The following is a 72089-nucleotide window of genomic DNA, read 5'->3' as shown; positions in this document are numbered from 1 at the left end:
CATCTCTCTATCGCCACCCTCAGGTGAGGAGACATATCGCTCTTCGTTCTCACTCAGCAAAGAGGTCATGGACCTGCAGAATGCACAACAGAAATGAATAGTATAATGTAACAAAATAAAAAATATGATCCAAGAATTTGGGACACAAACTCAACCTTGTTATTGTTATTCAAAGGAAGCATTGTGAACTCTCAAACCACACTCAGACCAAACACAGTAAACGTTTTAGAGTGGTTGTGTAGTATCTAAGTAGTATTTCTCACTAAGTGGATCTGGAATGGATATTTGTACCTATAACAGGAAATACTGCAAAAAGAGCAGGGGATATAGCTAGGTATCTGTGAGAGGAGGGGATAGGGCTAGATACCTGTGAGAGGAGGGGATAGGGCTAGGTACCTGTGAGAGGAGGGGATAGGGCTAGGTACCTGTGAGAGGAGGGGATAGGGCTAGGTACCTGTGAGAGGAGGGGATAGGGCTAGGTACCTGTGAGAGGAGGGGATAGAGCTAGGTACCTGTGAGAGGAGGTGATAGGGCTAGGTACCTGTGAGAGGAGGGGATAGGGCTAGGTACCTGTGAGAGGAGGTGATAGGGCTAGGTACCTGTGAGAGGAGGGGATAGGGCTAGGTACCTGTGAGAGGAGGTGATAGGGCTAGGTACCTGTTAGAGGCATGGATAGGGCTAGGTACCTGTGAGAGGCGGGGATAGGGCTAGGTACCTGTGAGGGGCGTGGATAGGGCTAGGTACCTGTGAGAGGAGGGGATAGGGCTAGGTACCTGTGAGAGGAGGGGATAGGGCTAGTTACCTGTGAGAGGAGGGGAAAGGCGTGGGAGTGCGTGTGCTGTAGGCGGTTCTGGCGCTGGTGCACCTGCTGGCTCCTCCACTACAGCTGAATCTGACGCTGCGGCCAAGAGAGGTCACCTCTCCTGCCTCATTACTTCCTGATCCAGAAGAGCTTGGCGAATCAGAGAGCTCTATCTGCATGGTGAGGTCAAGGGCGGGAACAACCACAGTGGATGTAGACTCCATCACCCATGCTACAATATCCATGCACTTGGCACTAAACTCATGTCTGCTCATCTGCAATGTTAAAAGACCATCCAGAGTTAGTTTGTTAAAGGGGCTGCACTGATATAAAACGTAGAACCATTTACTCAAGCTAGTCAATTAAAGCAGTGGTTCAGGATTAAAGGTCCTGCAGGATTTCCACAAATGAATGTTTGGTCCATTTTACCAACATTAACTACTTTAGAGGTGACTATAACTCACCCCGGCACGCATATTCTCACTCAGCAGATTCCAAAGGCTGAAAAGTAAATAAATGCAAGTACACAATGAACTACATGACATTACCTCTATTATCTTAGACTACGTTATGGATGGACATTACCTCTATTATTTTAGATTATGTTATGGATGGACATTACCTCTATTATTTTAGATTACGTTATGGATGGACATTACCTCTATTATTTTAGATTACGTTATGGATGGACTTTACCTCTATTATCTTAGATTACGTTATGGATTGACATTACCTCTATTATCTTAGACTACGTTATGGATGGACCTCTATGGAACTAGGCCACACCCAGACATCCCTGATTGGTTATTTGGTCCGTTGAGTCCTTTGTATTGGCCCGAGACTATGGGAGACTCTCAATCTCCTCGCCTCCTTCTCAAAACCCATTGGATGAGAAGTTCAGAAGGGCGGGACCTCTGGCTTTCTCATCCAATGGGTTTTGAGAAGAGAGGACACAAGGAGTATGCAATTGAGATAGGGATCATATCTAGGGGATACATGGGGAAGCCAAAGAGCAACTTACTCGTCCTGCATGTCCTGCACAAAGGTGTGTAGGTCTGGGTAGCTTCTCTTTCCCCTGCTGAGGGTGAGGCTGGTCTGGGAAGTTTCATCCTTGTGGGTCACGGTAGTGAATGTCAACACTGCATCCTGATGGCGACAACAGAAAGCAGTGTTAGGCTGGAATTCAATTTTGCGTCATTAAAACACAAAATATCTCAATGAAATGTCATACATGTAATAGAAAAATACATCATACCTCCTGTGACTGAGATGGGATGGCAACAGCCTCGTCCAACTCACTCTCTCCTTCAACCTCCTGTGACTGAGATGGGATGGCAACAGCCTCGTCCAACTCACTCTCTCCTTCAACCTCCTGTGACTGAGATGGGATGGCAACAGCCTCGTCCAAATCCCTCTCTCCTTCAACCTCCTGCGACTGAGATGGGATGGCAACAGCCTCGTCCAACTCACTCCTACCTTCAACCTCCTGCGACTGAGATGGGATGGCAACAGCCTCGTCCAACTCACTATCTCCTTCATCCTCCTGCGACTCAGATGGGATGGCAACAGCCTCGTCCAACTCACTCCCTCCTTCAACCTCCTGCGACTGAGATGGGATGGCAACAGCCTTGTCCAACTTACTCTCTCCTTCAACCTCCTGTGACTGAGATGGGATGGCAACAGCTTCGTCCAACTCACTCTCTCCTTCAACCTCCTGTGACTGAGTTGGGGTATCTGTCTCTAGAACAGCCTCGTCCAACTTGGTTAGTCTCTCAGCCTCTCTGTGATCTTTATGGGATCTAGATAGAGAAAAGGGAATCTCTCTTAGGTCACTGCTATAATGTGAGTGTGAGGATGTGTTCCAATTATAGAATTAGTATCATAGAATTAGAATGAATCATTCTAGAATTAGAATAGAATCACTCAAATTATATGGCTCCAATACTCTTGAGATGACTCGGCCTATCCAGAGCCAAATATTTAGAGAATTCTGCCAACTTTTAAAAGGACTCCATGTTAGCGCCTTGGAGCCTTTCATTTATCCTTTCATTATAAGTACATTCTAATTATAGATGTTCAGTTACATAGCATTGTTTAAAATGTCAACATTGCCCATGGGGAGCCAGCTGTCATATGGATATCTACTGTGTCATGTAATGTATACATAAACTCAGCAAAAAAAGAAAACGTCCCTTTTTCAGGATCTTTCAAAGATAATTCGTAAAAATTCAAATACCTTCACAGATCTTCATTGTAAAGGGTTTAAACACTGTTTCCCATGCTAGTCCCCTGTAGCTCAGTTGGTAGAGCATGGCGCTTGCAACGCCAGGGTTGTGGGTTTGTTTCCCACGGGGGGCCAGTATGAAAATGTATGCACTCACTAACTGTAAGTCGCTCTGGATAAGAGTGTCTGCTAAATGACTAAAATGTAAAATGTTGTTCAATGCATTGAACCATAAACAATTAATGAACATGCACCTGTGGAACGGTCATTAAGACACTAACAGCTTACAGACGGTAGTTATGAAAACGTAGGACCCTAAAGAGGCCTTTCTACTGACTCTGAAAAACACCAAAAAAAAAATGCCCAGGGTCCCTGCTCATCTGCGTGAACGTGCCTTAGGCATGCTGCAAGGAGGCATGAGGACTGCAGATGTGGCCAGGGCAATAAATTGCAATGTCCGTACTGTGAGACGCATAAGACAGAGCTACAGGGAGACAGGACGGACAGCTGATCGTCCTCGCAGTGGCAGACCACGTGTAACAACACCTGCACAGGATCGGAACATCCGAACATCACACCTGCGGGACAGGTACAGGATGGAAACAACAACTGCCCGAGTTACACCAGGAACGCACAATCCCTCCATCAGTGCTCAGACTGTCCGTAATAGGCTGAGAGAGGCTGGACTGAGGGCTTGTAGGCCTGTTGTAAGGCAAGTCCTCACCAGACATCACCGGCAACAACGTCGCCTATGGGCACAAACACACCGTCGCTGGACCAGACAGGACTGGCTAAAAAAGTGCTCTTCACTGACGAGTCGCGGTTTTGTCTCACCAGGGGTGATGGTCGGATTCGTGTTTATCGTCGAAGGAATGAGCGATACACCCTGTACTCTGGAGCGGGATCGATTTGGAGGTGGATGGTCCGTCATGGTCTTGGGCGGTGTGTCACAGCATCATCGGACTGAGCTTGTTGTCATTGCAGGAAATCTCAACGCTGTGCGTTACAGGGAAGACATCCTCCTCCCTCATGTGGTACCCTTCCTGCAGGCTCATCCTGACATGACCCTCCAGCATGACAATGCCACCAGCCATACTGCTCGTTCTGTGCGTGATTTCCTGCAAGACAGGAATGTCAGTGTTCTGCCATGAAGAGCCTGGATCTGTTGGATCGGAGGGTGAGGGCTAGGATTTAGCCATTCCCCCCAGAAATGTCTGGGAACTTGCAGGTGCCTTGGTGGAAGAGTGGGGTAACATCTCACAGCAAGAACTGGCAAATCTGGTGCAGTCCATGAGGAGGAGATGCACTGCAGTACTTAATGCAGCTGGTGGCCACACCAGATACTGTTACTTTAGATTTTGACCCCCCCCTTTGTTCTGTTGGTCACACGTCTGTGGAACTTGTTCAGTTTATGTCTCAGTTGTTGAATATTGTTATGTTCATACAAATATTTACACGTTAAGTTTGCTGAAAATAAACGCAGTTGACAGTGAGAGGACGTTTCTTTTTTTGCTGAGTTTATATCTCAATGTCCCAACTCTCTAAATACATGGCTCTGGGCCTACCTCTCCATAGGCGGTGACCTTTGACCTACTACTGAATCTGTATCTGTAGGCCTATGTGATCCTGTAACCAGTCACAAATGTGTCATTAGTGTAAATCACTTACCTGACTTCCTTCATAACATCAGCTTCATTGATGGGGTCATCCAGGTCTATGAGGGTGAGGTCATTCCCATTGACCTCTGACCTCTGAAAGACAGCACAAAGTCATGTTTAGATGTCACCTACTGTGTCGCCTTTTGCCGTGTTCAAAACAACTGGGAAATCTCTGACTTCCGACTTCAGTGCGTTCAAGACAACTGGGAAATAGGAAAAAAAAACAAGCTCCGACTGGGAAAAATATTTTTGAACAGTCATCCAACTCGGAATTCCAAGTCGGAAGCAGCGCGGCTTGGCGGGTCATGTTTTGGAGGACGCCTGACTCAACCTTCACCTCTCCCGAGCCTGCTGGGGAGTTGCAGCGATGAGACAATATTGTAACAAGATCGTAACTACCAATTGGATATCACGAAAAATTGGGGAGAAAAAGGGGGAAAAATTACCACCACAAAATGTAAAAAGGAATTCCAAGTCGGAAACTCTGGCATCTTTCTAGAGCTCCGACTTTCCGACCTGAAGATCACGGACATGATTTGACCTAGTTATTTTTTTCGAGTTCCCAGTTGCCTTGAGAGCACCATTAACCCAACTCTCATTGTCACATCATAATGCATCATATTCAGAGAAATAGAATCACCAGAACATCATATCAGGTATTTAGTTCAGTTTACCAGTCAAATTGCCAAGGTCAGAGGCTCTATCCTTTCTAGTGATTCTATTTCTATGGTCACATAATAATGCATCATATCTATGCTTGTGTCCGAAATAGCACCTTAGTTCCAATATAGTGCACTTCTTTTGGCTGGAGCCCTATAGAGTCCCACAGTATGAGTCATAATACCCATAAAACCTAGTGGTCAAACAGGGAAATGGTTCCAATCGTTTTTCCACCATTCATTTTTCCCATTGGGGATTTTAGAAACACTTAAAATAAGGGCTGGCGTGACGTTTTTGTAACCATGTAAATCTCTCTCGGACAAGTTGACTTTTATCAGTATATTTGGCTCTATTTACTCTCAGATTCGAAAATGCTAATTAGCATCAAAGTAGACATCATGCAAAACTACAAATCCCTGCAAGCTCCTGCATGTCATCTCTAGCAAAATTCGCTTTAGGAGAAGGGGAAGGATGGCAGTGCATATTGGAAGAGTTCTAACATTCACTGCCAAACACCACCCTGTGCAAAGCCCTAAGTTTGATTTTCCCTGAGGTTCCCCCACAAAAGGCACCTGAAGGAGTTCAGGCTTATGGAGGTAATTACAGTTGCATTACTGGAACAGGTAAGGGTGTTAACTATGGTAGGCTACCACCAGGGGACTGTGCTGTGAATGTAACTATGAACAGCACTTGGCCAGTAGAGGGTAAAACCCAGACAAAAGGGGTGGCTGATGTGTGGTGGATCTGTGGACCAAATAGAAAACTAACCCCGATTCTAAAGGGGGACTGGCAGGGCACGTGTGCATTAGCCAGTTTGATTATACCTCTGACCATTATTCATGTTTCCTCAGACCAACTTTTGGGCATCGCCCAGCTAGCCCCAGACAGAGAGAGAATGAGGCGGGGGAAACGTAGTGCCCCATGGTCAGCAGGAGAGGAGATCCACTCTAACCTGTTGGGGGTGCCTGTGGGAGTACCATTACAGTTCCAGGCACTCAACAGGAATGATGGGTTGTGGCATTTGTTGCCAATCATAGGACCTGCCATAGATGCTGCTAAACAGCGATCTTGGATAAATTACATCTATTATAACCAACAGCGATTTGTTAACTATACACGCACTGCCCTGACTGGAATGTCGGAACAACTAGAGGCCACCTCTAGGGTGGCTAGGCAAAATAGACTAGCACTTGACATGTTGCTTGCTAACCAAGGGGGTGTGTGTAAGATGTTTGGGGAACAATGCTGTACGTTTATTCCTAACAATACTAGCCCGGACGGGAGCATCACAAAGGCCCTAGTTGGCCTGGAAGGTTGTCAGCAGAAATGAAGAGCATGGCTGGAGTGGGGAGTGGTGGGCTGTTCTCCTGGTTAAGTGACTGGTTCGGTAAGTATTCTTCTATGGTGGTTACTGGGTTTCTGACCCTAGTAATTGTGTTTTTATTGTTGATGTGTTGTGCTGCTTGTATCATTCCCTGTCTCAGGAAGTCAGTGGTAGGAGTGGTGCGGGTGTCAGGAGTGATGCCGTTGTTGCCAGCCCAGGAAGTTGCGGGTGACTCTGCCACTGACTCTGAGACCAAGTTGGATGATCCATGGTTTGCCTAGTAAAATATATACACGCATTTAATTTCAGTTTTTGCTCATTTATTACCTTGTGTTTTTACTAACCACTGTGATTGTTTATTCCTCCTGAGGTGAAGGTAAAGGATTCCTGGGTGGCTGGTAGCCAACTCAGTACATGTTAGGTGTAGGGGAGAAATAGAGGGTTAGAATTATTATTTTTTGTTTATTAATTTTTTGATGTGATTTAATTTCCATATCCTGTTATACTCAGGGTTGTTTATATTCTGTTCAAACTGTTATTTGGAGTGACACCATAAATGGTGTCAACAGAGGGAATCTTACATTTTCCCTTTCACATTTTTGGAATCACACCCTAGAGGGTGTCAAAAGGGAGTCAAAATGTCCTTCTTTGTTTGTGTTTTATGTGTTAATAGTTTTATGTTTTGTGTTCTATTAATCCTGTGTTATATGGTTTGAAGTTCTTTGATGACTGGTAACAATTTGCAAGTTGGGTGTAGATGAACTGAGGGTTTACATTTTTTAGTATCATTATGGCCTATTAATAAAAGTGTGATTTTTTGTTTGTATTGTATTATAATGAATGACAATCTGTGTTTTCTTATTTTTTGAATCACACCTTATTAGGTGTGAAAAGGGGGATTATTGGGGATTTATTATTCTCCTAAATTGATGGGATGACTAACTTAGAAAGAATGCATTCTTGACTGGGCTAATGTAGGTTGTGACACCTGGCAGGCTGTGATTGATGTGAAGAGCTGTTTTAGGGGGTAAAATGAGATAAGGATTGTGTCTCCAAATGCTAGACTATACTGGTTCTTTGTGATCTGTGAACCTTCCTTGGACGTAGGAATGATGTCTAAGGGAGCTGGCTCTTCTCACTATGACAGGTTGTTATGATAAACTTGTGCCTGGCTGAAGTGTGCAACAAATGGCGCCGAGGAGATGGGACCAACACCTGAACCAACGGATTGGCTGAGTAAAGTTTAAACCACACTCAGTCCTTTACTCTAATTGGCCAGCAGAGAAGTGGGAAACTTTCTCTGTCAGAGTATTTGAGTATTGGATCTGAAACAATGTTTTAGTTCTCTTAAGTGCCCTGCGAGGTATTTCAAAGAGCCCGTATATACGAAACATCATATTTACCATTGAAGGTTTTTGCATTAATTAAAATAACTAGTATATCTTAGAAGTCGTGTTGACCTCTTTTGTTCCTAATACCAGATTTGAATTGACGTGACTTTGACACGTTGCAAACACCATGCTCTACGAACTGAGCCGGCCATTCCCTCCACTACCCTAGGCGACGCTGGTCCAATTGTGCGCCGCCCCATGGGTCTCCCGGTCGCGGCCGGCTACGACAGAGCCTGGATTCAAACCAGGATCTCTAGTGGCACAGCTAGCACTGCGATGCAGTGCCTTAGACCACTGCGCCACTCACAGACTGAGTATTGCTGAGTATTGCTGACCAGAGCCTTCTCTAACAAAGTCAAAACTTTATTTAATGTCCCACCCTCAGATACAGATGGTGCCTGGTCTGGTTCACGGCCACATTGAGAAAAAGATGACACATTAGGTCTTTTCACAGGACCCACTCCCTCCTGAGGGCAGTCAAAAACAGCAGCAACCTGCTGTGAAAGCTGTGTTCTACATGCTTTATGTTCCCTTAACAGTTCATCCAACCGATCCTGTACCTCACTGGCTGTCCAGTCACGAATGGGTTTGCTCTTGAACACTTGGGCCAGCTCTTTATCAGGACAGTTGCGTACAAACATGACTGCCAACTCTGAGCACTGATTGGGTAAGGTCCTGCTCTCACTCACAAGGTACTGTTCGGCTGCCTCTGCAGCTTTGTTAAGCCTAATCCAGAAATCTATTGGACCCTCATTAGCATATGGTTTGATTGAATAGAAATCAGCTAATGGCATACCTGAGCAGACAGTATCCCCAAAGTGTTGCTTGAAAACACTGAACACCGCCTTAACATCTGTGACAACAAGGTTGTTACGCTTCCAGACTTTGGTCACATCCCGTGCCCTCCCCATGAGCCTAGACATCACCTCCCCAACATTCCCAGACCCAGTGTAACCCCTCTTCTCTAGGTAGACTTCCATTAACTCCTCCCACTCCAGGACAGAGTACTTATCTGAGCCATCACCCCTAAAAAGAGGTGGAGCACTAACATCTGACTTCACAACCAGATTCAGCTTGGACGCATCAATAAAGGTTGACCCACACTGCTCAGGCAGGGGAAACTGCTGGGGTTGGTGAGGGGGACGGGCAGGAGAAAGACTTGAAACCCCAGGCTGCAGTAAACTCGTTCTGATAGATTCTCCTATCTCTGAACCAATCTGCTTAATAAGGTCACTAAGCTGACTCGGAGGCGTCCCATTATCACCGAGTACTGTGGATGATGGTACATCAAAAGACAGAGGTGGGATACCCTGGTCAGGTGGAACAAACAGCCTACCCCTCCCAGTGCTTGCAAACTCAGGACTAGCAAACGCTCTACTCCCAGGAGCTGACTGTACAATTGGTGTAAATGGAAGGACACCCCTCCCTCTACCCACACTAAAATCCACAGCATAACACGTCTTATGGATTTGAGAATCTTCCATGGATCAACAGAGCACTAAAATACAATGTAATTTAGTGCATTCAAATACCCAAAACAATTAATGCAATAAACAAATTCATCCAAAACATACAAATAAGCACGAATACCTGTATCTAATGAATATGCTACATTCACTTTCACTGTTTACAGTATATTTTCACTTACAGTAAGCCATCAACAAATTCACATGCGCAGGTCGTGCACCTCATCCACATGCACAGCTCCGGCGGTCGGCTTGAGCTGACCAGTCGGCAGGTCACGTAATTAGGACACTGCCACAACTGGAATTCTGATGGTTGGATAATTTTTATTCGACCTGCACACAAAGAGACAACACACAATATGTTAGCTCTTGGTGCAGCCACAGCTCTCGGGCACCTTGCTAGTTGAAGGTCAGGCAAAAGAGAACAGGTGCTGCATGCACACATTCAGTGCCTAACAACACACTATACAATACAAGTAAAATGATATACAACATAATTCTGACAAAATAAATGACATACCTGTACACGAAGAGACAACACACAATAGTTTAGCCCTTGGTGCAGCCACAGCTCTCGGGCACCTGCGTGAGCACATAGAAACTCACTCAAACACTGACCCAAATACTCCCGAGTTACAATAGGTACCCTAATTAGCGAGCTCGGTGAAAGTTGTTAACATACATCTTTATATTGTCCACATTGTAACAAAACCTGTAGTTGCGTAACAGCACTTTGTGTAACTTTACCACAGTTTTATATCGACAAATTACGGCGCCAAGGACAACATACCTTGCTAGTTGAAGGTCAGGCAAAAGAGAACAATAAGAGGGTACATAAATACAGATAACCCGCGATGGACCAAACCAAAATATACACAACTTTTACAATTAGGTGTATTTGCAATATAGATACATAAAAATGTTTATACACCAAAAAATAACATTAGCTATGCAGCTGTAATTAAATAAAGAAACCACATTGAATTATTATTATTATTAATTTATTAACATCCCCTCTTGACCTGGCCTACTTGAACTGTCCTTGTGTGCAATTTGGTGCATAATCTAGGGGAACAACATCACACTACTACACATATAATTCAAGTCATACCTTTATTGTCATTCATGCTCTTATTTTTAACCGAGTAGTTTTGCAAAAGTGTAACCTGCGTCAATTCTAGGAAATATTGGAATAACGTGCTTAAGAGGAGCCCTGACACGCACAACAGGATAACACAACTACCACATTTTCAATTGACAATCATTGATTTAAATGGATGTGGTCAATAGATTTGTATAGGCATATATACTAATTTAATTTAACTTGTAAGCCAAGGTTGGATTAGTAGGTCTATGCAACATGCACCTGGATAACCGCGTCATGAATCGGAACGGGCTCCAACGTCCTCATATACACATTATGACAAAATAAAGATCTTAATATTTCACGAAATAAAGATATAGAAGAAAACAGGTTCTAGAAACTCAATTTCTCCATGGCAATAGAATGTAAACATGTAAATTGCGCCAAACATATCCAAATATCGCCTACAACTCAATTCTCAGCGCAGCATATTGGACGACTCCACAGGCATTGATCATTCGCGACTTTAAGTCATTCCTGTTATCTCTAGAGCATCCCGTATATTTATAGCGCTGCATTTCGTCCCCCTCTGACCATGGATAGGGTTGGGAGCATTCCTGAGTTCACTTATGGTCCCACTAAGGTAATCTTAGGAGATATTCCTTTTGGCATACTGTAAATGCCTGTGCATAATGTACCTAATAAAGCATAATTGTTTTAATTATCTTCAAAGGAATTCTGTAGAAGCAGCCTTTATTTTCAGACTCTGCAGGCCTGCTGGGAGGAAGCATATTACAATAAACAGGTAAGATTCATCCCACAAAAAAAGTAACCACAGAAAAAAATAGATAGATTTAATCCCAAAACAAGAGTTTTATTTCAAGACAGTTTAGAGAAGATGGTCATAAGAGTTTTTAATATCACTTGCAAATTGTGAGACATGAGCAGTTGTGAAATGTTGCGAGAGGCCCTTCTGAAAGCACATTATATGGTCTTTAGTGGCACGGTCTCACACCTTACCTCATCTTGCAGAAGAAGTTCATGGTCCACTATCTGCTGCTCCAGAGTCGAGGCCAGGTCTCGCCCCATGTCACCATGGAGCACATGAGCGACTGGCTGGTGTCTCAGGGCAAAAAATCCCTTAGGGAGAGGTGAGTACCACGTCAGCTCTCACCTTCACTGCCATTCTCTGTCACCAGCAGCACTCCAGGAGGTGTGGGTAAAATAAACAACAGATAAATAGGAAGCCAGGAAAGTTGAAATGCTTTGTGTTTTATTTGAAGGGTGTGGAAGGAAACCCTGGAGGAGGGGAACGAACTCGCTCGGCTGGTAAGAGAATGAGAGTTAGAGACTTAGACTATCAGTCAGTGAGCTCCTTTCTAGCCTTTCAACAACTAGTCAGTACAGCAGAATATATCTGTTGTGAAATTACACTAATGGGACTTCCTGTTTCCTACAGCAGACCTGGGAAGTAAACACCTGCCTAAAAATGATTGACATGGAGCACAAGGCTGTCTGCAAGCTCCGCCGCTCTATGCACACCACCTCTCCAGCTGGTGCTGACATGTGAGTTCCATGTACTGCCCTGCATACAGCTTGCTCCATTCATCTACACATCTGGAGCTATGCAGAAAATAACTAGGGCAGTGTTCTCTGTGTGAACATTGCACATCGTTTAGCTTTCTCTGCTGCTTTTTGTTGATTTCAGCGACCCCAAGGTCCACATCATCGTGGAGAGAGCTGTGAGGAGCATTCTGGACAAGCTGTCCAATAAGCCCTGTAGCAACCTGCTCAGCCCATCCCAGGTGGTGGTGGAGCTGGTGCCCAGGATCCTCCTGGCCCTGTGGCTTCAGCCAGAGGAAGGCCATTCAGATCACCCCATCCTCCTAAGTGGGATGGCTGTGAGTATGGTGGTGGCCGTAGGGGAGAAGCTCTCCAACACGTTGAAGGCCTCTTCTCCTCACACCCCTTTCTCCCGGGCTGCTGCTTTTGACTCTGTGAGGTCGATCCTCGGGAGAATCAGCCAGTCCTTCTCCCTGGATGACCTCAAGACCCCTTTTTTTATGAGCTCTGTCTGTGCCTTTGTGGCGGACGAGGTGAAAAGCTACTTCCAGCCTACTGCAGACACCCTGCCAGTTCCCCCTGTCCTAGTGGTGGCCTTCTCCGCCACACTACCAGCTGATATCCAAGCAGGTGAGTAGCACTCATAGAAAGCACTCTGACAGATGCCTTTTGTCATGACATCCTGGTGCCTTGTAGTAGTAGAGCCAATCAGGATTTTAATTGTCACCCCTAACACAGATGCAGACCAGGCTTCTTCCCATCTGGAGGTTGTGGAAATCCCCCATAACAGAGAGGCAGACCCAGCTTCTTCCCACCCGGAGGTTGTGGACATCACCCCTAACACAGAGAAAGACCCGGCTTCTGCCCACCTGGAGGTTGAGGGATTCACACCTAACACAGAGTTTGACCCAGCTTCTCCCCACCTAGATGTTGTTGACATCACCTGTAGCAGAGAGGAAGACCCGGCTTCTTCCCACATAGTGGTTTTGGACATCACCCCTAACACAGAGGCACACCTGGCTTCTTCCCACCTGGAGGCTGCTGACAAAACCCGTAGCACAGAGGCAGACCCGGTATCTTACCACCTGGAAGTTGAGGACATCACCCCTAACACAGAGGCACACCTGGCTTCTTCCCATCAGGAGCTTGTGGACATCACCCCAAACACAGAGGCAGACCCGGGTTCTTCCCACCTAGAGATTGCGGTCATCAACCCTAACAAAGAGGCACACCTGGCTTCTTCCCACCTGGAGGTTGTGAACGTCACCCCTAACACAGAGGCTGAGACGGTTTCTACCCACCTGAAGTTTGTGGACATCACCCCTAACACAGAGTCAGACCCTGCTTCTTCCCACCGTATGGTTGTTGACATCACCCATAACTCAAAGGCAGACCCAGCATCTTCCCACCTGGAGGTTGTGGACATCACCCCTAACACAGAGGCAGACCCGGCTTCTTCTCACCTGGAGGTTGTGGACATCACCCCTAACAAAGAGGCACACCTTGCTTCTTCCCACCTGGAGGTTGTGGACATCACCCCTAACAAAGAGGCACACCTGGCTTCTTCCCACAAGGAGCTTGTGGACATCACCCCTAACAAAGAGGCACACCTGGCTTCTTCCCACCTGGAGGTTGTGGACATCACCCCTAACAAAGAGGCACACCTGGCTTCTTCCCACAAGGAGCTTGTGGACATCACCCCTAACACAGAGGCTGAGACGGCTTCTACCCACCTGAAGTTTGTGGTCATCACCCCTAACACAGAGTTAGACCCGGCTTCTTCCTATCAGGAGGTTGTGGAAACCACCCCTAACACAGAGACAGACCCGGCTTCTTCCCACCTGGAGCTTATGGACATCACCCCAAACACAGAGGCAGACCCGGCTTCTTCCCACCTGAAGGTTGTGGACATCAACCCTAACACAGAGGCAGATCCTGCTTCTTCCCACCTGGAGTTTGTGGACATCACCCCTAACACAGATGCAGACCCGGCTTCTTCCCACCTAGAGGTTGTGGACATCACCCCAAACACAGAGGCAGATCCTGCTTCTTCCCACCTGGAGCTTGTGGACCTCACCCCTAACACAGATGCATACCCTGCTTCTTCACTCTTGGAGGTTGTGGACGTCACACCTGAAGAAAAGCCTCTCATGGTGGCCGTCTACGCCACTCTGCCATCTGACATCCAAGCAGGTGAGTAAGACTTATAGAAAGCACTCTGACAGGTGCCATTCATCATGATAACATGTAAAGTGTTGGTCCCATGTTTCATGAGCTGAAATAAAAGATCCCATTCAACTGGCCAGTGTTTAGAACCTACGGTTTGCATTTATTTACATTCTGTCCCGCTTTTGTCCCTTTCCAGAGGATGTTGCTGTGGTCACCCTGGACGTCACCCCACACGTCACCAAGGACGTGACCCTGGATGTTCCATCCAGGGCGAGGAAAGGGGCAGTCCAGCGTTTTTTTTGCAGGCTTTGGAGGGCAGTGTGCTGCTGCGCTTGCCACAAGGAAGAGGAGGAACAATATTAACTATTCATTAGACCAGAAACAGGATTGAACCATATACCATTAAATTCTTTGCATTATAGTTGCCTTCAATTCTGATTTTCTTCTGTTTAATTCTTAATTAATTTCAGAACATTTCTCTAAACTTTGTGGAGTAGGTTGTATAAATAGGTGGGAAACATCCCAATCCCAATTTTAATGCTTTTAATAATTAACTTATTACATTTTTTTTAGATGTATTATTTGACAAAAAAGTGGAGGGCGCGACAAAAAAACTTTAATCATCATAGAAAACTCTTGCTCACTATTAAAAATTCATTGTTTTATTTAAGCAAGGTTAAAAGATTAACGTTTCGGCCTAGTCTATGACAATATGCAAGTTGTGTTTGCCCAGTTAAAGGGGGACCCAGACTCACCCTGGTTCTTGAGGGTTGCAGACACTGAATAATTATCATTTGAAATAAATGGCACTTTTCAAGTCTTGACTAAAAATCTTTAATGAATATGAATTTAAATACAATTGACTTGAGGATCAGAGCAGGCAGGCTGACTGGCTTGCCCTGAAGGCCCTCTGCCTCTACCTCTGTGTGGTTAATCTCAGCCAAGAGGTTGTATGGGTTGTCTGTCTCTCTCTGGGTGTGAATCACTATCACTATGACCTCTCGCTCCGCCTGCCCGTTGGCCTGATTAGAAGGCTTCCCCTCTCATTCCTTGTTCACAGGAGCAGGGGTGATGGCATCCGGGGTAACCTCCTCCTCTCCTGTATCTAACCCATCTTTCTGGCTGTGAGTTCGACTGAGGTCACTCGTTCTCTCTCCCAGGGTGTTGGATAGTTTCTCCTCCTCTGTGTCTTGTGTATTTTCTACATTGTAGAATAATAGTGAAGACATCAAAACTATTAAATAACACATATGGCATCATGTAGTAACCCAAAACGTGTTACACATATCAAAATATATTTCAGATTTGAGATTCTTCAAAGTAGCCACCCTTTGCCTTGATCACAGCTTTGTACATACAGAATAATACGAAATGTTCTGAGACCAGGTTGCGCTTTCACCTCCCCCGGTAAGAGGGGAATAAGGCAACCTCAGAGTTACATTCAAGGATACTTTATTGACACACACGGATGAAATGGACATGGAAAGGTAGTGGAATGATAGTGGTCCTGTAATGGACAGATAACAGGGGTAATGAATATGCACAACAACTGAGAGCACAAGTAGAGCAACAACGCTATTAACAAAGGAAGGGCTGTATTAATGGCATAATGCTACCTGCGGAGTATTACACAACACAGTAAAACACAGAGAGGCAACTTACAATAGGCAATGGTAGTAAATATAAAGAACAACAAGTAAGAATGATATACATGTTACAAACTCACTTTGTGCACGTACACTATCCCACGGTATATCTGTGCATTCAAATTGTCATCGATAAATGCAATTGTGTTCATTGTCTGTAGCTTATGCCTGCCCATACCATAACCCCACTGCCACCATGGAGCATTCACAACGTTGACATCAGCCAACAGCTCGCCCATACGCTGCTTTACAAGTGGTCTGAAGTCGTGAGGCCAGTTAGAAGTACTGCCAAATTCTCTAAAGCCGCCTTGGCTTATGGTTGAGAAATTAACATAAACGTATCTGTTAACAGCTCTGGTGGATATTCCTGCAGTCCGTAAGCCAATTGCACGCTGCCTCAAAACTTGAAACATCTGTGCATTGTGTTGTGTGACAAAACTGCACATTTTAGAGTGGCATTTTATTATCCTCAGCACAAGGTGCACCTGTGTAATTATCATGCTGTTTAATCAGCTTCTTGATATGCCATATTTGTCAGGTGGATGGATTATCTTGGCAAAGGAGAAATGCTCGCTTACAGGGATGTAAACAAATTTGTGCACACAATTTGAGAAAAATAAGCTTTTTGTGCGAACAAAATATTTCACGCTTTTATTTCAGCTCATGAAACATGGGACCAACACTTTACATATTGCGTTAATATTTTTGTTCAGTGTAGTTATTAGGTTGGGAGAATGGGATCCTATCTGGGCTAGCTAAAGCCAACTTCATGGTTAGTAGTATGACAGAGAAAAAATAACAAGACAAATTTAAACATCACAAATCTGAGGGGGCAGGTGACCCTGTGCCCCCTTTGGGCATGACGTCTCTGCTATCAACCACATCATTCTGTCTCCGTGAATATTCAAAACAGACACATTCATTCAGGTCTGGTACAGTTCCTACCATATAGATCAGGGATGGACAATTCCTGTCCTTGGGGGCCGGAGTGGTGTCACACTTTTTCCGCACACTCTAGGAGCTCAGATGCAATAATTTAATAACCTAATAACCAAAGTTTCGACAGACAAGCTGTCTTCATCAGGGTATCCTGACGTTGGTTATTAAGTTATTAAATTATTGCATCTGAGCTCCTAGAGTGTGCGGCTCTCCTTTTCTTTTTCAAGTGTTCTACTCCGATAGCCAGCACCTCGCCTAAATAGGTGTGCGTTTCTTTCGCCTCCATATTAATCTGGTACTGGTCCTACCATATAGATCAGGCATGGACAATTCCAGTCCTTGGGGGTCGGAGTGGTGTCACACTTTTTCCCCATCCCTAGCAAACACAGCTGATTAAACTTATTGCATTCTAAACTGAAGCCCATGAGTACTTGATTATTAGAGTCAAATGTGTTAGCTGGGGCTGGGGAACAAGTGTAACACCAATCAGGTCCCGAGGACTGGAGTTGCCCATCCCTGATATAGATGCTCTGTTTGCACACATCGAGGGATGTGGTGACAGTGGAGACAAGGGAACACACATAAACAGCTTTGTCCTTTTAGAAGGTCGTCATAATCCTTACATAAATATGATGTGTATGCAAGAAATGCAGAGCCACTTCCAAAAACATATTGACAGAGTCTAGTATCTAGTAATCTAATCAATTAGTTTTCAACCCCTTTGTTATGGCAAGCCTAAATAATCTCAGGAGTAAAAATGTGCTTAACAAGTCACATAATCAGTTAGATGGACTCACTATGTGTGCAATAATAGTGATTTTCAAACGACTACATAATCTCTGTACCCCACACATACAATTATCTATAAGGTCCCTCAGTCCAGCAGTGAATTTGAAACATAGATTCAACCACAAAGACCAGGGAGGTTTTCCAATGCCTCGCAAAGTAGGGCACCTTTTGGTAGATGGGTACAATTAAAGCAGACATTGAATATTCCTTTGAGCATGGTGAAGGTATTAATTACGCTTTGGATGGTGTATTAATACACCCAGTCACTACAAAAATACAGGCGTCCTTCCTAACTCAGCTGCCGGAGAGGAAGGAAAACTATCAGGGATTTCACCATGAGGCCAATGGTGGCTTTAAAACAGTTAGAAAGTTTAATGGCTTTGATAGGAGAAAACTGAGGATGAATCATCAACATTGTAGTTACTCCACAATACTAACCTAATTGACAGAGTATGCACTCACTAACTGTAAGTCGCTCTGGATAAGAGCGTCTGCTAAATGACTAAAATGTAAATGTAAAAGAAGGAAACCTTACATGCATTGTGTTTGCAATAAGGCACTAAAGTAAAACTGCAAATAATGTGGCAAAGAAATTAACTTTATGTCCTGAATACAAAGTGTAATGTTTGGGGCAAATCCAACACAACACATCACTGAGTACCACTCTTCATATTTCCAAGCATGGTGGTGGCTGCATCATGTTATGGGTATGCATGTCATTGGCAAGGACTATAGACTTTTTTAGGATAAAAAGAAACAGAATAGAGCTAAGTACAGTCAGAATCCTAGAGGAAAACCTGGTTCAGTCTGCTTTCCAACAGACACTGGGAGACAAATTCCCTCTTCAGCAGGACAATAACCTAAAACACAAGGCCAAATATTCACTGGAGTTGCTTACCAAGATGACATTGAATGTTCCTGAGTGGCTTAGTTACAGTTTTGACTTAATTCGGCTTGAAAACTTATGGCAAAAAAAAAAAATGGCTGTCTATATAATGTATATTGCATATATTTTACAATCCAGTTGTGCAAAGCTCTTGGAGACTTACCCAGAAAGACACAGCTTTAATCGACTCAGGGGTGTGAATACTTATATAAATGAGATATTTCTGTATTTCATTTCCAATACATTTGCAAAAATTTCAAAAACGTGTTTTCACTTTGTCATTATGGGGTATTGTATGTAGCTGCGTGAGAGAAAATATTATAATTGAATCCATTTTGAATTCAGGCTGTAAGAAAACAACATGTGGAATAAGTTAAGGGGTATGAATACTTTCTGAATGTACTGTATATCTGCAAGAAAATGATAAATATGTGAATGTTTGAAAGGGGGTCATATAAACATTGCCTTATTTATATTTTTACAGACAATATTAAGTGAATTCTGTCTGAAATAGTCATGCTATAATGGGCATAGTTTCTCAGACCAAATTTCCATTCTGGCTGAAACAAAGCAATCTGATCATGCTCCAGTCAAATACAGCTATAGGGAATGCCTATACATTGTCCAATCTCCTTCCACACATTGATTTCATTCTTCGCATCTTTATTCAGAAACAAACAAACTTGAAATTAAGTGCTGTTTCAGTGTCTTGTTGCAGGTTGTGCAATGTTCAAAAGTGTGTGTGATATTAGCATTAACTTGTGTGTGTGGTGTCAAGTGTGGTTGGTCCTATGTATGCAAATAGCCGAGATTGGATATTTCAGCACCATGGACAGCAGCGACATTGGGATAGCGAGATCTGTAATTCAGCAACACATGACACTGGATAGCGGCTGTCTCAGGTGAACTTGGCATTGGGAAAATCCCATCTAATGGGAAACGAGGCATAGGAGGCAAAAAGACTGAAGGAGAAGACTCCCACAGGAACTCTATGCTTAACTGTTCTGCCACATTCATTTCAAATGTTACATTTTTCGATTTGTAAATAAAAGGGAACACATCTGCAAATAATGTAAATTGACTTTTCTAACTACACTTTACAGCTTTAGTGTGTCTGTGCGTCATAGGTACAACTGCAAGCAATTCGCTTCTCAAATCCTTCTCAAATGTCTGTTTAATGTGAGAAACTAAATTAAAAACAACCGTTAGACTAATACAATGCGTACTGTCACAAATTATTACTATTCCCAACAAGACAACGAAGTGATGGTCTTTACCCACCATGGAGACTTATAAAGGCTACTTCCCCCCCACCAAAAGTTCCCACGCAGAGCGATGTTGTTTACTACATCATTATGCATATGTAGCGTGGTTCGTTCTGCGTTGTGTACTTTTAATTAGGACACTGCCACAACTGGAATTCTGATGGTTGGATAATTTTTATTCGACCTGCACACGAAGAGACAAAAAAATGATGTTAGCCCTTGGTGCAGCCACAGCTCTCGGGCACCTTGCTAGTTGAAGGTCAGGCAAAAGAGAACAGGTGCTGCATGCACACATTCAGTGCCTAACAACACACTATACAATACAAGTAAAATGATATTCAACATAATTCTGACAAAATAAATGACATACCTGTACACGAAGAGACAACACACAATAGGTTAGCCCTTGGTGCAGCCACAGCTCTCGGGCACCTGCGTGAGCACATAGAAACTCACTCAAACACTGACCCAAATACTCCCGAGTTACAATAGGTACCCAAATTAGCGAGCTTGGTGAAAGTTGTTAACATAAATCTTTATATTGTCTTTTACAATTAGGTGTATTTACAATATAGATATATAAAAATGTTTGTACACCAAAAAATTACATTAGCTATGCAGCTGTAATTAAATAAAAACCACATTGAATTAATATTATTATTATTATTATTATTAACTTATTAACATCCCCTCTTGACCTGGCCTAGTTGAACTGTCCTTGTGTGCAACTTGGTGCATAATCTAGGGGAACAACATCACACTACTACATTCACCCCTACTGTTTTACACTATATTATAAACACAAAACAAAACACATTACCTCGAAGGTAACAAAGCAAAGAAAGAAAAAAAACATTCCACACCCACAGGGCGACAGAGTAACCCAGTGTAGTCCCTTAATTCTAGACCCACAAATGGTCGATCAGCTGGAAAGCTATCCCGTGAAGGATTAGGAAAAATAAGAGGTAGCTAATCCCTTATTCAACCCTATACAAAAAATGCCAAATACATTTTATGCTGATGAACTACACACAAAGTTACATGAATTGTCAAAAATATTAGACAAACCCACAAATCACTCTAAGACCCACTTAGATTACCACATACACACAACAAAGAAAAGGTAGGCAATATCCTACCGTCACTGAGAAACCAAGAATTGTTTCATTTCCTGTGTAGACATAGTTTGGATTAGCCTATTCACTCGATTAATAAATCTACCTAGTCTAGTCCGAACACCCTCACCCAAAAACCTAGCAGGAATGTCACGGACAGCACCAACCGTGCTCAAAGGTCTAACCTCAGGTTGGGGAGTACTACAGATCAGCATATCCGGAGCCAGCACACTTTCAATTTCCGACTCAACACTAGTAGTGTCAGACGACTGATCAGAATCCTGGTAGATTGTCACAGATCAGACTGACAAAGCATCTTCAACCAAGTTAACAACATCAGGCACAGCACCATCCCAGCTGAGTGGAGTTTCACTATCAGAATTCTTGTAGGCTTTGGGGATCTCAGCCCCGAAACCTGAAGGATCTGGAGAAGGTCTGTATGGAGGAGCGGGCCAAAATCCCTGCTGCAGTGTGTGCAAACCTGGTCAAGACCTACAGGAAACGTATGATCTCTGTAATTGCAAACAAAGGTTTCTGTACCAAATAATAAGTTCTGCTTTTCTGATGTATCAAATACTTATGTCATGCAATAAAATGCAAATTAATTACTTAAAAATCATACAATGTGATTTTCTGGATTTTTGTTTTACATTTCGTCTCTCACAGTTGAAGTGTATGTATGATAAAAATTACAGACCTCTACATGCTTTGTAAGTAGGAAAACCTGCAAAATCGGCAGTGTATCAAATACTTGTTCTCCCCACTGTATGTACTGGATATCATTTTTATTTTACATTTTTAGTCATTTAGCAGACACTCTTATCCAGAGCGACTTACAGTTAGTGAGTGCATACATCATTTGTATTTTTCATACTGGCCCCCCGTGGGAATCGAACCCACAACCCTGGCGTTGCAAACGCCATGCTCTACCAACTGAGCAACATCCCTGCCGGCCATTCCCTCCCCTACCCTGGACAACGCTGGGCCAATTGTGCGGCGCCCCATGGGTCTCCCGGTCGCGGCCAGCTACGACAGAGCCTGGATTCGAACCAGAATCTCTAGTGGCACAGCTAGCACTGCGATGCAGTGCCTTAGACCACTGCGCCACTCAAAGGGTGCCAGCTTTGCAACCCATCTCTGCTCGCATGCATCGTCTCGGCTTTGTAAGAATATATTTGAGTGGATTGTTGTCGGTCCACACAGTAAACTTATGCCCTCGCAGCCAATGGCTGAATTTATCATGAATGGCCCATTTCATGGCTAGAAATTCCAGCCGGTGAGCAGGATACTTGGATTGTGCATGATTAAGAGATTTAATAGCAAAAGCTATCGGCCTGGCTATGTCCTTCCCATCTTGCACTTGTGATAGTACAGCTCCCAAACCACTAGTAGATGCATCCACGGAAAGTAGAAATGGCTGAGAAAAATCTGGATGAACCAGCAGTGCCTGGTCAACTAGTGCTGATTTCAAAGCTTCAAAAGCGAGTCGACATTCGGCAGTCCAGTCTGCAGCAGTGAGCCTGCGAGGGGGACCAGGCCTCTTAATAATTAATAATAATTGGTCATTTAGCAGACGCTCTTATCCAGAGCACCTTACAGGAGCAATTAGGGTTAAGTGCCTTGCTCAAGGGCACATCGACAGATTTTTCACCTAGTCGGCTCGGGGATTAGAACCAGCGACCTTTCGGTTACTGGCACAACGCTCTTAACCACTAAGCTACCTGCCGCCCTGTATGTATGAACTTCCTACCCTTGCCTCTCCTAGGCTTCTTCTGACCTGTAGTTAGCTGAAACAATGGCCTAGCAACCATGGAACAATTCTCAATGTAGTGCTAATAGTATACTACCATACCAAGGAAAGAACCTATTTTGATAGGAGACGGTGTGACACCATCAGCTTCACTCTCAGCTTCACTCTCAGTCACATTCAAAATGGTTTGAACTTTAGCAGGGTCAGTGGCTACACCCTCCTGAGAAATGATGTGGCCCAAAAACTTTACAGACCTCCTCAGAAACTTGCACTTAGACGGAGACAGTTTAAGGTTGTGCTCCTGCAACCGCTGAAAAACCATCTCAAGTCTCTGCAGACTCTCTTCCTCCGTCTTAGCAAAAACCATCAGATCATCCAAGTAACAAAGGAGACTTAGAACGTTTTGGTCACCAAAGATGGTCAGCATCATTCTCATAAAAGTAGCCGGGCTGTTGCAGAGGCCCTGAGGTAACCGATTGTACTCGTGCAGACCTAAAGGGGAGGAAAAGGCAGTGTATGTCTTGTCCTCTTCATGCAGTGGCACGTTGTAATACCCTGACGTCAAATCCATTGTGCTGAAGAAGGCATTACCTCCCAGCGCGGCCAGTACATCAGCCTGATGAGGCAGGGGATGAGCATCCTTTACTGTGCGGGCATTTAATCACCTGAAGTCAGTACATAGGCGCAAGTCCCCATTCTTTTTCCATACCAGCACCAATGGTGAGGCATACTCGCTGCTGGATTTTCTGACGATTTCCTTTTCCTCCATATCATCCAGTGTTTCCCTGAGTTTTTGGTAATGAGCTGGAGACAGCCTACGATAAGGTCATCGAAATGGGCGGTCATCAGTCAGCCGTATGCGAAGGCAGAACTCCTTTGCCTCGCCACAATCTAGGCTATGTCTAGAGAACACTGTGTCATACTTCCCAATTAAGTTGACAAGTTTATCTTTCCAGAACTGTGAAACTGGACACTCCTCAACAGACAGGCCTTGAAGTCCAAGATTCCTCAGTGTACTGTTGCCATTATCTACACTGCCACCAACTGAACTCTTAGCTGTCAGACTGCCATGTGATCTGTCACATTGAGCCTTTGCCACATTCTGATGAGCTGCTTGCTGCTTGACATCATTAAAATACTCCAATGCAATGCAAGGGTACACATCCGCCACTTTAGCATTTCGTCTCAGGGTAACTGGCGATGTTGTTGGATTCACAATCTTCACAGGGAGCCATCCATCCCCCCACAGAGGCGTAACTACTCTCCCCACTAGTATGTGTCGATTCACACAACGAGACGTGCTGGGCTCGACAACAACAGTACTGCCCACAGAGAGTTTTGTCTTTGGCGGTAGGCGGCCCCACACCAGATGCTCACTCATGGGTTGGAGCGTTACTGCTCTCTTCAACTTAATGGTGCCCACTTTATCTGGGATGGAGTCTCCTCTCCATCTCTCCAGATTTGACATCACACTGGCTAGAGGAACCTGGTGTACCCGCCACCCGCCAGTAGCTGTCATTTGATTTGAACTGTCTAATCAGAGACTTCAACACATTAGTTCCCACAATGAGTTCATCAACCTGCCCATCAACAATAAGCACTGGGACTACATAACAGAAGCCATAAAGTTGAATTTTTAAGTCACACATGCCCACTGGGCTAGTTTGTTCCACCACAACCCACCAGGATGATGTCTGAAGGAGCTAGAAAGTTCCCCTCTACCACTCCTGCCTCCCTCAACCGAGGTACAATATCTGCGCGCAGAGTAGTAGCCATGGACTCACTATCTAACATCCCCTTCAGCTCAACTTTATCCTGTACTAGCACAGTGGTGTAAAACAAACTGTCATTCTGATTGTGTTCTGAAAAATGACTGTGTTGTTCTTGGGTACTGACTCGCAAAAGTAAGAATAAACAGATTGGATATCATCATCAGTGGAGGAAAAATAAGAATGCCCCACATTGCCCTCATTTAGCAGACGCTCTTATCCAGAGCGACTTACAGTTAGTGCATACGTTATTAATTTTTTTCATACCCCCAGTGGGAATCGAACCCACAACCCTGGCGTTGCAAACACCATGCTCTACGAACTGAGCCGGCCATTCCCTCCACTACCCTAGGCGACGCTGGTCCAATTGTGCGCCGCCCCATGGGTCTCCCGGTCGCGGCCGGCTACGACAGAGCCTGGATTCGAACCAGGATCTCTAGTGGCACAGCTAGCACTGCGATGTAGTGCCTTAGACCACTGCGCCACTCACAGACTGAGTATTGCTGACCAGAGCCTTCTCTAACAAAGTCAAAACTTTCTTTAATGTCCCACCCTCAGATACAGATGGTGCCTGGTCTGGTTCACGGCCACATTGAGAAAAAGATGACACATTAGGTCTTTTCACAGGACCCACTCCCTCCTGAGGGCAGTCAAAAACAGCAGCAACCTGCTGTGAAAGTTGTGTTCTACATGCTTTACGTTCCCTTAACAGTTCATCCAACCAATCCTGTACCTCACTGGCTGTCCAGTCACGAATGGGTTTGCTCTTGAACACTTGGGCCAACTCTTTATCAGGACAGTTGCGTACAAACATGACTGCCAACTCTGAGCACTGATTGGGTAAGGTCCTGCCCTCACTCACAAGGTACTGGTCGGCTGCCTCTGCAGCTTTGTTAAGCCTAATCCAGAAATCTATTGGACCCTCATTAGCATATGGTTTGATTGAATAGAAATCAGCTAATGGCATACCTGAGCAGACAGTATCCCCAAAGTGTTGCTTGAAAACACTGAACACCGCCTTAACATCTGTGACAACAAGGTTGTTACGCTTCCAGACTTTGGTCACATCCCGTGCCCTCCCCATGAGCCTAGACATCACCTCCCCAACATTCCCAGACCCAGTGTAACCCCTCTTCTCTAGGTAGACTTCCATTAACTCCTCCCACTCCAGGACAGAGTACTTATCTGAGCCATCACCCCTAAAAAGAGGTGGAGCACTAACATCTGACTTCACAACCAGATTCAGCTTGGACGCATCAATAAAGGTTGACCCACACTGCTCAGGCAGGGGAAACTGCTGGGGTTGGTGAGGGGGACGGGCAGGAGAAAGACTTGAAACCCCAGGCTGCAGTAAACTCGCTCTGATAGATTCTCCTATCTCTGAACCAATCTGCTTAATAAGGTCACTAAGCTGACTCGGAGGCATCCCATTATCACCGAGTACTGTGGATGATGGTACTTCAAAAGACAGAGGTGGGATACCCTGGTCAGGTGGAACAAACAGCCTACCCCTCCCAGTGCTTGCAAACTCAGGACTAGCAAACGCTCTACTCCCAGGAGCTGACTGTACAATTGGTGTAAATGGAAGGACACCCCTCCCTCTACCCACACTAAAATCCCCAGCATAACACGTCTTATGGATTTGAGAATCTTCCATGGCTCAACAGAGCACTAAAATACAATGTAATTTAGTGCATTCAAATACCAAAAAAAATAAATGCAATAAACAAATTCATCCAAAACATACAAATAAGCACGAATACCTGTATCTAATGAATATGCTACATTCACTTTCACTGTTTACAGTATATATTCACTTACAGTAAGCCATCAACAAATTCACATGCGCAGGTCGTGCACCTCATCCACATGCACAGCTCCGGCGGTCGGCTTGAGCTGACCAGTCGGCAGGTCACGTAATTAGGACACTGCCACAACTGGAATTCTGATGGTTGGATAATTTTTATTCGACCTGCACACGAAGAGACAACACACAATATGTTAGCTCTTGGTGCAGCCACAGCTCTCGGGCACCTTGCTAGTTGAAGGTCAGGCAAAAGAGAACAGGTGCTGCATGCACACATTCAGTGCCTAACAACACACTATACAATACAAGTAAAATGATATACAACATAATTCTGACAAAATAAATGACATACCTGTACACGAAGAGACAACACACAATAGCTTAGCCCTTGGTGCAGCCACAGCTCTCGGGCACCTGCGTGAGCACATAGAAACTCACTGTCTAATCAGAGACTTCAACACATTAGTTCCCACAATGAGTTCATCAACCTGCCCATCAACAATAAGCACTGGGACTACATAACAGAAGCCATAAAGTTGCATTTTTAAGTCACACATGCCCACTGGGCTAGTTTGTTCCCACCACAACCCACCAGGATGATGTCTGAAGGAGCTAGAAAGTTCCCCTCTACCACTCCTGCCTCCCTCAACCGAGGTACAATATCTGCGCGCAGAGTAGTAGCCATGGACTCACTATCTAACATCCCCTTCAGCTCAACTTTATCCTGTACTAGCACAGTGGTGTAAAACAAACTGTCATTCTGAGTAATTCTCATTGTGTTCTGAAAAATGACTGTGTTGTTCTTGGGTACTGACTCACAAAAGTAAGAATAAACAGATTGGATATCATCATCAGTGGAGGAAAAATAAGAATGCCCCACATTGCCCTCATTTAGCAGACGCTCTTATCCAGAGCGACTTACAGTTAGTGCATACGTTATAAAAAAATGTCATACCCCCCGTGGGAATCGAACCCACAACCCTGGCGTTGCAAACACCATGCTCTACGAACTGAGCCGGCCATTCCCTCCACTACCCTAGGCGACGCTGGTCCAATTGTGCGCCGCCCCATGGGTCTCCCGGTCGCGGCCGGCTACGACAGAGCCTGGATTCAAACCAGGATCTCCAGTCCCCCAGGACTGTGTTGTGTTACCTGCTTGACAATAGTATTGATGTCCCCCAGGAGAGCAGCAGCAGGTTGCACGTTGTTCCCCATCTCCTCAGCACACAGATCAACCTTGACATTGACCTTGACATAAATAACGTATGTGGAACGTTACTACAACATACCAGCAACGACACGACAGGAAGAGCGCCGTGCGTGACACATGTAACAGCAGCTGGAGGAGTGGCCAAACCTCAAGCTAAACACAACAGAAATAACCAGGCAGCACCACATAATGCTAAGGCTGACACACACACGTTCCCTTTTATAAACCGGGTGACTCGAGCCCTGAATGCTGATTGGCTGAAAGCTGTGGTATATCTGACCGTATAACATGGGTCACGTTGAGGGAGGAGGTCAGAGACCTGGCCGTGTGGTGCCAGGATAACAACCTCTCCCTCAACGTGACCAAGACAAAGGAGATGATTGTGGACTACAGGAAAAAAAAGAGGACTGAGCACGCCCCCATTCTCATCGACGGGGCTGTAGTGGAACAGGTTGAGAGCTTCAAGTTCCTTGGTGTCCACATCACCAACGAACTATCATGGTCCAAACACACCAAGACAGTCGTGAAGAGGGCACGACAAAGCCTATTCCCCCTCAGGAGATTGAAAAGATTTGGCATGGGTCCTCAGATCCTCAAAAAATTATACAGCTGCACCATCGAGAGCATCCTGACTGGTTGCATCACCGCCTGGTATGGCAACTGCTTGGCCTCCGACCGCAAGGCACTACAGAGGGTAGTGCGTACGGCCCAGTACATCACTGGGGCCAAGTTTCCTGCCATCCAGGACCTCTATACCAGGCGGTGTCAGAGGAAGGCCCTCAAAATTGTCAAAGACTCCAGCCACCCTAGTCATAGACTGTTCTCTCTGCTACCGCACGGCAAGCGGTACCGGAGTGCCAAGTCTAGGTCCAAAAGACTTCTCAACAGCTTCTACCCCCAAGCCTTAAGACTCCTGAACAGCTAATCATGGCTACCCGGACTATTTGCACTGCCCCCCCACCCCATCCTTTTACGCTGCTGCTACTCTGTTAATTATTTATGCATAGTCACTTTAACTCTATATTACTTCAACTACCTCAACTAGCCGGTGCCCCCGCACATTGACTCTGCACCGGTACCCCCCTGTATATATAGCCTCCCTACTCTTCTTTTATTTTACTTCTGCTCTTTTTTTCTCAACACTTTTTTTGTTGTTGTTTTATTTTTACTTTTTTGTTAAAAATAAATGCACTGTTGGTTAAGGGCTGTAAGTAAGCATTTCACTGTAATGTCTGCACCTGTTGTATTTCCGCGCATGTGGCCAATAAAATTTGTTTTGATTTGATTTGAAATGTATTTTGACTGTTCGAATTACGTTGGTAACCAGTTTATAATAGCAATAAGGCACCTCTGGGGTTTGTGGTATAGGGCCAATATACCACGGCTAAGGGCTGTATCGAGGCACTCCGCGTTGCATCGTGCTTAAGAACAGCCCCTAGACGTGGTATATTGGCCATATACCACACCCCCTCGGGCCTTATTGCTTAAATATAGATGTACTGTACAGCACTAAGACAGCCATGACATTATTTGGAGAGACCACAAAGACTTATAGAGAAGCTATATAATTGATAGACTAAATCCAATAGACTGAGTCAAATACCTTTATACCTGGTTACAATGAAATGTAGTTCACTATGAAATGACCTGTGACTAGGGTTGCAAAATTACAGTTACTTTCCCAAAATTCCCAGAAATCCCTGTTGGAAGATTCCAGAAATCAGAACGGAATAAGAAGAAAATCCGAAAAAAAGAAGGAAAAAAAAGAAACCCTACTGGTGACCTTTGACCTAGCTGGATGACCTTTACTTGGGTGTCAAACCTGGGGGGAAGGCCAAAGTGCAGGATCCAGTTGAGTCTGGCACCAAGTAGGACCACAACATCAGACTGGAGCAGAGCTCTGCAGTCCCCACCAAGACCATAGAACCAGGAGGATAGGAAGAGGAGGAGGAGGAGGAAGAGAGGAGGAGGAGGATAGGAAGAGAGGAGGAGGAGGATAGGAAGAGAGGAGGAGGAGAGCAGGGACAAAACAAAATGTAATGAAAAGAGGCTAGTTATAGGAGTAGTGTAGTTGTTTGATTGACACCAGTTTACATTGACATGACCTGGCCAGGAGAGACTAGTTATAGATAGGGATTTCAGGAGTTTCGTGGTCCGTTCAAATGGTCAGGGAAATTATTGGTCCTACTTATACAGTCAATGGTCTGTACATGAATATGATGCCAGCTGAGAGAAGGAGAGGCTGACCTGGAGCGGGCAGCAGCAACACAGTTGGGGTGATCGTCAGGCAGCACCCCTTTACCCATGGGGGTGGGCAGGAAGGGCAGGTCACACCCCTCCACCAGCTCCTTCAGAGCCCCCTCTGCTCTTCCATGGGCTGCACCTGCAGAGGGACACAGACAGAGGGCACTGCCACACGGATTTCAACAGACTGGCCTTCACAACTGGGATGCATTCAGCTGAGCAAAACGTTGTGCAACGTTCAGATAGAAATATAGCATGTAGAACGAACGTGCCTCTCGGACAGGTAGAATGAGAAATCATGTCAACAACATTTGTCGACTGAACGTGGCCCTATTTTCGACTGAACCGTGGTACATTTACATTTTAGTCATTTAGCTGACGCTCTTATCCAGAGCGACTTACATGAGCAATTAGGGTTAAGTGCCTTACTCAAGGGCACATCAACATATTTTTCACCTAGTCGGCTCGGGGATTAGAACCAGCGACCTTTCGGTTACTGGCACAACGCTCTTAACCACTAAGCTACTTGCCGCCCCGGCTGTGGTACAGTGCTATATGTGTTACAGTGCGTCTCACCTGGCTATTGATCTCTCCTGGACAGACGCACGTAACATAACTGGAAGTAGCGTCTGTCAACAGACTGGGATGTGACAACTTTGTTCCGGTACGCTGATTTTTCACCACTAATCATTTGGACAAATCACGATTTCGCAGGTACTCGCATCTTTTCAATTTCAGAAGGGGAGGGGACATTTGGCCCATAAACTTGCCTGAAACTTGCAGAGAGTTTCCGTTTAGGGGGGTGGAAACTTCGCAAGTGGCGTTAGTATCTTTCTCTTAACATCTCCCCAGACCTTAACCAAGTATCTGACGCAATTATGCAACATTTTAGTTCTGTTTCCCCCAGATGATCTGGCTATTAAAAAAGCAATGCCTAACTTTGCCAATGATGAGTAAAGTCCGTTTGGCTCCTTTCAGGACCGCCAGTGCTTCTGTGATCGCCATATGGTCAGCCATACTCACAGGAGGAGGTGGACTACAGGGCACCTCTCTGACAAAGGAAATAATAAATAATAGGTCAAACATTAAACATGTTACCTAGCAACTGTATTGCATATGTAAATACATCATGAAGGTCTATCGAGGCTTATTGCTATTCTCTGATGAGAATATTTTGATATAGTGCTATATTTTCTAAGTAATTTAATTTCTGGTTCACTTCAGACGTTAAAAGGTATAACAAAATAAAATAAAAATGACTACGGTGATGTGAATTCAGAGGTATACATATTCAACAGTAACGCATTAGTATACATTTTAAATGGATGAAAGACAGTGATGGCCACTAACCTGGCTCTGCTCCTGTCCAATTTAGCATTGACCATGTCCCCAGATATGTCTACGTATACAGCACCTGGACGTCCATACATGCTAGTGCGTGCTGCCTTAGACAGACCAAACACCCTTCCATTCAGATCAATTAAGGCTGTGCTGTGCTCTTATGAAGCAGTTAAGGTACCTTGCTAAGCTGGAAAATTAGAGGTCAGAAAACAGACAATTGCAGGTGATACCAAATGATATGAAGAGGACTACACAGAGGGAGTCAGAGTAGACTGTATACCTTCTCTACCACTGAGGAGATCATATCCAGACTGCTAGACCTAGCAGAGAACTTACTGTACAATCTGCATGCCTCCACCTGACAGAGAAAGAGGACCACAAATAACAAATGATTTCCTCTTTCAGCAATTAAACTGCTAGGGCCAGTTTCCCAGACAGAGATTCTCTATTGAGTTTGCTTTTTAGGTCATGACTAGGCTTAATCTGTGTCCCGGGATACCATCCCCTAATGTTCAATAGTCATAAATGTCATGGTTGAATCGGTACCTGTGGAAACTCTTGAAACGCCCCAGTGGTCTCTTGGTTTTGATCAGAGGAGCCTCCAATAACAATCACAGGCCTACAGAGAGAGAGGTATCACACAATGACATCAACTGACAAGCTGAGATAGTTTGGAGTCCTCAGATCATTTTTTGCAGTGTGCGGATAGCATCCCTTCTTTTGAAAGGCCACTGAACATGAGTAGTAGGGTCTTCTGTTTGTGGAGTTCTAGCATACCAGCAGTTCATGTTAGCATTGGCCATTGCACCAAGTGAATGGATGAGTCCCGGTCCAGACACAACCAGACATGCACCTGGACTGGAGAGGAACAGACAGACAGAGGGAAAGACAGGAAGACAGGCAGACAGACACACAAAGGGTCAGACAGACAGGCAGACATAATTAGCAATGCAAAAAAGCTATGAAACTGACCCTCACACACTACACGCTCCTGTAGTCTATGTAAGGGTAGTTAATATCACATGATTTGGGGAGAGCTGGTTTAGTAATAAAAAGGTGGCTTAGGGCTTGTTCATTGCGCATTCCCACATACTTGATTCCTGAGGCTTGAGCTGCCATAGCTACTTCAATGACTGGAACACCAACTATTCCAAACATATATTCTACATTCTGTAGAGAGATACATGTAGATACAGTATATTTACATTTTTTAAAACATTTTTAGTCATTTAGCAGACGCTCTTATCCAGAGCGACTTACAGTTAGTGAGTGCATACATTTTCATTCTGAATTGTATATGAATTGTTACAATGTAGTTTAGATTTTCTTTGCATTGACACACACATTGGCATGCATCAACAAGGGTGTTAACACAGAGCTGCCAACTCTCACGCTTTCGCCGTGTGACACACGTTTTTGCCTGTTTTCACACGCACTCACACCACACATCCAATTTCTCAAGCAAAAAAAATCGGCAGAGACTCGTTCGTTCCTTTTTTCAAACTCCCCGACGGTAGATGGCGCTGATGAGCGCCAATGAACCATATGTGCTGCACCCCGAAGTTAGCGACAGAAGAAGAGATACCATTGCCGTGAAAGTCAACATAAGATGAGCAGGTCACTACCTTTTTTTTTTTTTTGTCATTTAGCAGACGCTCTTATCCAGAGCGACTTACAGGAGCAATTAGGGTTAAGTGCCTTGCTCAAGGGCACATCGACAGATTTTTCACCTAGTCGGCTCGGGGATTAGAACCAGCAACCTTTCGGTTACTGGCACAACGCTCTTACCCACTAAGCTACCTGCCGCCCTGAAGAAGTCTGATAAGAAGCTGAGCTGAGACTAGGTATGTAACAATGAAATGTCGTCCAATTGAATACTCACTCTCTTAAACTTTAAATCTTGAAATAAATTATTTGTTTGTGCGTGTGAACATGATTTAGTGTGGTGAATGTAAACTCAGCTGATTTCGAACAGGTAAGATGTATTCCAAAGAATTTAACATAAATACAGGAAATGTGTGCAATAGAAGTAGGTATGTTTTTGTAACTGAGAGTAGAGTTATTAAACCAACATGACCATTTTAATTGTTTAAGGTTTCAAAGATGTCCCGTAAGAGACCTTTGCCAGGACAAAAGCGAAACCTTTTATTTTATTTAAAGAACCAGCCAAGTGAGAAAAGACAGACAAACACACTGACAGAACAGCCAGAACGATTGATAGAAACGACAGGACAACAGACAGAGGAGCAACACAAAGGACAGAGAGAGCAGGAGACAGGACAGACTGACAAACAAGCAGAGGAGCAACAGACAGGACAGATTGACGCACATGCAGAGGAGCAACAGACAGGACAAATAGAACAACCAACAGGGCAGATGGAAGAAGACACAGAGGGACAGAAAGAAGAGACCCCCCCAATCCAACAGCAGGGCCAGAAGAGTCGTGCTCTGGCTGGAGCAGCAACATATAGATCCATTTTCAAAAATGAGTGGACCTCTTCATGGCCATTTATTACCAGAGGGAGCCTCAACATGCACTACTGGTGTGCAGTCTGCCGTATTGAAAACTCATGTTGCCACCAGGGTGTGACAGATGTAGTGCGCCATATAAAAAGCAAAAGGCCACCAAGATAAGCAACGAGCTCTCCTGTCCACAGCCACAATATCCCAATATGCAATGGCCGTTCCATCTGTTGGGGGTATGTCTGCACAAGAGGTTAAGGTATGATATGTGTAATGATTCTGTCAAGGTTCAATCAAGAGTTTTGTGTTCTAGTTGATCACGGTAAAGTCATGGTTGATAGTTTTGACTAATTTGTGGTTTGTATTTCAGTGTAGTACAGTCCAGTTTTCTTAATTTGAGATCTTAGTTGCTGAATGTGTTTTTTACCTGTGCCCTATTATCGCAGGCGTCTATTTTAAATAAACTATGGTCTTTTGGGAGGATTAATAATTTTTAATTTCTTACAGACAAGAAGGGCTGAGGTCAAAATGACAGCTGGGTTGGTAGTTCACAACGTCCCCCTAGCCTTTGCGGACCACCTGGGGCCTCTCCTAAAATAATGTTTCGGAGATTCGAAGACAGCGCAGGAGTACAGGTGTGCCAGGACTAAGTCATCCTGCATTACCAATGAAGCACTCGCACCATATTTCACACAGGAGCTTGTGAAGGAGATGAAAAAAGCCCCGTATACCCTTGTTACGGATGGGTCGAATGACACTGGTATTTCACAAACTATTTGAGATTTTTCTCATCTGCAAAACATGTGCTTTGTGTATTTTTAAACATCTAATAACATGAACATCTGTATGATTCTAACTTGTCATTATAGGAGTGGAAAAGATGAACCCGCTTACTGTCCGGGTCTTCATGGGCAGCAAAGTTGTCCACCAGTTCTTAAATATGTGCACAACAAGTGGGAGGAGATGTGGGCCAGCAAGTGAGATCTTCACCAAAATTAACTCCACCATAGAGGAGCATGGCATCCCTTGGGAGAACTGCTTTGGTCTCTCAGTTTACAATGCAGCTGTGAACATTGGACCACGTAATTCCATTGCCTCTAGGGTGCTCCAGAAGCATTCCAACACCTATATTCATGGTTGTCCTTGTCATGTGGCACATAACACCGCCAAAGCTGCAGGAGTGGGATTTTTTAAAGATTTTTTAAAGTGAGTTAAGGCCTGATTTATCTTTACATGTAACTTTTTATTTGTATCCTAATTACATGCATTGACTGAATGCGTTACGATTGATTTATGCATTGCAGGTGTCCGGTTTTGATTTGGAGGATATGGTAGTGGACATCGGTTACTGGTTCAAGGGTAGCACAAATCGGAAAGGATACCTGTCAGGTATGCATGTTTGATACTATTAAGTGTAATACTGAAATGCTGAGCTGTAGAAAATATATGATATGGATTTAATGTCTAAAACAGAGTTTTGTGAGCTCCATGAAGCGGAGTACATGGAGGTCCTCCTGCATATCTCGGTCCGTTGGCTAAGCCTTGAACGTTGTGTGACCAGGATCCTGAGGCTGTATGAACCTCTGGCCAGCTACTACAAATCTGCTAGTATGGTCATCAATTTTCAATTTCATTATGCAGCAACTACATGGATTGTTAGTCACATACTTGTATTAATGACAACCTCTTGTTTTGTGTTATTTATTGATTGATTCAAGATGAAAATCAGGCCAGGTTCAAGAGACTTGTGCAGACATTCACTGTCCCCATGACAGAAGTGTACCTGCTGTTCTTCCAAGCCACCGTACCAACTTTCACTTCTTTCAACTTGCTGCTTCAGAGAGAGCAGTCATCAATATTTTTGTTACATGATGAGGTGGGATTGGATTTTGCAGTTTTTTTCCATTCTGTGTTTCTTGCTGATATCTGCAGGGGTCCTCTAAAACAGGTTTCACCTACTATTTTTGTAAATGTCTGTTATAGATGGTGAAATTCGTACGCAAGCTATGTTCCAAGTTTATGGTTCCAGCAGCTCTGCAGTGCCATGAGGAGCCTTGTGAAATTGCCTTTGAAGAAAAGGCAAACCATTTACCAGGTTAGTATTTGACTATTATTATGATCAAACACTGTGATATGTGATATTTAGCCTTGTACATTATACCGATATGCTGTATTGGGTTCACAACCAGGGCTAAAATTAACAGATTACTCGACGAGGGTGACATCACACCACAGCAGGTGGATTCATTCCATGAAGCTGTGTTGTGTTTCCTGACAAGTGCTGTGGACTATGCACTTAAGAAGCTGCCACTGGAAGAGCCACTGATCAAGCACGCACAATTTGTAGATGTACGGCAGAGGGCTGAAAGTGACATCGAAGATGTCCTGTACTTTGTTGAAAGGTTCGTTTTTTTTCTCTAATTATTGTCTTTCATCTTAGCTAAAATACCCTGTGTTTTATGATGAGGTGTGTTCACTCCTAAACTGCACATGAGATATTCTTATGTGGCTTCTCCTCAAAGATGTGTATGAACTGCTGCTGGTTGATGACTATATACCTAAAACGTAACAACTTGTAACTCTACTTTCATAAATAGGTTTCCCCATCTCCTCCCATACCATTGGCCAGAGGAGCATGACCTTCTGGGTGAGGAGTTTCTAAATTATCAGACCATGCCAATGATATCCCTGCAGGACTAAACTGAAATGGAAAGCTTCTGGGCTGAAATGGCAACCCGGAAGCATAATGTAATTTTTTTTTCCTTTTTTGTCTTTTCTTTTGGCAGGTGTGGCTTGGCTACATCTGTTGCTTAAAATTGTTGCATGCATATATGTGTCATGCATGTTTCAAATTATGCATGTTTTTATCTGAACTTTGTTAATGGATCAACCTACAGTATATTCACAGTATTAATCAATAAAAAATCAAGGTATGTTTTTCCATTGTGTTTTGGTGCATTTTCCATAGGTGACAGGAGCCAAAGAATTCGAGAGGCTTGCTGCCGTCGCCAAGCTTGTCCTGGTGTTGCCCCATGCAAACGCAGATGCTGAGAGGGTGTTTTCAGTTGTGGGACTGAACAAAACCAAGAGAAGAAACAGCCTAGCATTGGATGGCACCCTGTCCTCAATAATGACCATAAAGATGGCCAATCTGGAGCCCTGCTTCAAATGGGAGCCCCCCTCCGATATCATCAAGGCCTCCAACAAGGCCACAGGCCAGTATAACCATGCCGACAGATCATAGACAAGAGGCCCATTTGAGATGAGCCAGGTCTGCGCAGAATCGATTACCAGCGATCACCGCCCAATGCATGCTGGTTAGATTTGTGTCCGACTTGATCCCGACTTTCTCTGACGTCATGCACACGCGGGCAACGATAACCTCATGAGATCAAGGCAGCCGCAGTTCTGAGATGCAGGCAGTGCAATTGCTTTTCACCGACTGCAGGACCCAGGCGGACCCAGGACAAAAACTCACTATGTTAACATATGCTATTCCACATAAACATCTAAATGTTTTTCTACAACAATATTAATAGTTAGCTATACCAGTGCAATGACCTATGGCACACTTTCACAACTCGTAGTGCTACATTCTCACTGCCAAGGACATGATCAGCGACTAATATATTCTTAGCAACACGGTTACACAGTATAACACTGTTTTATATAAATTGCACACACTTCACCTGAGCTTTTAGTGCCTCTGCAATGAGCTGAGCCCCAGTCACATCTTCCATTATTATTGTCGAGAAATCTGTTCAAAGTGCAAACGCGGTTAGCAATGCTTTCTTGGACTTGTTGTTCAGTAGCTTATAAATTGTGTTTAGATCTCTTGCAAATCATTAGTTTTTGTCTGCTTTCCAGCATGCATTACATGAGTAGCTTTTTCTTCTTCAGTGGGGTTTATAGACAGTTGGCATCCAACGTTATGGTGCATTACTGCCCCCTATTGTACAGAAGTGTGGACATGAGCCGTGCAATAGCAGTCATGAATATTTAATAAACTAGTAGCATTTTTCTTTTTTTATTGCAAGAAATACATAATAAGCCCTCATTATGTGTTTATAACTGCACTTAACTTAACACTTAACTCAATTAAGTCATTATGAGTGTATGACAGTATGAACCCCAGGGTTGTGGGTTCGATACCCACGGGGGGGCAGTATGAAAAAAAAATATATATATATATAAAAAAAGAATAAAAATAAAATAAACAAATAAAAGAATGTATGCACTCACTAACTGTAAGTCGCTCTGGATAAGAGCTTCTGCTAAATGACTAAAATGTAAAATGTAAATACTCCTGAGTGGCGCAGTGGTCACAACGCCAGGGTTGTGGGTTCGATTCCCACTGGGGGCCAGTATAAAAAAATATATATATATCTATGTATTCACTAACTGTAAGTCGCTCTGGATAAGAGCGTCTGCTAAATGACTAAAATGTAAATGTAAATGTAAATGACTTGAGTGTATGCATTATAGATATAGGCTTTTTTTTTTTTTTTTTTTTTTTTTTTTGTCGTCATTTAGCAGACGCTCTTATCCAGAGCGACTTACAGTTAGTGAATAAATATATATATGTATATATTTTTTTTTACTGGCCCCCCGTGGGAAACGAACCCACTCCCCTGGCGTTGCAAACGCCATGCTCTATCAACTGAGCTACATCCCTGCCGGCCATTCCCTCCCCTACCCTGGACGATGCTGGGCCAATTGTGCGCCGCCCATGAGTCTCCCGGTCGCGGCCGGCTGCGACAGAGCCTGGATTCATAGAAAGTGTTACAAATGTTCTCCTGTCATCTTATAGGAGATCCATTCATGGATTTAGTTATGGCTTGAGAATGTGACTGGTCTACGGAGTTCTCCTTTATGTCTGTCTTTGTATGTGACAACAACTTTTCTGTATTATGTGTATTTCCACAATCAATAATCATAAACGGTACTTCACTATGAATACTTTTGACTATGTGATTTGAAGTACTTTACCGTTATCTTGCACATACATGAAGACTATTATAGACAGAAATCAATGCAGTAATGTTTTATTAAATAAAGGCTCTGATTAAAATATAATATTAATAAAATCAGGCATTTGGCTAATTCTTCTTCCCAGAAGCTCCTCTGAATGGTTTGGAGATGGCTCTGGAGAGAGCGTGTAACACCCTGACTATGAGTGGGCGTTTACGGGACTGGGACTCCTGGGGAGCAGGGGCCGGTGTGGTTGTCAGGTCCTCCTTGGGAGGGGAAGTGGATGGAACCTCTGGAACCTCACACTCAGCATCTGTCATAAGAACATTTCATAATCAGAAAATGAATGTGTGTGTTTGTGTCTGTCCGTCTGCCTGCCTGTCCGTCTGCCTGCCTGTCCGTCTGCCTGCCTGCCTGTCTGTCTGCCTGCCCGTCCGTCTGCCTGTCCGTCTGTCTGCCTGTCTGTCTGTCTGCCTGTCTGCCTGCCTGTCCGTCTGCCTGCCTGTCCGTCTGCCTGTCTGTCTGTCTGTCTGTCTGTCTGTCTGTCTGTCTGTCTGTCTGTCTGTCTGTCTGTCTGTCTGTCTGCCTGTCCGTCTGCCTGCCTGCCTGCCTGCCTGTCTGTCTGTCTGCCTGCCTGTCCGTCTGCCTGTCTGTCCGTCGGTCTGCCTGTATCTGTTGTCACTGTTTTAACAAGCTTGTCATAGGGTGATACATCAATATGACATTATCGATGCTTATCACTTACCCTGTGAAATATGAGTCTCTCTGAGACGTTTGGTAGGCAGTGCATCCTGTTTAGGGTGGCTCTTCGGTTCCCCTTTTGTCTTGAACAGCTGTTGACAAAACACATCAGGACAACTGAGCCTGTGTAAAATACAGAGTGTGCATCCCAAAATGCACCCTATTCGCTACGTAAGGCACTACTTTTGAAAAGGGCCCATAGAGCGCTGGTAAAAAGTAGTGCACTATATAGGGAATAGGGTGCCATTTGGGACATAGCCATTGACTCTCTCCCATGTGTATTAGGATTGCATTACAGCGTCCTCACTCAACCTCCTAAAGACAATGACAACAGTTTTGTTCTAATGCTGAGAGACAATAGGGGTGTAGTGAATCTGTAGGGTAAAATTCAGCCCTGCCTTACAGATGTAATCTCAAAACACAGAGCACCCTACCTTAATCATGATCTTTGGAAACTTATGCATTTTCGGTAGGAAACGCCACTTCCTGTTCTTCTTAGTCTCTTCCCCTCTGGCAGAGGGAAGGCGGGCCATGCCGTCAGCCTTTACATCAGCCGGGCTAAGGCTCCTGGCAGGGAATTCCTCAGTAGCATTAAGGTCAGCTACAACACCATGAGTGATGTCACTTGTGGCATTGCTGGTGTCTGAGTGAGAAGAGCACGCTAGTGTGACCGACCTGTGTACAATAACTGGGAGAAGAGGACGCAGCCATTGAAGTCAGTCACTGCATCCCAAATGGCATTCTCTTCACTTTATAGTGCACTACTTTTGACCAGGACCCATAGGGTCTGGTCAAAAGTAGTGCACTAAATATGGAAGAAGGTGCCATTTTGGACACAACCAGTGAATTTCACATCATAAAACGCAATGTATTGAGCATCATGTTACAATTAAGTCCTATGCAGATGAAAAGAGGTACTTTCACTTACCATCCTCCATTGTAGACTTGGACACATAAGTCAGGCTGTCCATCACCACGTCTGTCATCAACTTGATGACCTGATCCAAAACCATTTCAGCTGATGGTGGCAAAGGCCTTCCCATACACTGCCCCAGGAGTCTCCTAACAGAAGTCTGGGCAAAGTTGTAAATGAGCTCTGAGGCATCGTCCTTTGACAGCTTCCTCAGGGCTGGTTTAGGCAGCGCTGGTTGAGAGAGGCTTCTGTGGCCAACCATGGATTGAAGCTGACGGTTTATGGTTATCTCCTGAATGAGACCATGGACCTTTGCGATCAGGTTGCCAGATGCACCTTGAAGGGCTTCAACTGACAGGAGCCTATCCAGATGTTCTTCTGCTGAAGTCATCTCTGGGTCGTCCGTCTTCAATGTGTCCATTATAGTTTTCACTATGATATTGGTGTCAGATATGTTTATTTCTTGTTGGCTCACAAGCATTGACCGTGAACCTGTCTCGTCCATTGCGATAGAGGTATGGGATTCTGTCCTTGTGATCTCATCGGCAGCGCTCATGTCAGGCAACTGGTCAAGGCTCTCCAGTACAGAGTCTAACATGTTAGTGGCTATCAGACACTCCTCACTTGCAATCTGCCCAACAGATGAACTCTCAGAGTTGGCCACTCTACACTTGATCACATTTAGGATCAAGCTGAGCGTCTTCTTTGCAGTTTTGCTAAAGCCTTCTTGGCTGACTGCCACTGTTACGTCTTTTAGAGCCACAAGAGGTTTGCAACTTTCACTCAATCCACTGCCGTGGAGAGGAGAGGCTCTCTTCAAACTGTTGTTGCTCACAACTGACATACTCCTGGTGGGCAGAGTGACATCCTCACTGCATGTGTCAATTACATGGTGGTCTGTTGAAGAGCCACTCGAAGACAGAAGGGTTTTAGACCTTTTAGCCAAACAGACTTTTGACAAAGGCTTCTCACTTCTCACAGACGGAGGGCGGCTCCTGTCCTCAACAAGAGCAGTGTCAGCGGACTTAGAACGTCTGAGTGTCTCCACAGGGGTGGAGTCCAGCACATATTTGGCTGTGGTGACTGACACTGGTGGAAAAGAGAAAAAGATGTTCAGTCTATCCTTTACTCTGTGGTACATGGTTTGAGCAGCATCCAATAAGTTGTCAAAGACAACTCTGGGTTTGAGCTGGAACTCCAGCTTTTTCTCTCCTAGTGGGAAGGAGTCTGCGTCGTCCACAGTGTACTGGGATACACTTTCAAGGTCTTGCATGATAATATTTACTATATCTTCGGCTGTAGAAACCGCATGGTGTGAGAAGGTGGTGCTAGGCATGCTCTGTAGCAAAGAATGGCTGGCTTTGCTAGCAGCTCTGAGAATGGTCTCATTCACAATGTGTTTGGCCTTAGCTCGGAACTCAGCACTGTGAAAGCTCTGGATAGAAATGTTAGAGGTTCTGCTGGCTGCACTAAGAGATCGCGTGAGTGTGGCAATCTCGGCTGACGTCACATCACTCGAAATGGTGAGGTCCTCCAATTTCGAAATTATCGAGTCCAACTTCTGGTTGAAGTCGAAGGATGAATTTGACGTGCTCTCCCCAACGGAAGCGGAGCAGTTTTCCTTTGAAGTGTCCACCCTCAGCACCGAGATCACCTGTTTGATTACCCCTTTAGTGCAGGTGTCGAGGGTGAGCTGGTAGGCTGAGGCTGAGGACTTAGAAGGGGTCTTACTGTCTGTCTTCTGTACAGGAGACACTGCCAAAGTGGCCTCAGTTACAGGAGATTCCTGCACAGTGGCCTCAGTTACAAGTAGTCCAGTTGCAGAAAGCTCGATTTGCACAGGAGTATTTTTTCCCTCAGTGAGATGGTGGGAGGTGAACAGCTTCCTTAGTTTGTCCAGGGTTTTGGTATAAATCTTCTGGGAACCTGAACTCACTTCCACCCAGAACATTTTGCGACCTGATTTCGTACGCTTGGAGGCCTTATTGACCTCATATACCTCAAGCAGGTCGGAAATAATTCCACCAAAGAGATCAGAGGATGCCTCCTCAATATTCTCTGAGGAAACATGGACAGATAGGATTTCCGACAGTTTCCCACAAGTGTCGGTTTTATCCAGCGCAGCAGTATATGTCACAGCTGCATCCTGAATGACCTGAGTGATGCATTGCTCAGCTTTGACAATATACTCCTCCACTGGTTGACCATGGAGGATGTCAACTTTATCAGCAGGGAGCTCCTTCTGAATACTCACATTCTCCTCTGATGGGCATGGGTTGTTGAAGATAATGCTCTCAGTGACCATCTTAGAGGAGGCGAGAGATGAGTCGAGAAGCAGAGATCTGTATATTGTCGAGGTGGACATCTCTGGGTGCTTTATCACAGCAGCCACCTCCAAAATGGCCGACGGGCCCCGGAGGATGTCAGAGATATCCATGTCCTCAATGGTCTCTACCAGAGACGATAGTAGGTCTCTGGCTGCCAGGTTGGTAGGTCTCTGGTTCTCGAGCTCTGTTTTGATTGCTTGACAGGCAGTTACCAGAGCAACAACAGAGCGAGAACACAACTGCTTCAAGGTGGAGTCAGAAAAAGATGATGACAGATCTGTCATGGACATGGTGGAGAGTTGACTCTCAGAGACAAACGGGCTGAGTTTGACAGACACCTGTCTGACCAAGTCCCCAGCAAGAGCTCTCATATCTATTGCTCCACTAGCTGAGTTGTGGGAGCAGGCACTCTGTGGCCTTGACGGGTTCCTGTTATCCAAAAATCCTGTTATCCAAAAAACCTCAAGTACAAGATCCACAACATCGGATGACACTTCTATCATTCTGTTGTCGGACAGAAATGTACTTGGATGAATGGTGCCTGCATTCACAGTCCAGTCGCAAATGGAGTTGTTGGACTGACTCTGGACTAGTGGAACTAGACAGGTTTCACTTGGACCTTGGCCAAAGAGCTCTGCCATTTTGAGCAGAACTGATCTTAAGACCTTCGACTTGGAAATGTTCAGCAGTGGGTCGTTGTTGGACAGTCTGGTGGATGGTCTGCTAGCCGATCTGTGAACCACTAGGCTTTGTATTTCTGCCGAAATGGCAGTTAGAAAATAGGTCAAGGGGCTGGTCGCTCTCCCCTCATTTCCTCCGTTGGTTTTAGCCTTGATGATGCTATCTATGATGATGACTATGACCTGTCCAGCCAGAGGACCCAAGATGGCCTCAAGCTCCCTCTCTAACTCAAGGGGAGACTTGTGGCCGAGCGCAATATGCTCTATGGCATGGGAATACATCTTAGAAGTCGCCATGCTTAGCATCTCTTGGGCAAACTGTTGACTTGCTGAGATACTTCCAGTCAGCAGAACTAGAGTTCCCTGACTGACACTTCGCATTAGCTCAGCCCATCTGGAGTTGAGAAGGTTTATAACCAACTCGACAATACCCATCATAAACTTGCCGTCCGTTGACATTTTGCTAGGTCTGTATTTCTCCTGTCTACTCCGTTTGGGCGGCGGTACGATGTCGCCCTGCGACTGGCCGCTCTGGACCATGTCGAAGACAGAGTCCTCAGAGATGCCAAACACAGATCTCAGTGGTGCTGAGTGTGGTCTGTGTCTCATCTCTCTATCGCCACCCTCAGGTGAGGAGACATATCGCTCATTGTCCTCACTCAGCAAAGAGGTCAAACACCTGCAGAATGCACAATAGAAATTAATAATACATGGTAACAAAATAAAAAAATATGATCCAAGAATTTGGGACACAAACTCAACCTTGTTATTGTTATTCAAAGGAAGCATTGTGAACCATCTCAAACCACACTCAGTCCAAACATTAACATTTAGAGTAAACTTTTTAGAGTGGTTGTGTAGTATCTAAGTAGTATTTCTCACTAAGTGGATCTGGAATGGATATTTGTACCTATAACAGGAAAGACCTGCAAAAAGAGGAGGGGATAGAGCTAGGTATCTGTGAGAGGAGGGGATAGGGCTAGGTACCTGTGAGAGGAGAGGATAGGGCTAGGTACCTGTGAGAGGAGGGGATAGGGCTAGGTACCTGTGAGAGGCATGGATAGGGCTAGGTACCTGTGAGAGGAGGGGATAGGGGTAGGTACCTGTGAGAGGCATGGATAGGGCTAGGTACCTGTGAGAGGAGGGGAGAGGGGTAGGTACCTGTGAGAGGCATGGATAGGGCTAGGTACCTGTGAGAGGAGGGGAGAGGGGTAGGTACCTGTGAGAGGAGGGGATAGGGCTAGGTACCTGTGAGAGGAGGGGAAAGGCGTGGGAGTGCGTGTGCTGCAGGCGGTTCTGGCGCTGGTGCACCTGCTGGGTCCTCCACTACAGCTGAATCTGACGCTGCGGCCAAGAGAGGTCACCTCTCCTGCCTCATTACTTCCTGATCCAGAAGAGCTTGGCGAATCAGAGAGCTCTATCTGCATGGTGAGGTCAAGGGCGGGAACAACCACAGTGGATGTAGACTCCATCACCCATGCTACAATATCCATGCACTTGGCACTAAACTCATGTCTGCTCATCTGCAATGTTAAAAGACCATCCAGAGTTAGTTTGTTAAAGGGGCTGCACTGATATAAAACGTAGAACCATTTACTCAAGCTAGTCAATTAAAGCAGTGGTTCAGGATTAAAGGTCCTGCAGGATTTCCACAAATGAATGTTTGGTCCATTTTACCAACATTAACTACTTTAGAGGTGACTATAACTCACCCCGGCACGCATATTCTCACTCAGCAGATTCCAATGGCTGAAAAGTAAATAAATGCAAGTACACAATGAACTACATGACATTACCTCTATTATCTTAGACTACGTTATGGATGGACATGACCTCTATTATTTTAGATTACGTTATGGATGGACATTACCTCTATTATTTTAGATTACGTTATGGATGGACATTACCTCTATTATTTTAGATTACGTTATGGATGGACATTACCTCTATTATCTTAGATTACGTTATGGATGGACATTACCTCTATTATCTTAGACTACGTTATGGATGGACATTACCTCTATTATTTTAGATTACGTTATGGATGGACATTACCTCTATTATTTTAGATTACGTTATGGATGGACATTACCTCTATTATCTTTGATTACGTTATGGATGGACATTACCTCTATTATCTTAGACTACGTTAAGGATGGACCTCTATGGAACTAGGCCACACCCAGACATCCCTGATTGGTTATTTGGTCCGTTGAGTCCTTTGTATTGGCCCGAGACTATGGGAGACTCTCAATCTCCTCACCTCCTTCTCAAAACCCATTGGATGAGAAGGTCAGAAGGGCGGGACCTCTGGCTTTCTCATCCAATGGGTTTTGAGAAGAGAGGACACGAGGAGTATGCAATTGAGATAGGGAACATATCTAGGGGATGCATGGGGAAGCCAAAGAGCAACTTACTCGTCCTTCATGTCCTGCACAAAGGTGTGTAGGTCTGGGTAGCTTCTCTTTCCCCTGCTGAGGGTGAGACTGGTCTGGGAAGTTTCATCCTTGTGGGTCACGGTAGTGAAGGTCACCACTGCAGCCTGATGGCGACAACAGAAAGCAGAGTTAGGCTGGAATTCAATTTTGCGTCATTAAAACACAAAATATCTCAATGAAATGTCATCCATGTAATAGAAAAATACATCATACCTCCTGTGACTGAGATGGGATGGCAACAGCCTCGTCCAACTCACTCTCTCCTTCAACCTCCTGTGACTGAGATGGGATGGCAACAGCCTCGTCCAAATCACTCTCTCCTTCAACCTCCTGCGACTGAGATGGGATGGCAACAGCCTCGTCCAACTCACTCTCTCCTTCAACCTCCTGCGACTGAGATGGGATGGCAACAGCCTCGTCCAACTCACTCTCTCCTTCAACCTCCTGCGACTGAGATGGGATGGCAACAGCCTCGTCCAACTCACTCTCTCCTTCAACCTCCTGCGACTGAGATGGGATGGCAACAGCCTCGTCCAAATCACTCTCTCCTTCAACCTCCTGCGACCGAGATGGGATGGCAACAGCCTCGTCCAACTCACTCTCTCCTTCAACCTCCTGCGACCGAGATGGGATGGCAACAGCCTCGTCCAACTCACTCTCTCCCTCAACCTCCTGCGACTGAGATGGGATGGCAACAGCCTCGTCCAACTCACTCTCTCCTTCAACCTCCTGCGACTGAGATGGGATGGCAACAGCCTCGTCCAACTCACTCTCTCCTTCAACCTCCTGCGACTGAGATGGGATGGCAACAGCCTCGTCCATCTCACTCTCTCCTTCAACCTCCTGCGACTCAGATGGGATGGCAACAGCCTCGTCCAACTCACTCTCTCCTTCAACCTCCTGCGACTGAGATGGGATGGCAACAGCCTCGTCCAACTCACTCTCTTCTTCAACCTCCTGTGACTGAGTTGGGGTATCTGTGTCTAGAACAGCCTCGTCCAACTTGGTCAGTCTCTCAGCCTCTCTGTGATCTTTATGGGATCTAGATAGAGAAAAGGAATATCTCTTAGGTCACTGCTATAATGTGAGTGTGAGGATGTGTAATTATAGAATTAGAATCACAGAATTAGAATGAATCATTCTAGAATTAGAATAGAATCACTCAAATTCTATGGCTCCAATACTCTTGAGATGACTCGGCCTATCCAGAGCCAAATATTTAGAGAATTCTGCCAACTTTTAAAAGGACTCCATGTTAGCGCCTTGGAGCCTTTCATTTATCCTTTCATTATAAGTAAATTCTAATTATAGATGTTCAGTTACATAGCATTGTTTAAAATGTCAACATTGCCCATGGGGAGCCAGCTGTCATATGGATATCTACTGTGTCATGTAATGTATACATAAACTCAGCAAAAAAAGAAAACGTCCCTTTTTCAGGATCTTTCAAAGATAATTCGTAAAAATCCAAATATCTTCACAGATCTTCATTGTAAAGGGTTTAAACACTGTTTCCCATGCTAGTCCCCTGTAGCTCAGTTGGTAGAGCATGGCGCTTGCAACGCCAGGGTTGTGGGTTTGTTTCCCACGGGGGGCCAGTATGAAAATGTATGCACTCACTAACTGTAAGTCGCTCTGGATAAGAGTGTCTGCTAAATGACTAAAATGTAAAATGTTGTTCAATGAACCATAAACACTTAATGAACATGCACCTGTGCAACGGTCATTAAGACACTAACAGCTTACAGACGGTAGTTATGAAAACTTAGGACCCTAAAGAGGCCTTTCTACTGACTCTGAAAAACACCAAAAGAAAAATGCCCAGGGTCCCTGCTCATCTGCGTGAACGTGCCTTAGGCATGCTGCAAGGAGGCATGAGGACTGCAGATGTGGCCAGGGCAATAAATTGCAATGTCCGTACTGTGAGACGCCTAAGACAGAGCTACAGGGAGACAGGACGGACAGCTGATCATCCTCGCAGTGGCAGACCACGTGTAACAACATCGGCACAGGATCGGAACATCCTGCGGGACAGGTACAGGATGGAAACAACAACTGCCCGAGTTACACCAGGAACGCACAATCCCTCCATCAGTGCTCAGACTGTCCGTAATAGGCTGAGAGAGGCTGGACTGAGGGCTTGTAGGCCTGTTGTAAGGCAAGTCCTCACCAGACATCACCGGCAACACCGTCGCCTATGGGCACAAACACACCGTCGCTCGACCAGACAGGACTGGCAAAAAAGTGCTCTTCACTGACGAGTCGCGGTTTTGTCTCACCAGGGGTGATGGTCGGATTCGTGTTTATCGTCGAAGGAATGAGCGATACACCAAGGCCTGTACTCTGGAGCGGGATCGATTTGGAGGTGGATGGTCCGTCATGGTCTTGGGCGGTGTGTCACAGCATCATCGGACTACGCTTGTTGTCATTGCAGGAAATTTCAACGCTGTGCGTTACAGGGAAGACATCCTCCTCCCTCATGTGGTACCCTTCCTGCAGGCTCATCCTGACATGACCCTCCAGCATGACAATGCCACCAGCCATACTGCTCGTTCTGTGCGTGATTTCCTGCAAGACAGGAATGTCAGTGTTCTGCCATGAAGAGCCTGGATCTGTTGGATCGGAGGGTGAGGGCTAGGATTTAGCCATTCCCCCCAGAAATGTCTGGGAACTTGCAGGTGCCTTGGTGGACGAGGGGGTAACATCTCAGTTTATGTCTCAGTTGTTGAATCTTGTTATGTTCATACAAATATTTACATTACATTTTTACATTTTAGTCATTTAGCAGACGCTCTTATCCAGAGCGACTTACAGTTAGTGAGTGCATACATTCTTTTATTTGTTTATTTTATTTTTATTCTTTTTTTATATATATATTTTTTTTTTCATACTGCCCCCCCGTGGGTATCGAACCCACAACCCTGGCGTTGCAAACGCCATGCTCTACCAACTGAGCTACATCCCTGCCGGCCATTCCCTCCCCTACCCTGGACGACGCTGTGCCAATTGTGCGCCGCCCCATGGGTCTCCCGGTCGCGGCCGGCTACGACAGAGCCTGGATTCGAACCAGGATCTCTAGTGGCACAGCTAGCACTGCGATGCAGTGCCTTAGAACACTGCGCCACTCGGGAGATGCGTTATTTACACGTTAAGTTTGCTGAAAATAAACGCAGTTGACAGTGAGAGGACGTTTCTTTTTTTGCTGAGTTTATATCTCAATGTCCCAACTCTCTAAATACATGGCTCTGGGCCTACCTCTCCATAGGCGGTGACCTTTGACCTACTACTGAATCTGTATCTGTAGGCCTATGTGATCCTGTAACCAGTCACAAATGTGTCATTAGTGTAAATCACTTACCTGACTTCCTTCATAACATCAGCTTCATTGATGGGGTCATCCAGGTCTATGAGGGTGAGGTCATTTCCATTGACCTCTGACCTCTGAAAGACAGCACAAAGTCATGTTTAGATGTCACCTACTGTGTCGCCTTTTGCCGTGTTCAAAACAACTGGGAAATCTCTGACTTCCGACTTCAGTGCGTTCAAGACAACTGGGAAATAGGAAAAAAAAACAAGCTCCGACTGGGAAAAATCGTTTTGAACAGTCATCCAACTCGGAATTCCAAGTCGGAAGCAGCGCGGCTTGGCGGGTCATGTTTTGGAGGACGCCTGACTCAACCTTCACCTCTCCCGAGCCCGCTGGGGAGTTGCAGCGATGAGACAAGATCGTAACAAGATCGTAACTACCAATTGGATATCACGAAAAATTGGGGAGAAAAAGGGGATAAAATTACCACCACAAAATGTAAAAAGGAATTCCAAGTCGGAAACTCTGGCATCTTTCTAGAGCTCCGACTTTCCGACCTGAAGATCACGGACGTCATGATTTGACCTAGTTATTTTTTTCGAGTTCCCAGTTGCCTTGAGAGCACCATTAACCCAACTCTCATTGTCACATCATAATGCATCATATTCAGAGAAATAGAATCACCAGAACATCATATCAGGTGTGCAGTTCAGTTTACCAGTCAAATTGCCAAGGTCAGAGGCTCTATCCTTTCTAGTGATTCTATTTCTATGGTCACATAATAATGCATCATATCTATGCTTGTGTCCGAAATAGCACCCTAGTTCCAATATAGTGCACTTCTTTTGGCTGGAGCCCTATAGAGTCCCACAGTATGAGTCATAATACCCATAAAACCTAGTGGTCTGGCAGCCTCTGGAACTGCCGTTCTGCAGCCAACAAGGCAGAGTTAATCTCAGCCTATGCTACCCTCCAGTCCCTCGACTTCTTGGCGCTGACGGAAACATGGATTACCACAGAAAACACTGCTACTCCTACTGCTCTTTCCTCGTCTAACCATGTGTTCTCGCATACCCCGAGAGCATCTGGTCGGCGCGGCGGTGGCACAGGAATCCTCATCTCTCCAAAGTGGACATTCTCTCTTTTTCCCCTGACCCATCTGTCTATCTCCTCATTTGAATTCCATGCTGTCACATCACTAGCCCATTCAAGCTTAACATCCTTGTCATTTATCGCCCTCCAGGTTCCCTTGGAGAGTTCATCAATGAGCTTGACGCCTTGATAAGTTCCTTTCCTGAGGATGGCTCACCCCTCACAGTTCTGGGTGACTTTAACCTCCCTACGTCTCTGCCTTTGACTCATTTCTCTCTGCCTCCTTCTTTCCACTCCTTTCCTCTTTTGACCTCACCCTCTCACCGTCCCCCCCTACTCACAAGGCAGGCAATACGCTTGACCTCATCTTTACTAGATGCTGTTCTTCTACTAATCTCACTGCAACTCCCCTCCAAGTCTCCGACCACTACTTTGTATCCTTTTCTCTCTCGCTCTCCTCCAACACTACTCACTCTGCCCCTACTCAGATGGTAATGTGCCATCACAACCTTCGCTCTCTCTCTCCCGCTACTCTCTCCTCTTCCATCCTATCATCTCTTCCCTCTGCTAAATCATTCTCCCTCCGATCTCCTGATTCTGCCTCCTCAACCCTCCTCTCCTCCCTTTCTGCATCTTTTGACTCTCTATGTCCCCTATCCTCCCGGCCGGCTCGGTCCTCCCCTCCTGCTCCGTGGCTTGACGACTCATTGCGAGCTCACAGAAGAGGGCTCCGGGCAGCCGAGCGGAAATGGAGGAAAACTAGACTCCCTGCGGACCTGTCATCTTTTCACTCCCTCCTCTCTACATTCTCTTCCTCTGTTTCCGCTGCTAAAGCCACTTTCTACCACTCTAAATTTCAAGCCTATGCCTCTAACCCTAGGAAGCTCTTTGCCACCTTCTCCTCCCTGCTGAATCCTCCTCCCCCACCCTCCTCCCTCTCTGTGGATGACTTCGTCAACCATTTTGAAAAGAAGGTTGACGACATCCGATCCTCATTTATTAAGTGAAATGACACCGCTGGTCCTGCTCACACTGCCCTACCCTATGCTTTGACTTTTTTCTCCCCTCTCTCTCCAGATGAAATCTTGCGACTTGTGACGGCCGGCCGCCCAACAACCTGCCTGCTTGACCCTATCCCGTCCTCTCTTCTCCAGACCATTTCCGGAGACCTTCTCCCTTACCTCACCTCACCTCACCTCCCACATCAACTCATCCTTGACCGCTGGCCATGTCCCTTCCGTCTTCAAGAGAGCGAGAGTTGCACCCCTCCTCAAAAAACCTACACTCGATCCCTCCGATGTCAACAACTACAGACAAGTAAGTATCCCTTCTTTCTTTTCTCTCCAAATCTCTTGAGCGTGCCGTCTCTAGCCAACTCTCCTGCTATCACTCTCAGAATGACCTTCTTGATCCAAACCAGTCAGGTTTCAAGACTGGTCATTCAACTGAGACTGCTCTTCTCTGTGTCATGGAGGCTCTCCGCACTGCTAAAGCTAACTCTCTCTCCTCTGCTCTTATCCTTCTAGACCTATCCGCTGCCTTTGATATTGTGAACCATCAGATCCTCCTCTCCACCCTCTCCGAGTTGGGCATCTCCGGCGCTGCTCACTCTTGGATTGCGTCCTACCTGACAGGTCGCTCCTACCAGGTAGCGTGGCGAGAATCTGTCTCCGCACCATGTGCTCTCACCACTGGTGTCCCCCAGGGCTCAGTTCTAGGCCCTCTCCTATTCTCTCTATACACCAAGTCACTTGGCTCTGTCATATCCTCACATGGTCTCTCCTATCATTGCTACGCAGACGACACACAATTAATTTTCTCCTTTCCCCCTTCTGATAACCAGGTGGCGAATCGCATCTCTGCATGTCTGGCAGACATATCAGTGTGGATGTCGGATCACCACCTCAAGCTGAACCTCTGCAAGACGGAGCTGCTCTTCATCCCTGGGAAGGACTGCCCGTTCCATGATCTCGCCATCACGGTTGACAACTCCATTGTGTCCTCCTCCCAGAGTGCAAAGAGCCTTGGCGTGACCCTGGACAACACCCTGTCATTCTCTGCTAACATCAAAACGGTGACCCGATCCTGCAGGTTCATGCTCTACAACATTTGCAGAGTACGACTCTACCTTACACAGAAAGCGGCACAGTTCCTAATCCAGGCACATGTCATCTCCCGTCTGGATTACTGCAACTCGCTGTTGGCTGGGCTCCCTGCCTGTGCCATTAAACCCCTACAACTTATCCAGAACGCCGCAGCCCGTCTGGTGTTCGACCTTCCCAAGTTCTCTCATGTCACCCCGCTCAGTTGAGGCTCGCATCTACTACAAGACCATGGTGCTTGCCTACGGAGCTGTGAGAGGAACGGCACCTCCTTACCTTCAGGCTCTGGCACCCCAATGGTGGAACAAGCTCCCCCACGACGCCAGGACAGCGGAGTCACTGACCACCTTCCGGAGACACTTGAAACCCTACCTCTTTAAGGAATACCTGGAATAGTATGAAGTAATCCTTCTACCCCCCCCCTCCCCCCCCATAAAAAAAAAGAAGAAAAATAAGTGGTTGTCCCACTGGCTATCATAAGTTGAATACACCAATTGTTGAATGCACCATTGTAAGTCGCTCTGGATAAGAGCGTCTGCTAAATGATATAAATGTAAAATGTAAATATACTGATAAAAGTCAACTTGTCCGAGAGAGATTTACATGGTTACAAAAACGTCACGCCAGGGTAAGCCTACACGAAATACAGCCCTTATTTTATGTGTTTCTAAAATCGGCTATGGGAAAAATGAATGGTGGAAAAACGATTGGAACCATGTCCCTGTTTGACCGCTAGGTTTTTTGGGTATTATCACACCTCCACTGTGGGACTCTATAGAGGGGTTGGTTGTTAAGCAACAAAACTGGCATGCAACTATGGGGCAAAATAGACAGGGTTTGACTTAGACTGTTGACAACATGTAAACTATATTTAGTCTCTAAATGTTTAATGCAAACATAAATACATTTGAACAATGAACTCGTCTCAAATACATTGTTACAGTTGTTGTTGGTTAGCTAGGTAGCGAATTTGAGTCATTGCATAGACATGATATCAGTCAAAACACCTCAAAACAAGACATGGTATCAATAACACCATACAACAAGCTGAAACATGCCACAGAGCTACGATTCCCCACATGGCAGCTTGTTGTTAGCTGAGGTTCAGAATCATAACAAGATACACGACTTCGGGCCATCGATGCGCGGGCATCGTTTTCGTGACGTCAGCCAACCCTTCTATGGCTCCTGGTCAAAAGTAGTACACTAGCCTACATAGGGAATAGGGTGCCATTTTGGACGAAATTATGAAGGTGCTGTCATAACATTTGACCCCCATTTGACCCTACTGTACCTTTAGCCAACTCTCATGACTCCCCGGCCATAGACTTTCTAGTTTGATATTACAGCATGAATAGCACATTATTTCATTTGTTAAACAATATTTAATCCACAGTAATTAATATAATTGAAGATTTAAAAATAAATAACATGCCTACCTTGAACTCTTTATTCTCCATCTCCTTGCAAAATCAGCACATTTCCTTGCCAAAATGAACGCGCATCCAGAGCGAAAACAAACGCAATCCTCCAGCACTAGGGAGGTTTAGACTGAACTGCTCCAGCGGTTTTTCATCAGTTTCAACGTTTATCAGTGATGACGTAACAATGACCTGTACAGATTTGACGCACTTTCGATCACGTGCTGATGCAACACTCTGTGTTGTTGAAAGCTCATGTATGGAAATCCTGCGAGTTGTAAACAAATTTAGGCTATAGTTGCCCTTAAAACTGTAATGTTGAGGACGCCATGAAAAATAAAATACATAACCCACACCGTTAGGCCAAGGTACATGCAATATTCATCACTTTGCCAATAGACTTCTTGTTCCTTGTTGTATGTAGCCTTTCTTTTGGGATTAGCACCACTGTCACCTAGAAATTGATACTGCGGTTGTCACATAAAACAGATAACCCATAGTTCATTATTAAATAACATAACTCATTTCTTTATTTTATTACTCATAAAATATACAGCAATCTTCAGATACTGAAAGAATTCATGGGAGTTTCGATTCAGTCACTATTTCATATGTACATGCTAGTTTCATCCTTTTAAAGAAAAAAAGGACACGAAAAAACCTGTGAACCTCCTGATCCTGATTTGACGAACATAGCATATGTATTGTACATATTTCCAGTTAAAATTATTTTAAAAAAGAGACAAAAACGGGGGTTTGAACAAGCAATCACATAAAAGGTTTGAGTGGTTTCATTTTTTTGAAGAAGTTAAGCAAGCAAAACCTGTCAAAATACATTGATTATAAGACCAAGACAAATAATATATATATATTTTTTTCAACAGAAGAAAATCTAAATGCTGCTGTCCTACCATTGGTTTACAGTGTTTCTCCTCTCCAAGGGAGGCATGTTTTCCCCCTCGTATGCCTCGGAATAGTATCAGTGCTTTTCACAAACGTTGTATTACTTAGTGTGCATCATTGTTTTCGCTCATACAGCTGCCCCTACTCTCCTAACCTCCCCTCAGTAACTAAAGAAGGCACAAAATGATGACATAAATATCACAAGAAAGAATACATGAATTAATAATTTACTTTCTAGAGGGCAAAGGACAGGTAGGTTTAATAACGCAAATGTAAAAAGTCCTGTCGCTCACATACAAATGCAAAATCTAAATGGCACCCTATTCTTTATAGAGTACACTACTTTTGACCAGAACCCTATGGCCCTGGTCAAAAGTAGTGTACTATAAAGGGAATAGGGTGCCATTGGGGATGGAAATTCTTTGAAATTACTCATGAGAGCAAATACTACGATTCTTTGGTTCCCACAGAGGGTCAGGAGCTTAAGACATGAATGATATTATTAAAATGTTTGTTCATAAAAAATAAATGATTTCCCCTCCTCCCACATGGATTACAGACAAGAGGCTAGGTGCGTTCTGACTGTCTTAGTGTGCGGATAAACATGACCATCACTCTCATAAAACTTAAATGAAACATCACTCCTTATGTTTTTTCTCAGGCCAAAACGCTCAATCCCATTTCTACTGTCAAAACAGGTTTTGAAAAGGCTTCTTCCGCATCTTTTGGTCCATGTCTGTTTTTCACTCAGTGAAGTGCTACTATCCCCTTGGACTACAGGTTATTGCCGTCATAAGGTGTCCGTCTGTCTGTTGGCTGGACAGTTTCTACCGTTTAGGACCTTTGTGGGTAAAGGTAAAGGTGGGGTATAGCAGCAGCAGTTCCTCTGAAGTCCAGTATCTGCTGGAAGGACACCTGGTGGTACGAGAGGATGAGTGTGGCCAGCCAGCCTGTTGTGCCTCCCCCTCTCCCTCCCTCCCTCCATTTCTCTCTCTCCATCTGCAGGACTCTTAAGGCTCCTGTGCGGACTGTCTCGGCTCGTGCCCTCCCAAAGCTGGCTGTGGTGATTTAAGACACGGTGTGTATGTGTGGATTTGTTTGTGGCCTCTGCCCCACTTCACTGTCCATCCGCCTGCCCTTGGCTCCCCTCCTGGGCAGCGACCACCACCCCCCTCAGTATGTCTCTGAGTCTGAGTCGTTGAGTTCCTCATCCTTGTAGAAGCCTCCATCGTGGTCGCGGTGGCCGATGTTGTTGAAGCTGCAGTAGGAGCTGTGCTCGCTGCGCAGCACGGGCAGGCTGTCGAAGGTCACACTCTTGGAGGGGCTGGTGGTGTAGTGGTTAATGGCACTGAAGGACAGGCTGGGCGCCGGGTTGCAGGGGGACACGGGCATCATGGTGGCCAGGATCAGCGCCAGGCAGTCCGCCACGTCTTTGTTGGGGGCGCAGGCCAAGGCAGGCGTGTAACCTGAGGGGTTCAAACAGAACAGCAGAGGGTCACTTCAGGAGCATCACCGTTTACTATAACACTTTTGGTGAAAAACATGAAATAACAGCAGGCTAGGAGATACAAAGTTAAGACAATAACCAAGCAGTGGACTAGAGAGAAACATTTGTGGACACATTGAGAAGAGAAGTACAGAAGAAAACGGTGTTAGCGTTATGGATCTTACCATTGTCATCGACTGCTAGCACGCTAGCACCCTTCACTAGTAGCTCCTGAACCACCACCGTCAGACCATTTCTGGCTGCAACGTGTAACGGCCTGAGGAGAAAGTACCGTCAGATTAGCCAGCAGCAAATGAGGATACCTCCCAAATGCCAGACTATTCCCTATATAGTGCACTTCTTCTAATTCTTCTGGCCCAATTAATACAGCTGAACCATACGTACGTCTGTAAGGCTGCGTTAGTCGAGTTGATGAGGTTCCTGTCTGTAATCTTCTCCAATATCAACAAAGCACTGGTTTCATGCCCCTTTAAAAACCAGAGTCAAACATGTCAGACCAAAATTTCAACCAGAGAGAGCCAACTGTTCAGATGAACGTCATCTTCATGTGGGGATGCTCACCTTACTGCAGGCCAGATGAAGAGCAGTGTTCTTGACTGCATCCTGCAGGGTGAGCTCTGCTTTGGCACTGCTCACCAACAGCTCTGACACAGACAGAGAAACATAAAGAAACTCAATTAGGAAATGAAGCGACTTATTAAAATGTAAAACAGACATGTTGAACTTAAGCCGGCTGGGCGAGGCAAAGCGGAGGAGAGGGGGCTGCGTACCGACAGCGTTGGTTTGTCCGTTCTCAGCAGCCATCATGAGGGAGGTCTTCCCGGAGGCATCGGGGGAGTTGACCTGGGCGTTGTGGCCTAGCAGCAGCTGAAGACACTCCACGTGGTCCGTGAAAGCCGCCGCATGCAGGGGGGTCCTGGAGAGAGAGGAAACTTATTTCACCGATATCATGTAGGACTGTTATAAACAAGTTTGTTCAATTAACCCTGTTTATACCATAGAAATATAAAATTAATTTAATTTTAATTTTAATTTAATTTATTTATCAGACGCTCTTATCCAGAGCGACTTACAGGAGCAATTAGGGTTAAGTGCCTTGCTCAAGGGCACATCGACAGATTTTTCACCTAGTCGGCTCGGGGATTAGAACCAGCGACCTTTCGGTTACTGGCACAACGCTCTTACCCACTACACTACCTGCCGCCCTAAAATCACTAATAGATGTATTAAAAGTAATCTACAATCCCTCATCCAACCCCAGAGGTCATTTTATTCCCAAGACAACATTATTCTCCAGAAGAAAAGGACTTTGTCATGTGCTGTAGTTACCGGTTCTTGGTGTCAGTGGCGTTGACAATGGCCGGCCCCAGAGTGTCAATCAGCATCTCTGCAGCCCCCTCGTTGTCATTGATCACAGCACAGTGGAGGGGGCTGAACGAGTTGCCCTCGGTGACATATGCTATGACAAAGTCCTGTTTCAGTGTAAGGTCCTCCACTGAGAGTCATAACCCCTAATTCTGTTGTAGTCTTGTTCATTCCCCCACATGGCTCCGTCCACACCAATCGAATGCTTTTCAAGCCACAAGAGGGAGTGAATGAGTGTACACTTCATGGAGGAGAGAACAGAGCTACAGTCCAGTTAGTCAGTACGTACCGTTGTATGTAGGGGTGTAACGATCCATCTACTACATCGATGTATCGATTTATATTCCTATGATCCAACTACATCGATCTGTGCTCGGTGAGTTGGCCTTTTGGACAACATATATCACTCTAACATCGTTTTAAAATGTAATAAATCGATTGTATCGATACTAGGAAATAACCCATTGGATTTAAGCACGTCAGACTTTATATGGATGTTTTTTCTTAGCACTTTTAATGATAAAGGCTTTAAACATTACTCGATTCAGTCTGCCTATCCGTGACGTCATCGCCCCACGCCAGCAGCAGCGCAAAGGCGCAAAGACAACAAAACATAGCATGGCGGACGACAGAGGAGAAGCCGACGAGCGAGAAATTATCAAGCCACCATTGCGGTCCTTACAAGAAACAGGAATCTAGGAAACTTCACCTGCACTGTCCAGTATCCAGGTATTTATTTCAGTCACACTGGTTGAATTTTTGGCTAAAAGGTTACTGAATCGATTTCAAGTCACTGAATCGTTTCGGATCGTATCGTTCTAAATGAACCAATATCGTCCTTGAATCGTATCGACAACCACGAATCGTGATACAAATCGAATCGTTACACCCCTAGTTGTATGGCCTGCCTAATTCAGGGACATGTTTACGGTGCTGAAGAGAGAAAATCAGAAAATATCTAGTGTTCCGTTAGTCCAGTACGTACCGTTGTAGCAGGCCCAGTGTAGTGGCGTGTAGCCCTGGTTGTCTGTGATGACGGGGAGGGTCTCCACTGACTGGGCGGCGTGTAGGAGTCCCCCCAGCACCCCGATGTGTCCGGATGCCGCCGCCAGGTGGACAGGGGTCCGCCCCTTACAGTCCCGAACCAGGAAGCTGGCGCTGTGCTGCAGCAGGGCCTCCACACACTCCTCATGACCCGTCAACGCCTGGGAGGAAGGGCAGGGAGACAAGAATGGATTTGAATAACTAATAATCAATGATATAATAATGAATCATCAATTATTACAAATGATGTCTGGAGGCAGGTCCCCCTACAGGGATGAATACACCACTACCCATGGACAACTACTTTTCTGAAGATAATATGTATATTTGAGCCTCCCCGTCTCTTTCTGTGTGTGAGCGTATACAGCCAGCTCTCCTCCTCACCCCTCTGTGTAGCGCTGTTCTGCCCCACTTGTCTTTGGCTTCTACGCTGGCTCCCTTGTTGAGCAGTGAGTACACACAGTCTGTGTGTCCGCTCAGCACTGACAGCATCAGAGGGGTTCTGATACACAAGACAACAAGGTCATATTACAAACTGGTAATAACCAGGCTGAGTCCCAAATGGCAACCTATTCCCTATATGGTACACTACTTTTGACCCGAGCCCATAGGGTTCTGGTTTAAAGTAGTGCACCAAGTAGGGCATAGGGTGCCATTTGGGACGTAGAACTAGTGTCAAAATCTCTTTATTTCAGGAATTGTATCCAAAACCCAATTGACTTACTGTCCATTCCCGTCTTGAACGTCCACTGGACTCTGGAGGTCAGCATTTCCAATCAGCAAACGCAAACACTCCGAATGACCGTTGGTAGCTAGAGGAGGATAAACAGAGAGGATATAAGAATGTGAGATGATTGACCGTTGGTAGCTAGAGGAGGCTAAACAGAGAGGATATGAGCTGATTGCTGGACGACTATTACCTTCACATGAACAGACAGATTTCTAGAACAGTGGTATTGGTAGATGACATCCTCATGATGTTAACACAGCAGATAATAAAACATTTTGGGGCTGAGGCCCTCGAAGCCTGTCACCTGCTAGCTGTGTACCTGGCTCTGGATAGAAGTCCCCCTGTGCACTGATCTAGGATCAGCTTACCCTCCCCAGATCCTCAGCAATAATGACAAAAAATGACCTTAGATCAGTGTGTAGTGGGCATTTTCACACTATGCTATATAATATCCCTAGAGGGGACATTGGCGTCCTAGCAACATGACCAAACAAATGTCCATCTTGGTAAGGAAAACTTTTGAATTACAGAATCTCTAGGTCTTACGTGATATCCTATGCGTACCTGCAGCGTGGATGGGGGTCCTCTTCAGGGTGAAGTCTTTAACCAGGATGGAGGCTCCCTGGTTGATGAGGACGTCAACACACTCCACATGGCCTTTAAAGGCAGCCAGGTCCAGAGGGGTGCGCCCCTGGCTGTTCCTCACGTCTAGATCCAGCAGAGACTGAACCAGGACCTCCATAGCATGGTGGTGGCCGTGGTACGCCTGAATGGAAACAAACACACAGTCTGAAGCAAAGTCCAGTGGTATGCCTGAACAGATATACACTCCTAATATAATCAATGTCCTATAGTAGACCAGTGGTATGCCTGAACAGATATACACTCCTAATATAATCAATGTCCTATAGTAGACCAGTGGTATGCCAGAACAGATATACACTCCTAATATAATCAATGTCCTATAGTAGACCAGTGGTACGCCTGAACAGAAATACACTCCTAATATAATCAATGTCCTATAGTAGACCAGTGGTGCGCCTGAACAGATATACACTCTTAATATAATCAATGTCCTATAGTAGACCAGTGGTATGCCTGAACAGAAACAGTCCTAGACCCCTAAAGTAGACCAGTGTCTCTCAAATCGGGTGCCCATTTTTTCTCCCGCCCAGCATCAACATCGAAGGTCCCTGCCAAGCGTGAGATTTAGAAACACTCTACTTCTCCTCTGTTGGAGGTTGATTAACTCAAATGGCAAAATAAGGAAATCATCCTCATCATCACCGTGTCAAAATATGCATGTATTTTACACTAATCAGGAACAGATAGGAACATGGTGTGTGAGTGTCTGGACAATCAACTTTTCGTGGAAAAACAACACCATGCCTGCATCCCAGATAGCACCCTATTTCCCATGTAGTGCAGTACTTTTGATCTGGGCCCATAAGGCTCTGGTCAAAAGTAGTGCACTAAATAGGGAATAGGGTGCCATTTGTCATGTGGCGAGACCCCTACAGGAGCAGGTAGGCTTTACTCACAGCTAAGTGTAGGGGGCTGATGGGAGCTCTGACATCAGAGTCGTTCAGGATGTCTGTCCCTGAGGTTTCCATTAGCTGGGGAAAGACAAGGACGGGCCAGTTTAGACTTGTAACATATTTACTTTGAAGGTTAGTCTAGTAGCATGTTTCATGTTGTAAATCTCAGTGACCAGCCCCTGCAGACATACTGGGGTGTTGCATTCGTATCTTAAACAAGCTAGTGTGAGGAAAAGTAACCAACTGGTACTTACCACATCTAAAGGTGTTTCACTTGCAATCTGGAAAAAGAACATCAAGAGTGACGATGCGGCCACGACAAACATGCAACCACACCTTAAAACCTACTGAATATCAACGTCTGTCCCAAATGGCACCCTATTCCCTATATAGTGCATTACTTTTGACCAGAGCCCTATGGGCCCTACATTCATTTGGGACGCAGACAAAATGGTCTGTGAATGCAGGGCGTCTAGTCCCCTGTGGTTCTGACTCACCAGCTCCAGACAGAGGCGGTGTCCGTACGCAGACGCGTAATGGACTGCGTTGTAGCCCTGATTGTCCCTGATCCCTGGGTTAGCGTCGTTTCGCAGCAAATATTCCAGACACCTAGAGGTCAGAGGTCAAGAGTTCACTAATCATTATACCAACATCAAGACAGACAGATAAGCAAGCAGAGACACTTTCCCAAAGGAGACGTGGCCAAGCTTTCACACTGCAGATTTAACACTAGTATGTATTCAAACACGACCAACAACATACTCTAGACTACAGTGAAATGTGAAAGGTCATGGCACCACAACATACTCTCCAGACTACAGTGAAATGTGAAAGGTCATGGCACCACAACATACTCTCCAGACTACAGTGAAATGTGAAAGGTCATGGCACCACAACATACTCTCCAGACTACAGTGAAATGTGAAAGGTCATGGCACCACAACATACTCTCCAGACTACAGTGAAATGTGAAAGGTCATGGCACCACAACATACTCTCCAGACTACAGTGAAATGTGAAAGGTCATGGCACCACAACATACTCTCCAGACTACAATGAAATGTGAAAGGTCATGGCACCACAACACACACAACAGTAAGAGAGGTGTGAGACGTACTTTCCGTCTGTGTCGGAGGCAGCAGCGTAGTGGAGCGGGGTGCAACCCCTTTTATCCAGATCGTTCACACTGGCCCCAGACCCCACCAAGGCAAACAGACACTGGTAGTTACAATTGGCTGCCGCATAATGCAGAGGACTCCTAGAAGAACGCACAGAAACCATTCAACATCAACAACAGAAACAGCTTATTGGAGCTGTATAACATTTACATTTTACATTTACGTCATTTAGCAGACACTCTTATCCAGTGCGACTTACAGGAGCAATTAGGGTTAAGTGCCTTGCTGCAGTGCACATAGACACATTTTTCACCTAGTCAGCTAGGGGATTTGAACCAGCAACCTTTCGGTTACTGACCCAACGCTCTTAACAGCTAGGCTACCTGCCGCCCAATATTTCCCATAATAATTCCTATATGCCCCTATACTATATTCCCCATTATCATAAAGATCACATATGAAAGTTATTTGATGCCACAGACAGACCTTCCGAAGCTGTCCTTTCTGTTGAAGTCTGCCCCTGTGTTGAGCAGCAGATTCAGACAGTCCAGGTTCCTGGTAACAAGATATCAAGTTCAGAAAGGCTCTCGTACATCTGAGCTATCAGGTGGATGGTAACAAGATATCAAGTTCAGAAAGGCTCTCGTACATCTGAGCTATCAGGTGGATGGTAACAAGATATCAAGTTCAGAAAGGCTCTCGTACATCTGAGCTATCAGGTGGATGGTAACAAGATATCAAGTTCAGAAAGGCTCTCGTACATCTGAGCTATCAGGTGGATGGTAACAAGATATCAAGTTCAGAAAGGCTCTCGTTCATCTGAGCTATCAGGTGGATGGTAACAAGATATCAAGTTCAGAAAGGCTCTCGTACATCTGAGCTATCAGGTGGATGGTAACAAGATATCAAGTTCAGAAAGGCTCTCGTTCATCTGAGCTATCAGGTGGATGGTAACAAGATATCAAGTTCAGAAAGGCCCTTTCACATCTGAGCTATCAGGTGGATGGTAACAATGAGAACCTGAAAGAAAAGAGAAACCCGTACACTGCTCTTGCTAGTATCACTGTTTTTATAATGCTAATAAAAGCTATAATAAAAAGTGATACTAGCAAGAGCAGTTTGCAGGTTTCTCTTCTCTTTCAAGAAGATATAAAGACAATTTAGACCAGAGCGCAAGTCAATACCACCATGGCATGGAACCACATTATACAGAAATGATACCGCACTAATGATCTAAACGATTTTTTTATACTGCTAAACAATGTGAAATGTAAGAGTGTGAATATGTGTTTGTTCTTTCTGGTGGCTTTCCAGTTCATGAACTAAATATTCCTTGGTGTAAAGCCTGGACCAGTCCACTCACCCAACAGCTGCTGCAGCATGTAAACAGGTCCTTCCAAAGTCGTCAGGGGTGTCTATATCAAAGCCTGATGAGAGGAGCTTCCGACAGCAGTCAGAGAACCCACTGAGAGCAGCCAGGTGGAGGCGGAACATCCCATGGACGCCTCGCCTGCAACACATTTTTACATTTTAGACTTTAAGCAGACACTCTTATCCAGAGTGACTTACAGTTGATTCAGCTAAGATTGGAAACAGCACCACATCACAGTCCTCATTAAACCCCACAGCAGATCAACACATCAGCATGCTGCAATGCCCTGTCTATCAACCCCCCACACACCACAATGTGTTGAGCATAGTCTCCAAGCGGGAATTCGGTCAATGACAGAATTGCAGATGCATGTTGCATTATTGCTGGAAACTGTGTGTGTGTGTGTTCTCACTTGGCTGTGTCAGCTCCGTTCGTGATGAGTGTATTGATGAGTAACTCGTGGCCGTAGCGAGCAGAGATGTGCAGGGGTGTGTTTCCATTATTTTCTTCACAGTCGATCTCAGCACCTACAGAACACACACACACACAGACACACACACACAGACACACACACACAGACACACACACACACACACACACACACACACACACGTCAACCACTTGACCCTAGAGGCCTCATGAAGCTTCATGTTCAACCACATTGCAAGTAACATTGCTCTGTGCCAGTGAATCATGGTTTGAAGACTAAAGACAATGCTGAAGAGCCTACTGGTTCATATATATTCAGTTGAGAGCATTCACAGCGACTCACCATTCTGGATGATGGCTTGAGATCTGGAGAAGCGTCCGTGGATGGCCGTCATGTGGAGGGGGGTCTTTCCATCTTTACTCTGCAGATAGAAAGACAAAGATGGTTCACACGGCAGTCTGTGCTGCTGACCACAGGCAAAATCAAACACGTATTGGAGGAGCGCTTGATTGCATTTAGTTTGCATTGTTAGGCCTATTCCATTGGTATTTGAATGTAGACCAAGGCCAAATACTAAGCCATGTGCTGCGTCAGTGTGTGCGTCGCAAATGGCACCCTATTCTCTTCATAGTGAACTACTTTTTGAACCAAAGTAGTGTACTTATAAAGGGAACAGGGTGCCATTTGGGACACAGGCAGTGCCACCACGGCTCCTTGCTCTATGGGCCCCTGGTCAAAAGTAGTGCACTACATAGGGAATAGGGTGTTATTTAGTTCAGACACAGTGTTGGTCATCCGGTCTCCTCACCTTGATGTTGACGAGGGCCCCGTTGCCCACCAGCAGCTCCAGGCAGAGCGCCCCATGGCACGAGGCGGCCGTGAAGTGGAGTGGGGCGAAACCCTTCTCGTTCACCTGGTTCACGTTGGCGCCACACTCGATCAGCTCATTCACCACCACGTCCTGCCCGTTGTAGCATGCCACGTGGAGGGGGGTGTTACCGTACCCATTGGGCTCATTTATCTGGAGGGAGCAAGGGAGGGAAAAGAGTGGAGAGAGAGAGGGGGGGGGGGGGGGGGGGACAAAACAATACATTCCTGATCAGGTCACTTGGTTCTGAAAACCCCCTGGCCCAAAACACTGGCTCCAACCTCCATCTCTTCATTACTTGGTTATGAAAACCCCCTGGTCCAACCTCTCTCTCTTCATTACTTGGTTCTGAAAACCCCCTGGTCCAACCTCTCTCTCTTCATTACTTGGTTATGAAAACCCCCTGGTCCAACCTCTCTCTCTTCATTACTTGGTTCTGAAAACCCCCTGGTCCAACCTCTCTCTCTTCATTACTTGGTTCTGAAAACCCCCTGGTCCAAAACACTGGCTCCAACCTCCATCTCTTCATTACTTGAAAGGAAATCATTCGCCAACCCACTAGAGCTCTGTATTTTCATTGAGTTGTAATTGAACAGTGACTACACATTTGAATGCGTGTTGACTCACATCCACTCCAAGGTCCAGGAGGTACTTGACCACACTGATCATTCCACTGGAGGCTGCAGAGTGGAGAGGGGTGTAGGCCTTCTTGTCTTTACAGGACACCTCTGATCCATGAGAGGCCAGCAGTTTCACCACCTCAATGTGCCCTATGGTAGGTAGAGAGAGCGAGAGGGAGAGAGAGATTAGTTTACAGTGGTACACAGCACCATAAGCAACACCTAAATCATGTTAGTACAACTGAAAACATCTAATCAACCTACTTAGTACATGATTCTGACATAATAACACACTAGACGTGGCTCATACAGCTGAGCTGTGAGACTAACACACAGTCCATTCATTCATTCATTCATTGGTATAAAGGACATTAGTCAGAATGTAAATGATGTGGTAAACTCATCACCCATGTAAGCAGCCCAGTGGATTGCTCGGCGATCCTTCTTGTCAAAGGCATTAATGTTGGCTCCTCTGGAGAGAAGCAGCCTCACCATCTAACAGGGAGAGGAGAGAGAAACAAAACACAGGTTGAGGAAAACTAAACAGCAAAATCCGCTAAATCTGGCTTCAAAGCCTCCCCTTTAAAATTATATATTTTGTATTCACAATGAATGAAAGATAACATGTAAAGACATGGTACATTTCTCCCCTTTTAGTCCCCCTTTGACCTCCCCCTCCCCCCAGAATGCCTCCAAACACATTTAAAAAGAAAGGGAAAGTAATTGACTTACATGTCAGAAAACAAAACAAAAGTATACAACAACGTTACTTCAAGCAAAAATGTAATAGCCTAACAATTTCAGGTGATTAAGTGATTTTATAGGCCTATATAGCAGTAATCTCAAGGTGGGGCCAAGAGTACTAATCTGGAGGAAGTGTTTGGAGCTGTTCAAAATAGGATATCATCGGGTCCCAGGAGGAATAAAATGAGTTGGTTGACCCTCGAATGGTAACTTCATTTTTTCTCATTTTAGGAACAGCTTCAGATCTTCGAGCCAAAGAGAGGCTAAGGGAGGATTGATAGATTTCCAATCCAATAAAATCCTTCTGCGGGCTAACAGGGAGGCAAAGGCAATGGCATCTAGCTGTCTATTGGTCAGAGAAGGATTGTTGTTTGGTACTCCAAAAATAGCAATTTCTGCACTAGGCTGCAACTTTATATCAAATGCTTCAGAAAGGGTTTTAAATAGTGGACAAATAATCTGCCAGACGGGGACAGGACCAGAACATGTGGGTCAAGTCCACCAAGGAGCTTTTACACCTGTCACATGTACCATCAATATTTGGGTAGAATTTGGACAATCTGGCCTTACTGAAATGGATACGGTAAAGTACCTTAAACTGTATAAGGCTGAGCCGGGCACAAGAGGAGCTTCCATTTACCCTCAGTAAGGCATTTCACACTCAGATCGGATTTTATTCAAAGCCTCCTCTGAACAAACTCAAGCATACAACTAGGGCTGTGATGGTCATGGAACTTCAGGTGTCGGTGATTGGCGTGTCTTATGTACGTGGTCATCGACAAAACTGACAGCTGACAGGGGGGCGGGACGGACATTAGCAAAGGAAAACATTAGCGCGTTTAGGCCAGTCTTGCTCTCAAGTTTGGGGAAGCTAATTTTCTCCATGAAAAATATCAAGCATTCCATGCATCATCACATTTGCAAACTTATTTAAAAAAAAAAAAAAAATTCACCTTTATTTAACCAGGTAAGCCAGTTGAGAACAAGTTCTCATTTACAACTGCGACCTGGCCAAGATAAAGCAAAGCAGTGCGATAAAAACAACACAGAGTTACATTTGGGGTAAAAAAACATAAAGTCAAAAATACAACAGAAAATATATATACAGTGTGTGCAAATGTAGCAAGTTATGGAGGTAAGGCAATAAATAGGCTATAGTGCAAAATAATTACAATAGTATTAACACTGGAATGCTAGATGTGCAAGAGATTATGTGCAAATAGAGATACCGGGGTGCAAAAGAGCAAAATAAATAACAATATAGGGATGAGGTAGTTGGGTGGCCTAATTTCAGATGGGCTGTGTACAGGTGCAGTGATCGGTAAGGTGCTCTGACAACTGATGCTTAAAGTTAGTGAGGGAGATAAGAGTCTCCAGCTTCAGAGATTTTTGCAATTCGTTCCAGTCATTGGCAGCAGAGAACTGGAAGGAATGGCGGCCAAAGGAGGTGTTGGCTTTGGGAATGACCAGTGAGATATACCTGCTGGAGCGCAGACTACGGGTGGGTGCTGCTATGGTGACCAATGAGCTAAGATAAGGCGGGGATTTGCCTAGCAGTGATTTATAGATGGCCTGGAGCCAGTGGGTTTGACGACAAACATGTAGTGAGGACCAGCCAACAAGAGCGTACAGGTCACAGTGGTGGGTAGTGTATGGGGCTTTGGAGACAAAACGGATGGCACTGTGATAGACTACATCCAGTTTGCTGAGTAGAGTGTTGGAGGCTATTTTGTAAATGACATCGCCGAAGTCAAGGATCGGTAGGATAGTCCGTTTTACGAGGGCATGTTTGGCAGCATGAGTGAAGGAGGCTTTGTTTGCGAAATAGGAAGCCGATTCTAGATTTAACTTTGGATTGGAGATTCTTTATGTGAGTCTGGAAGGAGAGTTTACAGTCTAACCAGACACCTAGGTATTTGTAGTTGTCCACATACTCTAGGTCAGACCCGTCGAGAGTGGTGATTCTAGTCGGGAGGGCGGGTGCCAGCAGCGTTCGATTGAAAAGCATACATTTAGTTTTACTAGTGTTTAAGAGCAGTTGGAGGCTACTGAAGGAGTGTTGTATGGCATTGAAGCTCGTTTGGAGGTTTGTTAACACAGTGTCCAATGAAGGGCCAGATGTATACAAAATGGTGTCGTCTGCGTAGAGGTGGATCTGAGAGTCACCAGCAGCAAGAGCGACATCATTGATATACACGGAGAAAAGTGTCGGCCCAAGAATTGAACCCTGTGGCACCCCCATAGAGACTGCCATAGGTCCAGACAACAGGCCCTCCGATTTGACACACTGAACTCTATCTGAGAAGTAGTTGGTGAACCAGGCGAGGCAGTCATTTGAGAAACCAAGGCTATTTAGTCTGCCAATAAGAATGCGGTGGTTGACAGAGTCGAAAGCCTTGGCCAGGTCGATGAAGACGGCTGCACAGTACTGTCTATTATCAATCGCGGTTATAATATCGTTATCCTATGTTGATTTATGACAAGTTCATTGACTAGGGCCCTATAAAATAAGCGTTGCGGACCGAATCACGGAATCCAGACATTAAACCGAAATTCAACAATATTCAAACATTTATTGAACTTAGTAAGAAATCAACTAAATCTATTCAACTTGTTAGAAAACACATTCATTTGCCCAAGTCAATCATAAGACATGAACAAAATGCATCAGTGATTCGTATTTCCATGAACTTTCTGAAACGGCACAGGAATGCCCCTGTCTGTGTGCATGTGTGCGGTGCGCGCGTATGTCTACACTTTGTGTAGCCGTTAGCGATGATGCTAATGATAACCTTCTTCTGGTAGGGAAGGAATGGCTTTCCCCAAAACCTTCGCAAGTAAATGTTAACTACAAAGTAGCCTATGCCTGCCTGGCAGAATTATACCGTGATCATTTGCATCACTCCAGTGGCCATTTGTTCTACAGCAACACCGCTTAACCAAACAAAGGTCTCTTCCTGGTGCACGCTTGCATTTAAGGGTAACTACACCCCAAAATCTAAATGTCTTACATTTTTCCCAGACCTCACAAATGGTCACCTGATAGGGTTTAAACATTGTTGTGGACATAGAACATCCAATTGTGCTGTTTTGCTATTAAAAAGGTGTACTTTTGAGAGCGAAAACCTGCCAAAACAGGGACAAACGGTCAACGGGGAAATCTAAACGGAGAAAAGGGAACTTGGGAATTAACGGAATCAGGCAAAACATTGAAGGGATTTTATAGTGCCCTAATGGACTACAGACATTGACTGTCTCCTAGACTAAAAACTAAGATTGCATGTACTGCCTATATTTTGAGGGAAACGCACTGTCCATTATTTGATTTGATCAGGGCAGGGCAGGGCAGCACACAAACTGCATTTAGTCCAATAACAATCCATGATATTATTAGGGTGATAAATAAAAGGCAGTTGCTCCATGACACAAGAGCACGCTCTACTGGGACAAAAAGCTTACAGCACCTGGTATTCCCAGGCGGTCTCCCATCCAAGTACTAACCAGGCCCAACCCTGCTTAGCTTCCGAGATCGGGCGTATTCAGGCTGGTATGGCCGTAAGCGAGGGAACAACTCTTGGTACACTATATAAAGTAAATTTGTCACTCACTCTGAAAGGGACACAGAAACTTATCCACTTTGTGACACAAACTGAAGAAGCTCAACCCTTGCTTACATTTCCTATATATATATACAGGTAAAAGTCAGTAAATTAGAATATTTTGAAAAACTTGATTTATTTCAGTAATTGCATTCAAAAGGTGTAACTTGTACATTATATTTATTCATTGCACACAGACTGATGCATTCAAATGTTTATTTCATTTAATTTTGATGATTTGAAGTGGCAACAAATGAAAATCCAAAATTCCGTGTGTCACAAAATTAGAATATTACTTAAGGCTAATACAAAAAAGGGATTTTTTAGAAATGTTGGCCAACTGAAAAGTATGAAAATGAAAAATATGAGCATGTACAATACTCAATACTTGGTTGGAGCTCCTTTTGCCTCAATTACTGCATTAATGCGGCGTGGCATGGAGTCGATGAGTTTCTGGCACTGCTCAGGTGTTATGAGAGCCCAGGTTGCTCTGATAGTGGCCTTCAACTCTTCTGCGTTGTTGGGTCTGGCATTCTGCATCTTCCTTTTCACAATACCCCACAGATTTTCTATGGGGCTAAGGTCAGGGGAGTTGGCTGGCCAATTTAGAACAGAAATACCATGGTCCGTAAACCAGGCACGGGTAGATTTTGCGCTGTGTGCAGGCGCCAAGTCCTGTTGGAACCTGAAATCTCCATCTCCATAGAGCAGGTCAGCAGCAGGAAGCATGAAGTGCTCTAAAACTTGCTGGTAGACGGCTGCGTTGACCCTTGATCTCAGGAAACAGAGTGGACCGACACCAGCAGATGACATGGCACCCCAAACCATCACTGATGGTGGAAACTTTACACTAGACTTCAGGCAACGTGGATCCTGTGCCTCTCCTGTCTTCCTCCAGACTCTGGGACCTCGATTTCCAAAGGAAATGCAAAATTTGCTTTCGTCAGAAAACATGACTTTAGACCACTCAGCAGCAGTCCAGCTCTTTTTTTCCTTAGCCCAGGTGAGACGCTTTTCGCGCTGTTTCTTGGTCAACAGTGGCTTGACACGAGGTATGCGGCAGTTGAAACCCATGTCTTTCAAGCGTCTCTTGGTGGTGGATCTTGAAGCCCTGACTCCAGCAGCTGTCCACTCCTTGTGAATCTCCCCCACATTTTTGAATGGGTTTTTTTTCACAATCTTGACTAGGGCGCGGTGATCCCTATCGCTTGTACACTTTTTCTGACCACAGTTTTTCCTTCCCTTTGCCTCTCTATTAATGTGTTTGGACACAGAGCTCTGAGAACAGCCAGCCTCTTCTGCAATAACCTTTTGTGTCTTTCCCTCCTTGTGCAATGTGTCGATGGTCGCCTTTTGGACAGCTGTCAAATCTGAAGTCTTCCCCATGTTTGTGTAGGCTTCAGAACTGGACTGAGAGACCATTTAAAGCCCTTTGCAGGTGTTTTGAGTTAATCAGCTGATTATTTTGTGGCACCAGGTGTCTTCAAAATGTAACCCTTACACAATATTCTAATTTTGTGACACACGGAATTTTGGATTTTCATTTGTTGCCACTTCAAATCATCAAAATTACATGAAATAAACATTTGAATGCATCAGTCTGTGTGCAATGAATAAATATAATGTACAAGTTACACCTTTTGAATGCAATTACTGAAATAAATCAAGTTTTTCAAAATATTCTAATTTACTGACTTTTACCTGTATATATATATATGAGTCTTGTGGGGGGGAAGAGGGCCTATCCTATGTTGATTTATGACAAGTTCATTGACTAGGAATCCTCATCTCATTCCCAGACCCAGTGTAACCCCTCTTCTCTAGGTAGACTTCCATTAACTCCTCCCACTCCAGGACAGAGTACTTATCTGAGCCATCACCCCTAAAAAGAGGTGGAGCACTAACATCTGACTTCACAACCAGATTCAGCTTGGACGCATCAATAAAGGTTGACCCACACTGCTCAGGCAGGGGAAACTGCTGGGGTTGGTGAGGGGGACGGGCAGGAGAAAGACTTGAAACCCCAGGCTGCAGTAAACTCGCTCTGATAGATTCTCCTATCTCTGAACCAATCTGCTTAATAAGGTCACTAAGCTGACTCGGAGGCGTCCCATTATCACCGAGTACTGTGGATGATGGTACATCAAAAGACAGAGGTGGGATACCCTGGTCAGGTGGAACAAACAGCCTACCCCTCCCAGTGCTTGCAAACTCAGGACTAGCAAACGCTCTACTCCCAGGAGCTGACTGTACAATTGGTGTAAATGGAAGGACACCCCTCCCTCTACCCACACTAAAATCCCCAGCATAACACGGGTGCATTTAGTGCATTCAAATACCCCCCCCAAAAAATGCAATAAACAAATTCATCCAAAACATACAAATAAGCACGAATACCTGTATCTAATGAATATGCTACATTCACTTTCACTGTTTACAGTATATATTCACTTACAGTAAGCCATCAACAAATTCACATGCGCAGGTCGTGCACCTCATCCACATGCACAGCTCCGGCGGTCGGCTTGAGCTGACCAGTCGGCAGGTCACGTAATTAGGACACTGCCACAACTGGAATTCTGATGGTTGGATAATTTTTATTCGACCTGCACACAAAGAGACAACACACAATATGTTAGCTCTTGGTGCAGCCACAGCTCTCGGGCACCTTGCTAGTTGAAGGTCAGGCAAAAG

General features: G+C 45.1%; 1 protein-coding gene and 2 long non-coding RNA genes across 3 annotated transcripts; all 3 read right to left on the bottom strand.

The window, feature by feature from the left end:
- Window positions 1-31409: 31409 nt before the first annotated feature.
- Window positions 31410-39359, bottom strand: LOC311121129. The gene is made up of 4 exons (XR_014612240.1): window positions 39282-39359; window positions 31880-31960; window positions 31649-31721; window positions 31410-31460 (listed from the first exon to the last, which is right to left on the bottom strand). It is a non-coding gene; the product is annotated as an uncharacterized lncRNA (long non-coding RNA).
- A 7285-nt stretch (window positions 39360-46644) lies between these two features.
- LOC311121127 lies at window positions 46645-53657 on the bottom strand. Its single transcript, XR_014612239.1, has 3 exons — window positions 53576-53657; window positions 48994-49076; window positions 46645-46677 (listed from the first exon to the last, which is right to left on the bottom strand). It is a non-coding gene; the product is annotated as an uncharacterized lncRNA (long non-coding RNA).
- Window positions 53658-55553: 1896 nt separating this feature from the next.
- Window positions 55554-65547, bottom strand: LOC311121128 (serine/threonine-protein phosphatase 6 regulatory ankyrin repeat subunit A-like; the record flags this gene model as incomplete). The annotated part of the gene is made up of 21 exons (XM_084195656.1): window positions 55554-55926; window positions 56132-56223; window positions 56352-56434; window positions 56529-56611; window positions 56738-56883; window positions 57297-57462; window positions 58318-58537; window positions 58761-58878; window positions 59101-59188; window positions 59671-59872; window positions 60648-60722; window positions 60899-60925; window positions 61142-61253; window positions 61762-61902; window positions 62249-62317; window positions 63126-63272; window positions 63547-63661; window positions 63907-63985; window positions 64373-64585; window positions 65060-65202; window positions 65460-65547. 21 exons carry the CDS (start codon window positions 65545-65547, stop codon window positions 55634-55636), a joined length of 2700 nt encoding a protein of 899 aa, XP_084051782.1. The 3' UTR covers window positions 55554-55633.
- Between the last annotated feature and the right edge of the window lie 6542 nt (window positions 65548-72089).

This window comes from Coregonus lavaretus, assembly GCF_964263955.1.
Source record: "Coregonus lavaretus genome assembly, contig: HAP1_SCAFFOLD_794, whole genome shotgun sequence".
NCBI classification, from domain to species: domain Eukaryota; kingdom Metazoa; phylum Chordata; class Actinopteri; order Salmoniformes; family Salmonidae; genus Coregonus; species Coregonus lavaretus.
The sequence above is the reverse complement of the archived record's forward strand: the minus strand, read 5'-3'. Positions and strand labels throughout refer to the sequence as shown.